The sequence below is a fragment of the Pinus tabuliformis genome, chromosome 2_2 (assembly GCF_031772625.1).
Source record: "Pinus tabuliformis cultivar Carrire ecotype Pingquan chromosome 2_2, CPIR1, whole genome shotgun sequence".
In the NCBI taxonomy this organism is placed as follows: Eukaryota; Viridiplantae; Streptophyta; class Pinopsida; order Pinales; family Pinaceae; genus Pinus; species Pinus tabuliformis.
Genome location: NC_142300.1, coordinates 1,048,853,285 through 1,048,925,373, shown reverse-complemented (window position 1 = coordinate 1,048,925,373; position 72,089 = coordinate 1,048,853,285). Strand labels below are relative to the sequence as shown.

General features: G+C 36.2%; 1 protein-coding gene and 2 long non-coding RNA genes across 3 annotated transcripts; all 3 read left to right on the top strand.

Annotated features, from left to right (window-relative positions):
• Positions 1-37,574: 37,574 nt before the first annotated feature.
• LOC149196972 (uncharacterized) lies at positions 37,575-38,788 on the top strand. The gene is made up of 2 exons (XR_016254162.1): positions 37,575-38,491; positions 38,632-38,788. It is a non-coding gene; the product is annotated as an uncharacterized LOC149196972 (long non-coding RNA).
• A 709-nt stretch (positions 38,789-39,497) lies between these two features.
• On the top strand, positions 39,498-40,928 carry LOC149196971 (uncharacterized). Its single transcript, XR_016254697.1, has 2 exons — positions 39,498-39,758; positions 40,026-40,928. It is a non-coding gene; the product is annotated as an uncharacterized LOC149196971 (long non-coding RNA).
• A 9,373-nt stretch (positions 40,929-50,301) lies between these two features.
• LOC149196970 (putative UPF0481 protein At3g02645) lies at positions 50,302-50,892 on the top strand. The gene has a single exon (XM_089408516.1). It carries the CDS (start codon positions 50,302-50,304, stop codon positions 50,890-50,892), a length of 591 nt encoding a protein of 196 aa, XP_089264642.1.
• Positions 50,893-72,089: the final 21,197 nt, after the last annotated feature.

Below are 72,089 nucleotides of genomic sequence, written 5' to 3'. Positions count from 1 at the left end.
ACATCAAGTACTTTGTTTACATGAATGACATGTTCATTTCTTGACTTGCTGAATATGAGGATATCATCTAAGTAGACAATGACAAAATCATCCAAAAATGGTCTCAATACATCATTCATTACCCTCATGAAAGTCGCTAGAGCATTTGTAAGACCAAAAGGCATAAGAAGCCACTCAAACAATCCTTGTTTAGTTTTAAATGCAGTTTTCAAAATGTCTTCTTCAGCTATCCTGACTCGATGATAACCACTTCGCAAATCAAACTTAGTCAAATACCTTTCATACCTCAACTTATCAAGCAAATCATCAATTCTTGGGAGTGGATGATGATTCTTAACCGTGATTTTATTCAGTGCATGGAAATCCACACACATGTGCCAAGTTCCATCCTTCTTTGGCACCAAGAAAATGGGCGAACCACATGGTGAAGTAGATGGGCTTATGATACCTTTGCTCAACAATTATTGAATTTTATTTTTGATTTCCAAGCTCTCCATAATATACATGCGATACATGCAAATGTTCAGAAGTGGAACACCCTTGTTGGATTGTTGGGGCCTGACCTAGGTTCAGAGTTAATTAGCCAAACAAATCCTGGTACTATTGGCCCTGTCGACAATAGTCCGCGGGGCGCGGACTGAGGTCTCACCCGAAGTAGTATGGGAGGGTGCTAGAAGTAGGTTTCCACACCATAGAGATGTCTGATGAGTTTGACTAGCCCTTTGTTTGTTCCTTCGCATAGGTCACTTCGCGCACCTTCCATTCCTCGCGGCATGATACCCTGCCTTCGTGCAACCCTAACTTGGGGATGTGCTGCACTCTGTGCTATTACACGAGATCTTATTTATCTTCCAATATTATTTAAGCACCTTCGCCTAATTAAATGTATTAAGTTATAATTAACAGTACAAAACATTCATACAGGTTCATGCAGTAAATAAACAATATATTTGCAAACTATATCCAATCATGCATTAAACTAGAAAAAGATACAAAGAATTATAGAAAAACTTATCTTTATTGATTCTCCAACGGTTATAGACTCGACCCACCCTGCGCACTCAGCTAGAGGGGTTTTCGCACTCAGCTATGGACTACTAGGCCTTTGTGCACTCAGTTGCAGAGCCTTCTCCTACTCTACGACCCATAGACACACTTTACACTTTTGACTCAATCACTTAGGGTTCTCAATCTCCTCATCCCTTCTTTATTCCTCATTTTCTACACTCAGAGCCTTGCTCTATTTATACAATCCCATGGTCCGCAAACCATGGGTAGGTCTATCCAAATGACATTACATTACAAAACTAGGGCGGACAACCCTGTGACTCTATCATACTTTGGCGCTCTATGCCCACAAATCGTGGAGCTTTTACAAAAGACTAGCTCAAAACTTGGGCTTTAAGCCCCAAAACATGTCTTGGGGGGATTCCATGCCCAACATGCCCCCTTAAGTCACTCTGTCGACATGGATATCATTGCGCGGAGTCCCTCCAACTGTTCTCGAACTACAGCAAGGTCAGTAGCACACTGAGTTGCTGCTTGCTGGATTTGCTGCATACATTGTTCCGAGACCTTTGTATTGGAAGTGATTCTCTGCATCAGTGTGTGCATTCCCTGCATTTGTGTGAGCTTGCCTTCAATTTCTGCTATGATGGTGAAGGCCTCATCAATCCAAGGCTGAACATGTGCTTTCAGGACTGCTTCATTGTGTCGTGCCGCGTCCACCTGCTCTTTCAGCGCTTTAACCTGTTGCATTCGCGCGAGCCTCTGATTGAGGACCACTATATTCATAGTTTTTCAGAAATTTTCATACTACTGTTGGAGTTCTCATATCTTTGTCTCTAAATGCTAGATGTTGGGGTCATCATTTAGATTTTTGAGCACCTCAAGTGATTCTTCTAACATAGTGGTGCAATCTCGCATTGCACCGCCAATCTCATCCAGTCCCGCTATGATAGCACTAGCACGTTGTTCTCTAAATTCTGGGGGGTGGATGGCTGCACCTTTAACCGTAGCTCGAAGATCTAAAGGTTCAACTTCAGCTGAACCTTTGTAATTTCCTCCCGCACCTAATGCACCCCTGCTGCTAACCTGTGGATGCACTCCTATGATATTATTTCTGCTGGGATGGCTAGCTCTGGGACATTTTGGCAAGCTTCATTTGTTACCTATACCAACTGTTGATTCTGTGACACCACTTCATTGTGCTACAAGCTTAGTTGTTCCATATTGATTTTTTGCTCATTGAGGACTTGTAGTGCGAGGCTCTCCCTACCTCGCAGCTCTGCAGTTATCCCATCTTGGCGAGGACCAATTATTTAACAAACAAGACCACTACTCCTGTGGGGGTGGTCTTGTTCTTATTTTGAGAATATGGAAGACTGATTAATCTCGAAATCAATCCAACAAATTTTTCAAACTGATGGGTGATGGGGCGAATGACCTGAAGTTGATGATATGATATTTCACGTTCAGGCCTGGGTGGTGATGTGTTACCAACTTTAGAATTACGAGTAGGGAACACAAAGTGAACGTTTGCTACCTTGACCACAAGGATGGGACAAAAATAACAATCATTATAGCACATTCTCAACAAGATAAGCACTAAAATAACTGAAATAGTTTGACTGTCATAGTACATGTGAAAGGAAACATGAAATATAAACATTCATAAGTCATGGAAGAATGTCTCGGCCTTAAAAGGATTTTGTTATTAATCAAAAGTTCCAAAACACATATTTATATTGTACATCACTAGCCCTAGTAGTGGGACATTGTAGCCACTCCTTTCTCCTTAAATTACTAACCGGTCTATCTAATGCCTTCCAGGAGGAGCCAATGTAAAAAGTCCCTTGCTCATACAATGAGGGTGTATATATAAACAAGGGATGATGCTTACCCCTTGTGACTTTTTGGCTACCCTCATGACTATTAAACTTCCTATGAATTTTCAACTTACAAGACTCTTCATATTCATGTTTTTCCATTGGACTTACACATTACAGTACGTTTGATTTATAATATACATGGCCCACAATAGTGATGTGGCATATGAAAAATCATGACACGACTTGACATGACACTATTATCATGGACTGGCTTGATGATGTGCTAATGTCAAGTTGTTATTGTTTTTTAGTGCTAGATGTGTTCTTGAATATGCTTTCTTTTCTCCTCCACATAGCTTGGTGATGCAGGTCTTTAATGGTCTTCGATCTTGGAAAGTGGTTACAAACTTGTGTCCCTTTTCTTATTCTTGGTAGGTCCACTCGTATGTTCATTTATAAGTGAGTCTTTAGGCATGCTTACCTCCTTCTTCTCCTTCTTCATCATATCTTCATGACTTGATAGTGTACATGTTCCTACAATTCACTCATGACAGGACAACATCAATCCGAAAACTCCCTAGTCTAAGATGATGCATTATTATCCATGAACTGAGCCTAGGACAAGTGACAGGTTGGGAGAGAGGGCCCAATAACTGTGCATTGCACAGTTCTTGGTGACAGGGGGAGAGCTTAATCACTTAGACTGTGCAGAGTGTTGTTGAGGCTTAACTGAGGAATTTTTTAGCACAGTGCCCACTAGGAATGAAAATTGCATGGTAGCCACCGAGGGTCAGGATTGTGTAGTTCAAGAAAGAATTGGATGATGCGGGATGAGGCCCTGAGAGGTCAGTTCTGCGTAGTTTTCACAGGAAAGGGAGACTGAGCAGCAGAGAGGCCTACAGAAAAAATCTGCATAGTTGTTGAGGGAAGTGAGCTCCGGCTGAGGAAAGGACATTGGAGGACACATATGCGTAGTTCTAGAGGCCAAGGGATGTTGGGATCTCTATGCATTGTGGGGTTCGAGCACGAAAGGGAAAAGATTTAGGACTAAAAGTGCGAAGTGCATAGTTCAACGTAGACTAGGAGGGGTCAAGGAAGGTTGCTAGGCTCTAGTCTTGCACAGTACATCAACCTTGGATGAAAATCACTATTCAATGCACAGTTCTAGGAAGTAAGGTCACATCAATGAGGGTTGAGGCTGCTTAATGCAAAACTTAGTTGGGGCCCAGTGAAGCTGAGTTGCCCGGTCAAGAAGATTTTTCAAAAATGGATAAGTGCGAGAGGAAGATAGACTCATGATAGACTTGAACTACGATCACACAATAGAATACTTCAATGACACGAAAACATAGACCACCGGAGCAAAAAACAAAGCATTACCCTCTGTGTGACTGTCTCATGACAAGAAGCAACAAGTGTGAAACTTGAGATATACTTTAGGAAGACTGTGACGACACTTGCGCGACAATTCTGAAGACTTTGTGTATGAGTGCGACAGGTGTTTACATGGGTAGGATAACACGTATACACAAAAAACAACCTTTGAAACCACAAGAAAATGTTTGCAAACATGACATAATAGTCAAACATGTAAAAAGGTGACAATTAATCCAACAAGGGAAAGGGTTCAAAGAACTTGGGGAGAGCTTGTGAAATGAGCTTAAGTGTTTGCAACAATCGAGGGAAAGACCAAGGAAGGCTCTGAAATTTGAGTGCAGGATAAATTTTGGAGGGTGTTGCAACACCTACAACATAAGGATAAGAAGACGTATGCGCTCATTTATGCTTCATTAACATAAGAGGTAAGAATATATATTATTCAAAGTAAAGCAACATATGAAGCATTAGAAAAATTAAAAGAACTATATGATTCACATCCATAATTGGAGATCATTCAATTACTATTAAAGTTGTTTAATTTGAAGATGAAAGATAATGATCCTTTGAAACTGGCCTCCAAAATTACAACGATCAATCATGTAATTGAGTCTCGTAGTGTTAAGGTTGATTTAAATCTTATTTCCTTTATAAAAGATATCTACCATGGTTATTCACACTACTTGGAATCTCTCCAAGCTAGTGGACAACTAAAATAATTAGATTTTGATAAATTAGTAGGTAAAATTGTTGAAAGAGAGAAGGATTTTTGAAAGAAGGAACCCCTTCCCAATCCCAATGTTGATACTTTGTGCCTTGCTCAAAAGGAAAAAATGTCTCAAAAAGAGTCTTCCAAAAATAATAAAAGTGGGAGAGGTCGTGGTAGGAGAAATTATAGAAGTATGGAAGGAAGGGGGGGATAATCAGGGAGATAGGAAACAAAATGTTAAACAGCAAAGTAATTTTAATGATAGACCAACTATCCAATGTTTTAGATGTGGTAAAGTTGGTCATACTACTACTAATTGTAGAACTCCTTAGGAGAATGTCAGTGAAAGGAGAGAACACATGAATGAAAAGAAAGACCAACCACCTCGAGGTAAAGGGAAACCATTTGAGAGTGCACATTATGTTTTTGCATATTGTAATTTCGATATTGCTGATGTCTTTAGTACTTAATTTTCTTCATGGCATGACAATTGGATCTTAGACATAGGTGCCAATTTTCATATGACCTTTAGGAGAGATTTGTTTGAAAAAAGCAGTGATAACATTGGTGGAGTAGTTTATTTTTCTGATAAATCTCAAATTAAATCATCGAGGATTAGATCTAGTTGATTAAAGATGTCAACACTTGCAAATTATATTCTACATGATGTTCTTTATATTCCTCAATTTCAAAGGAATTTAACGAGGGCATTCCACTTAGATATATTTGATGGGATAATAGAGATTTAAATAGCATTCGATAATGAAATTGTTATGACTCGTATGGAAGAAGACAAACTCTTAAAATTGAAAGGTATGCCATCCATTTCATTGAATGCTACTCTTTTGATTCAACAAAATGATCATATGACTTCTAGTTTATTATGGCATGCTCGTTTAGGTCGTACCAATTATGACAATATAAGAATTATGAGACAAAAGGGAATTAAGGAGCTTCCAACAAGTCCAAGAAAATTTACTCCATGTAATGCTTGTATTTTGGGGAAGCACAATAAACATTCTTTCGAAAGTTCTACTTCAAGAGCTTCAAGAAAATTAGGTCTCATACTTTCATATTTATGTGGACTTATGCATGTTGCAACTGCTAATGGTAATAAATATATGCTCACATTTATTGATGATTATTCGAGGATGTGTTGGGTCTATCTTCGGAAAGAAAAGTCACAAGTTTTTGATGTGTTTAAAAAAATTCATCTCTTGATTACAAATGAAACTCAACTTAATATAGGCACTCTAAAAACTGATAATGGTGGCGAGTATACTTCACACGCTTTTGAAAATTATTTTCAATAAAATGGCATCAAACACCAAACAACCATTCCATATAATCCACAACAAAATGGTGTTGATAGATGAATGAACAGAACATTTCTTAATATGGTTAGATTGATAATGTTCTTTAAGAATGTGAATTTGATGTTTTGGGGAGAAGCAATTCTTTGTACAACTTATATTAGAAATTGTTGTCCTTCTTTTGTCATAAAAAATAAAACTCCATATGAAATGTGGCACAATCATCTTCCTGTTGTACAACATTCCAAAATTTTTATTTCTCAATGTTATACTTTGATTTCTAAGCAACAAATAAATAAGTTGAGTGCAACAAGTAGAAAATGTATATTTTAGGGATATTCCAATACTTCTAAGGCATACAAGTTATATGATGAAGAAAATAAGAAGCTTATTTTATTAAGAGATGTAGTTTGTCATGAATCGGATAAAGAGACATCCATTGCTGATAGACAACTCAATCATTTAGAAAAGTTTATGTACAAGAAATTTTATTATGAATCTCATACTAATATTCCACATCCTAAAGGAGGGTTCCCATTCTAGATGTGGTTTTGTATTTTCCTTCAATAAATTTTCCTCCCAATGATGATAATGGCTATGTTGAAGAAAAGTTGGATGATAGAAGTGTTTCTATAGGGAGAAAAAGTGCTTGTGTTCTACAAGAATATGTTACACAATATGAACAACCACTTCCAGAAGATGAACAACCATTACGAAGATAAACTCATATCAAAACATTTCTAAGAAAATATGGTGAATTTGAGATAGGGAGTTCTTTAGGTAAGTATTCTCATGATTGTGAATATAAGTTTTATGTTGATTGTGAGCCTACTTGTTTTGAGGAAGCTTCTAGTTATGATGAATGGAAATATGCAATGCAAAGGGATTATGATTCCATCATAAAGAATGACACTTGGAAGCTTGTGGATCCTCCTGTTGGCATTAAACCCATTGGTTGCAAGTGGGTTTATAAAACCAAGTATAAATTTGATGGTTCACTTGATAAGCACGAAGCAAGGCTTGTAACAAAGGGATATGCACGAAAACAGGGTGTTTACTATACAAAGAAATTTTCTCGTACAACTAAATGGGGCACTATTAGGACTTTGTTTGCTATTGCAACACAAAATGGATGGAAAATTCATCATATATATGTAAAAATAACATTCTTAAATGTAGATTTGAAGGAAGATGTTTACATGTTTCAACCAGAGGGGATTTCTATCAAAGGTAAGGAACAAAAGGTATGAAAATTGGTGAAGTCCTTATATCGTTTGAAACAAGCGCCTCGTGCATGATATGAAAACCTAACCGAACATCTTCTTAAGTTGAATTATAATCATTTTGACCTAGATGATGCAACTCTTTTTGTTAATAAAGTTAAAAGATTAGATGTATATATAGTTGTCTATGTTGATGGTTTGATGATTACAAGGAAAAATGATCACTATATATCATCTATTAAAAAGGAACTGCAAAAGCTTTTTGATATGACAAATTTGGGTTTACTTCATTATTATTTAGGGATTGAAGTTGATTAAAAACCTCAACATATTTTTATCTCTCAAAGGAAATATGTTGGAAATTTATTGAATAGATATGGAATGATGGATTGTAATCATGTTGCTACTCCAATGGAACAAAATATGAAACCTTCAAATGAAGGTAATCAATTCAAAAATCCAACGAAGTTCAAGTAACTTGTTGGAAATTTGATTTATCTCTCTACTACTTGTCCTAAGTATGGATCTAACATGAGTCCATTGTTTAAATTGTATTATTGAATGATATATATATTTTTAGTATATGTCAATATTAATTCATATTAAAATATTTTACTTATAACCTACATTGGATATTTTATTAAATACAACATTAAAATATTTTCTTTTAACATTTTCTATTTATATAGATATATATGAAATTGATATTCACATAAGTTGGTTAACATAGATCTTCAATTTTTTTTTTTTTGGTCAAGTTGTCTGACCTCCTCCAAGCTTCTTGAATAGCTGCAACTAGGGGCATCTAAGTGGTCAAAGTCTCCCGGGATCCACCCGGCCTCAGCTACACGGGCACTTAGCTTATTGTATTTTTTAGCATGTCTCCTTTCCCTAGCATAGTGCACAACCACCTCAAGTGATGTTTGATCTTTAGGCACAACCACCCCAAGTGATGCTTGATCCTCGGTCACCTTGCTGACCAAGCCCATCATCAACCAGTGGGAATTGACTTCAAATAATTTATTTAAATAAGTTTGTTAAAATATTTTAAAATATAAAGTTTAAACATCTTACTCACATATCTTTACAGGAAAATTATATTAGGTCATATAGACAATTAATTAAATATTCATAACATATTCTTTTTTATTTTTTTAATGTCAGAGATACTTACACAAAGCCTTTACACTTAATGTAAAATAAACTTCTCACCTCAATAATGCAACCCACTAATCCAATCCAACCCACTATTGTTAGTCATTTTGTTTTGTTACAAAAACTCAAAATATCGTAGCTAACACTGTAGAATGATTCTACACCCTGTTCGCCTCTGAAATCATGTCACAAGAAATATTTCTTCTGTATCTATGGCCATGCATTATCCAAAAACCTCAAGAAGGCTTGTGATTCTATAAAGCCATTGATCCCTCAATGGGGGCATTCTCTAGAATACAGAAAACGCTAGAGGAACTGCTTTGTTTTTTATTTACAGAATTTGAGGACGTGTGTCACTGAAAACATGGCGAGCACCGAACACTGCTCTTAATTGCAATGCTCTTATGGAGATGGTTTGGTGATTAGAACTTGGGATTGGGCTTTGGGGTCCATCTATAATGTTATCACTCAAAACTTTTCCTTAGAAGTTTTGGAAGAAGGGAAGGCTTTGAGGTAACCACAAACCAACTTTTAAGCATAGGCTCTAGCCAACCTATGGCTCAAAGAGGGCTCTCTCTATATAATTTAGCTATGTTTGCTTAGATATTAGGCTAGTTCTAGAGTTTAGGGTGGTTTTTTATTTGTATGAAGATTTGGTGGTGGAATCCTTAAAACAGGTTGATAGGTTGATGCCTTTAGGCCATTGGGCAATGGAGTCAAAGAAAGGGTAGCAAAGCTAGAGTTAAATCACTAAAGGGAATGTTCAAGGGCCAAGATAGCAGAGTGAAGTACAAATCCTTGGACTAAATGGTGAAATGAGTCTTAACGGGGGTGAGAGGGCAATCATGAATCCTCAGACCGAGGCTAGGATGGGGGAACAACAGTGAATCATGAGTAAAGGGCAATTAAGAATCCTTTACTATAGACCAGAGGAGAAACTACGGAAGCTAAGGAGTAGTTAAGAATTCCCTAGCTAAGATAGTTTAAGAGAAAACATTAAGAATGTATAACAATAAGACAGAGTGGAGTTAAGAAAATTTTGAAATAATATTCAAGTTAAACATTTAGACTTCTAAAACATTTAAGATTATGAAACAAATTTAAGGGATATAAAACAACACAATAAAATTACTCATTTGTACTCCGCTTTACACATGAATCCCTTGAAATATCTTATCTTTATTCATCAATCCAGCATGCCAGCCCAATTAGTGATATAAAAGCTTTTACAGTCTTTGAAAAAAATTCTATTGGAAGTATAAGAATCCACCCTACGTACTTCGATTTGTGAAGTATTTATACAAAATGTTTTTACAAATTATCCCAAACTAACTTGGGAATTAATCTAGGAAATTCAAAATATCTTCTCGCAGGAAGATAGTGACAGCTATTGAAATGTTTTCTTGCTATCCCTTTTATTGTGGTTTAGTTGGAAGTTTATGGTTGCTATGCTCTGTGTTGGCCAAAGGATGCTGACTTTTATACTGATATTTTTTGACATGGATACTCTTTGACCCTGTAACCACCTGATTCTGATGCTATTTTACCTCGTTGGCTGTGTGTTTGACTTTTCACTATGTTTTGCTATCGTAAGTCAGTAAACCTTTCCCATTCTTGATCTGTTGGTAACTGGATACTCAGCATTCTCCGATAAGTTTCATCTGCATTAGTATATTTGGAAAATGAAGGGTTATTTACAAACATATGTTTTATCTCATGCTAGAGGTAAAATAGATTTTCAAAAGCACTGTATAGTACCTTTCTTGTTGGAATTCCTGAAACCTATGAAGTAGACACTTGCTATCTTGCTACATCCCTGAGTTTATCGTTGTAATCTCCTTGTTCCATAAGTTTATCATGAATGACTAAGGGATTAGGTAATCCCTTCTCTTTTAGGTTATCAAACTTAGCCATGAACCTGTCAATGCCTACTTGCATTTCCTTGCTCTTTTCCTCTAACTTTTGCATAAGGTCCCTCTTAGTGAGGACTTTCTTTACCTCCAGAATAGTAGCAGTCTTGTCTTCAATTTCCAGTTCCTGTAATTGGTACTTTTTCTTTTAATTTAAGAACTGGATAAGCCTGGTTGCCTCTCTAGGCCTATTTCCTAATTCTATCTTCAATTTCCAAACAACCTCAGTTATTAATGCTATGAGATTAATCTACTCGAATATGACCTATATGGATGGCCAAATATCGTTGACAGAGTCAATGATATTGGCCCACAGTTTTTCCTTGGCTTCTCCAAGAGGCTCCTTTAGTGTCAAGTCTCAAAAACCATGTGATGATCTTAGGTGAAGAAAGAGAACGAACCAGAGTTTCGCCTTTAGCTAGGATGTGAAATGCCGATAACCCAAGTAAACCAAAGTCATAGTTCTATAGCTATTCGAATTCAACCTGGGGTCAACTTGAGCTTTTCCTTTATCCTGGTAGCCTTCTATTCCTCCTCTTTCCGCATAATCTTGGCAAGCTTACAGTTTGTTTCTAAGCTTGCCACCTGTTCCTTTAGCTTGTTTATCTCGTTTTTCTGAATAGACAGTTCTTCCATGGCATGAACAAGCTTGGCAGCTTCATCTGTTGCTGTACCTGCTTCTATTGTGGAGGCTGTTGATGTAGATGTTGCAGTGGTGATGGGCAAGGTAGTGCCTAAAGGAGTTTTTGGAGCCAATGTAGCTGCCAATGTAGATGGTACTATAGTAGTCACTGTAGGGATTACAGTTGCTGGTGTGGTCCCTTTTTCACCTTGCTTCAATTGGATTAAGGCATCCAATCCCTTCTCTGTGCTCCTCAACTGATCATTCAGCTTGAGGACTAAATCCATTGAGTCCTCATGCTAAGTTTGAGACTATAACACCTCCTGTGTTTGTGGATGATGCAAGGAGGGTATCTTTAGTTGCTTCTTTAGTGAAGCAATGTCCTTGTTCTTTTGTTTTATTAACTCCTCTATTGCTTTGATATCTTTGGGATCATGTCCCATCTCTATGGTCAAGTCTTCCAAAGACTTGATTATGTTGTCCTTGGCTTGTGATCAAGCCTGTTCAAGCTGATATTGAGCTGAGATGTTGTTTAGGGAATTTTACAGTTGATGAATAGCTATGGACTTCCCTGTCAGGGTGGAGTAGATCATTTCGCCAGCCTGCTTGTGAAACTCTATTTGATCCACAGGGTGAATATCCCTGGCCAACACCTCAAAATCAAATTTCTTGTAGTCACTGGGTGTCCTTGGTTGCTACATAGTTGGTTGAATGAAGGACACCTTCATCTTCCCCTCTTTGATGTCAAAGGCTGACATCAATCTATTCAGACCTGGAGTAGACAGTTTGAAAAGCTGAGCATATGTCTCAGCTTTCAACCTTTCATTCCTCATTTTTATCTCTTTGAATTTATCTTTGATACTTTTATCCTGGTCTGCTGAAATATGAGGCCTCTACAGTCATCTGTCTCTGTATCATTTGGGTTCCTGAGGATGATGGGGTCTGTTTTTCCTCTGAAGGAGCAGTACCTTTACTCCTTTCGGGCTTAGAATCAGTTATTTCAACTAAGCCATCAATGTCTTCCTGTTCTGACATAGGATTGAGTCTAGGCCTTTTGCTTTAGCCTCTTTCATTTTGAACATTGAAGGCTTGTGTCCCTGAACTTGATCCTTTCTCCCTACCCCTTTTGGGATTTTTCTCCTCATTCAAAGGAGTCTGCATGATAGGGGAGTGCTCATTGTCCCTTCCTAAGGTGGTACCTGCAGAAATGAATTTTCATCAAGTTGATTTTCCAGATCTAATAATGTGTTTTCCACAGCAACTTCAGTATTATCCCTATCCTCTAAAGTTTTTTCCACCCATTGCAGTTGGTTGGCATACTTTTCTATCTCAGGGGTGCGGTGATGGATATAGGGAGCCATCTTGTTTTTTTGCCTTCTTTTGCAGATGAAATCTAAGGGATCATATCTCCATATGAAGCTTTGTTTTAATTTTAATCTCTGAAGGATCAGGTCTGCCTCCTTTCCAGCTTCTCTGCTATTACAAATAAAAGGACCCAATTGGTCTTTGATCTTGAGCTGGGCTTTCTTCTTAGCTTTAACAAAGTTTACGTCATCTAAATTTATTATCTGCCTGTAGTACTCCAGAGAAAATAACCTCATTGGGAGGTATTTAGGTAGTTTGTATGGGGCCAACTTGCAACCATAAATCCTGATTTCAGTGTGGTTTTGGTACAAGTACCAATCTCCCACCTAATGATTGATGTTTAGATGAAGGACTCTCCTAATATCAAGACTGATTCTTGGTGGAGGGGTTCCACTGAGCATGGTCATCACAAGGTGGACAAAAGAATCTATGAATTCATTGTATGAATAGGGGGAGGAATATTGATGAATCAATGGGGTCCTGAAGATGACTGATCTAGGTTGGCCCTTGGTGTCAAAATTTTGCAGGGTAAGTGGGAATCTGTTTGACGGGTAATATAGAAAAAGGTGATACAATACGGAGGAGTATTTGAAGAATCTCTCATTACTCATTCTGAGGAAATGTTCATGCATCTTATAAGCTATGAATTGAGCATAGTCATATGTGATAGCAGGAGGCTTCCCTAGAGTGTATATGGACATGAAGGCTAAAATAATCTCATCATTGTATTCACTGGTGGTATAACCTAGGACACTAGATATCATATCCACAATATTTCTCCCCCATAAGGAGAAAATGGTAGCTACATATGGAGGAGGATCCTTTGGGATGTGTTTTTCTTCTCTTATGAAAGTTTGGAACATTTTTGCCAATTTTGCAGTAGTATGCTTAGGGAAATGGTCTAATAAGGCTACAATTGAAAGAGGAGTCAAGTTTTGGCCAGGCTGGAGTTGTAACATCTCATTTATAGATTTTGCAGTGATAGTGAATAGTATTGTCTGGTTAGGGGACATGACTGTTCTCTGACTTGGAATATAATTGGCATGGCAGTAATGCACAATTTCTGGGAAAATGTGAACTTGAGGAAATTGGTATTTAGGAAAATTGGAATCCCACAGACCAATTTCATCTGCATGGTTCAAGTACCTATCCCTACTTTGGCAGTATACTTTGAGCAGGGATTCTTGGACAGAGGTGTCCTTTATCTGAAAATCTTTGTCAGCTAAGGCAAGGTGGTCTAGGTCTAGATGGGGAGTGGTGACAGGTCTTACATCCATGGAAATTGGGGCAACCATTCTCAGTTCTTGTGGATTTGAGAATGGGGGAGGTAATTTGTAGTGTTTTTTTTAGGGCAACAGTGGTTTAGCACAAGTAGGCTTGAGTTTCCTTAATTAATTTTAAACTTAACTAAGAATACTCAATCACTGGTTTCTTTGAAATTGATAGGATTTTTGATGAATTGTAGTTAATAGCTAGAACTGGGGTGAAATGGTTCTGAGCAGGGCGACTGGTGACTACAAATGGTTGAAGGGGTTCTGTATAGGCTGCAAGGTTGTCTGGGTCGTCTACAACAGCTTTGGAGTGCAATTGGACATGGCTTGACGGCTTTGACATTCGCAGGTGGCATGCATGCGTAAAGAGGTTTATAGTTGAAATTCCAGTGAAAACAAATGATTTGGGGCTTTTTGGCTTTTTTATATGGAAAAATTCTTTTTGGCGGGTACAGGTGAATAGCGATTGATTTGTCACGTAGCGGGGAGGTGGTAAGCGGTTAATTTCCCACCACTTATGTGTGTCAGGTGGTTTTTAGGAGGGGCCACCTGATTCCACTCAGCGACTGACACGTCGCCGGGGCAGATTTATGGAAACCAACTTTTTCGGGCGTGTATTGTTTGGTGGAGGATCTCACCCGAAATGGTTTCTGGGCACTGGATCTAGGCCTTTAGATCGGATGGTGGTTGGGGCGCGATTGCACGCGAAGGTTAATGGGGGCCCGACGGGCACTTTAAATATGGCGGTATTGGGATTAATGGCATATTAAGGCGAGATTATTGGTGGATTAAGGCATGATTATTAGTGGATTAAGGCAGGATTATTAATTTTGATCACAAATCGACCAATTAGATATTTTGGTCGGGGTTTTAGGTGAGAATAATAGTTTATAGTTAAACTAGGGTGTAGGGTTAATTAACACATAGGAGCTATATATATATGGGGAAATGGTTTTTTCATCGGGATTTAATATAATAAAATTAGTAATTAATATGAAAAGATGAGTGGAAAATGGAAAAATCACTAAGTAAATACTCTTTTTGTGAATTTGATGTTTTTCACATATTAACATTAATACTTCCGGTAAAGTGTTTTGGTGGATTTTTTATATGAAAAGGGGAATTTACGTGGGGGTGATTACTTTCCCTAGGCAAATAATGTTTTAACCTTAGGAAAAGGGGTTTTATTAGGGAAAATGAGGGAAATTTGGCACTTGGTATCTATAAGTCATTGAGCTGAGGGTCCGGTCCCTCCAGAAGTCAGAGAAATGCTCTGGGCCCCTTTGACATAAGAGTTTTTTTTAGTACTTAGAACTTTATTACGGGAAATTAGTTAAGTAAAATAGGTAAAATGAATGGGGGAAGTTAATCAATTAACCTTGAAATCCATCTTCATGCTTGATTGACCATTTACATTTGAAACCTATGATGAGAGATGATAAATATGCTTTTTGCCCTATCATCATATTTCTACAATCCTTTCTTCTACTTACCCATCTACTTGTCCTACCATATTTTCTTCACTTTATTAGGGTGCATTTAGACTAGAAAACCCTTATTAAAACATTTTCTTTTCTTTTCACAAAGCAAACTACCTAATTCTATCACTATATCATCCAAGGGCTTAGATTAAACTGATGAGCTCCTTTTATTTTACTCTACCTAATCTAATGATCTGCCAAGATTAAACAGTTTGGTTAGATTTTATTCTCTAACTATCAGCGTGAAATTTAAGGCATGGTATAATCAAGATTAAATAGTTTGATTACCCTAGATTGTGGCATGAATCACAAGTTGCACACAATTATTATTTTGCATAAAGTAAATAGTAGTGGCATTTAGACTTGCACACTTTCATGGTCTCTTTTTGTTTTTTGGGGTTCATATTCTTCACTTTTTTGGACCTTTTTCTTTATTCTTTTTGTCCTTTAATTTTCTTTTAGGACATATCCTCTTTTCATTTTTTATTTTTAAATATGGAAAACATTTGCAGGAAGCAAAGGTATGTACATATTACAAGGCTTAACCTTAGCCATTGAAAATTTTGACTCCTATTGGTATAGGAACCTAACAGTGGCTCCACTTGGGGATGGCATTTCCTTGTGAAATGTCAAGAACTTTGAGACTAGTAGCCTTGGAATTTTGACTTTAGTTACCCTGTGATTTGTCACCTTTCAACCTGCTTTATTCATACTTATGATAATAAATCCTTAAAATCTTAGGGCCTTCTCTCCGGGCTTCAACTCTAAAGGTTTACCATCCAATCCAAACTAGACTTTTCCAAAATAAAATATACACACATGGGAAATAACAATCAGTAACTAGGTTCTATGTAATGTTTGAGCATTTGACCATTCACTGGTCCTCCTCCTTCTTTAGTACCATCTAGTCCTTTAAGGAAGAAAGCATTGTTCCCTCTATAAGCATAGATGATATAGGGGCCCTTCCATAGGAAATCAAATCTCCCATTCTTACCCTTATCTTACCTTCTCGAGTCCCACTTATGTACTTTATCACCTAAGTAGAAATCATCTTCTTTGGTCCTTCTATAAAAAATCTTTTTGAACTTTTCTTGCACAAGTTGAGATTTGATGTAGACCTCTTCTCTGGTTTGCTGGAGATGAATAGTCTGGTTTATTCTCCTCTGGATATCATTTGGTTCAAATTGCAGTTCTTGGAGCATCTTCATCACTGGTTCTCCCAAAGAGGATGGAAAAACAACTTCCATGCCATACACTAGCTGATAGGGGGATGTACCAATTGACTTCTTGGAGTTCAGTCTGTCAGCCCATAAGACTTTGAGTAACTTCTTGTTCCATGTTTTCTTATTATCTTCCAGTAACTTCTTAATAATGTTCACCAGGCTTTTATTTGAAGATTCTACCAGTCCATTTCCTTGAGGGTAGTAGGCTGTAGAATGACCTAGGGTAATGTGATACTTATTGCAGAATTTATCATTCGTTTGGATTTAAAAGTTGCATTATCAATAATGAGCTTGGTTGGGCATCCAAATCTGGACAGAATGTTGGTTTCAAGGAAATTAATAATAGCAGTATCAATGGCTTGCCTTGAAGGTGTGGCCTCTATCCATTTTGTGAAATAGTCTGTGGCTGTGAGGATCCACTTATGTTGGGCAGTGGAGGGTGGGTGAATTTCACCAATGAAGTCTAAACCCCATTGTTGAAAAGGTACTTCAGCAGTGATTGGTTTAAAAGGTAATAGTAGAAGTTTTCTTTTTCCTTCAAAAATTTTACACTTGTGACAAGAGGTCACAAATTTCTTGACATCACAGAATAAAGTTGGTCAGTAGAAACCTGCCCTTAAGATTTTATCTACAGTGGTTCTCCAATAGAGGTGTCCACCACAGTCACCTACATGAAAGTCTTGTAGAACTTTGTCAGCCTTATCTTTTATCAAACAGTTAAGGAGAATTCCTTCACGATCTTTCCAAAACAAAGCATTATCGAGCATACAAAATTTCAAAGATTTCATTTTTATAAACCTACCTTTGGTTCTAGATAATCCAGGAGGATCTTGTAAGTTTTGTAAAATGTAGATGATATCAACATACCATAGTGATTCAATAAAGGCTTGACTGGTCAGTGGAGTCACCATCTCCTCTCCTTCATCTAGTGCAGCAATAAAGTTTATGTCCAAGGCCTGACAGTTCAACTCAGCCATAAGTTTAGCTAAGCCTTGGCCTTTGGTTAACTATGTGGGTTTGATCTCTATATCATACTCTAAGATAATAGCAATCCATTTTCCCCTTTTCCCATCAGGTTCTTCCCGAGTCAGGATGTCTTTGACTACAAAATTGGGAACATAGGCTACTATATGAGAATACAAAATATATACCCTAAAATCTTTGATAGCTTTGACTAAAGCCAATGCTTGTTTCTCCATTATGTTGTATTTTAAGGGAGCACCTCTTAAGGCTTTGCTAAAGAAAGCAATGAGCTGTTCACATCCTTGGTCATTTTTTTGTAGTAAAACTGTAGCTATTGTATGCTCAGAAGCAAAGGAAAACAAAATGAAATCCCTATCAAATTTGGGACTAACTAATATCGGGGTTTTCGTCAAGGTTAGCTTGATGTCTTCAAATGATTTCTTAGCTTCGACAGTCCAACTTAGGGTCGAATCTTTTTTCAACATGTTATTTAGTGCATTAATTAACTCTGCTAGGTTAGAAATAAATCTTCTAAGGAAGTTAAACTTTCCTAAAAAGGCTTATAGTTATTTGATATTCCTAGGGTGTTGTATCAGCAATATGGTTTCAATTCTTGTAGGATCTATTCTTATGCCATCTTTGGAAATGATATTTCCTAACAATTTTCCTTCTTCCAAACCAAATAAATATTTCTTGGGGTTCAAGGAGATGCCATACTTTCTGCATTTTATAAAGACTTGCCTTAGATGATCTAGATGTTGATTGTCTGATTTTGAGAAAACAGTAATATCATCAAGATATATTACAAGGAAATCATGGATTTCTTTGGAAAAGGCTATATCCATAACCCTCTGGAAAGTGGCTCCTGCATTCATTAGCCCGAAAGGCATTTTGACATACATAAAGGTGCCCTAAGGAGTGGTGAAAGCAATCTTTGGTTGGTCATTGGGGTGAACCAAAATTTGATTGTAACCAGAAAAACCATCCAGTAATGAGATTCTGGTTGACCCAACTACCCTTTGTAAGATGTGGTCCATTTTGGGAAGAGGGTAATTGTCTTGAAGTGAAGCTTTATTTAGGTTTCTGAGATCTACACAAAGTCTGATCTCACTAGTTTTCTTCCTGGTTGGGACCAAGTTTGAGACCCATTCAGAAAACCTTATTGGTGCAATTACCTTGGCATCATACATTCTCTTAATTTATTTTTCTATTGAAGGTAATAAGACAGGATTAATTCTCCTAAGCTTTCGTTTGAAAGGTTTTTGATTCTCTTTGAGAGGAATTGTGTGTTGGATGATGTTGGTATCATAGGATTTAAGGTCCTCATAGCTCCAAGCAACAACATCCTCAAATTATTTCAATAACTCAATGTATTTCACCTTTTTTGTTAAAGGGAGTGACTTTGACATTTTGATTAGCTTGGGATTGTCTTCAGTGCCTATGTTACATTCTTCAATATCAAATTTTAATGGTTCCATTTTAGGCTTCCTAGGAACATCATTTGAATCGAATAATTCTTCCAGAGGGGTTAAACCTTTTGGTAAGAAATTATCCTTGAGATTAATTACTTCGTTTTCATCATCATTTGTTTCATCAATCTCAAACTGTTCTAGGTTTTCTATATCTGACCTTGTGTATTTAGTGGGATTAAAACTATTTACTTCATTACCTTCTAGCTCATCTATTATTACTTCATCCCTAGAGTTAAGATGTATGGATGTATCAATGTCTATGTTACTATGTGCAAATTCTTCTTCTAACATTAAGAAGTTGTTTATCTGTCTATCATTTGAAAATACTTGCCAGTTCTGCACATTATCTGGGATTGAAGGTTTGTGCCTTACCTCAGTAGTGTACTAATGGTTAGGTTGGAAGGGTAACCTGCAAGTACTGGAAAACATTTCTAAACTATGGGCTTGCATATTATGCTTCCTAGGAACTACTGCAAGCTGTGTTTCTAGGAAAGTATTGAGCATTTCTACAATGGTTCCTCTATAATAACCTAATCTAGTGCCTTTAGTCATATATACACCCTTTATCTGATTTACAACTAGCTCTGAAGCTCCCATGACTGAAACTCTTTGAGCACCTAAATTCCTAACTACCTTGAGACCTAGAACCAAAGCCTCATACTTGGCCATATTATTGGTACATCTGAAATTTAACCTATAGGCATGGCCCTCTGAGTGATTGTTTTCTAAATTATAAATCCATACTCCTGCTCCTGCTCCTAACTTATTTATAGAGCCATCAAATTCTAAATGCCATAATATTTCATGTACATAGTTCTCATCATCAGTATCCCATTTATTTTTATTTCTAGCAACCTAATTACTTTCTTTATTACGCAATTCTGAAGTTTCTTTAGATTCATTAGCAGTGGAAACTACAATTTCTTTTGGTTCTGTAACAACCCTAGACATTCTACCTGACTTGAATCAAAGGAGAATAAGTCTTTGTAAGGTATAGTAATGTCTAGTTTCAATTTTTCCATCACTGATTTTGGCATTAGGTTGTGAGAAGCCCCATAATCTAACATGGCATTTTGTAGTATTTTATCATGAATATTAAGGCTAATGTAAAAAGGTGGAACTACTCCTTCTTGTAGTTTTCCATTAATGTCTAACCCAAATATTAATTCTGGTTTATCATCAAACAAATTAACTGAGTCTTGGTTTTCAGTAATGTTCAGGGTCTGATTTACCTGTGATTTGTAAGTTTCGTTTTTAACTAGTTCAGTCAAAGGGACTGAAATTTTCAGCTTGGATATCTCTGCTCCCAAATTGAATGATGAGGAAGGGTTGTAGACCTTTGGAATAGGGTTTTGAGTGGAATTATCTTCCTTTTGTTTACTTGGGATTTCCTTATGGGGACTTTCAGATCTGGCATTATAGGTGTTTTTCTCTAGTTCTTTAAGTGGAACTAATGTGGATGGCTGCTCAACAAAGGGTTGATTGGAAGTTATTTCTTCAATGATGGGACTAGGGGGATTTTTGTTTGGTCTAGGGAGGATTTGAAGTACTTCCAAAACAAGAACTTTATTTGTTATTTTGGGTTGATTTGCCAATGCTTTCTTAGTTTGGTCAGGAGGACTAGCATTCTTTTTACTTCTCAAATTATATTGTTTGTGCACTTCAAATATGGCAGAGTCACATCCCTGTTTATAGTCAAATGACTCTCCAGACTCGGTTTGAAGCTGTTGTAACATATGCAATTCTTCCTCATCCTGGGAGAGGAATACATGGTTTTGATCATATAATCCCATTATATTGAATTGGGTATCTTGTTCTGGATTATCAGGATTAGATAATTCTGCATAGTTTTCTTGAAAAGGAGGTCTAATGCTTTGATCAGGTCCATTCTTTCTTGTGTTTTGGTTTTGATTTTGGTTATTTCTGAAATTAGCATTCCTGACTAGGGGTACTTGTTGATTATCCCATGTTTTTCTATCTAGGTTGTCAAGTCTATCCATGATTCTTTCTACAGTTTTGGCCAAAAGATCTACTTTACCATCAGACGTTGAAGCTTCATCAGCAAATCCTACTCTCCTTTCTATCTTTTCTCAGGCTTTTTTGGCTAAAATATTAGCCTCTACTTTTACTGCATTGGTTTGGCTTTGCTCTAGGGTTGCAGGCTCTCTTTCCCTAAGTTGGTAGGCCATATCTAGATCAAAACCATCAAGGAACTTTATCATTTCCAGATCAGGAGGACGCTTAAGGTTGGCAAGGATGGCATTGTAAGTGTTATTAAACCTGATATAGTAGTCTTGAACTAATTCTTTAGGACCTCTCCTAATGTTCTTATACTCATAAAGTATCTGCAATGGGTTTTTCTTCCTCTCCCATCTCTCGATGAACATCCTATGAAAGTTTGTCATATCTGCAATACTACCACCAGCTAGGTTTATAAACTAGGTTCTAACTTCCCCACCTAATGTTTCGGAAAAAAAGCCTCATTCTTACATCTGCATCATCTATCTCATGTAACTCAAAATAATCGTTCATTCTGTTAACATGTTGCTGAGCAGTGTATAGGCATGTAGCATCAAATAATTGAATTTTGTTTTGATAGTCCTGAGGTAGGTCATGTAACTAACCAAGCAACACCAAAGGGGCATATCCATTGGCCATGGCTAAAGCCTTGGCTTGGCTCGGAGATAAGGGGAGATTAGTTTGGGTTGAGGTGGAGATGGATGAGCTAGCAATGCTTACAATTGAGAATGAATGATTGTCAATTGAAACTGGAGTATTAACAGTGGAATTTGGAATATTAACAACTGAAGTTGGAATATCTATAAATGAAACTGAAACATTAACAATGGATGAAGGGGTTTCTATAATGGAAATTGGGATAAAAGGGATAGTTGTGGGTATAGGGGAGATGGAAGTATATATAAGTGAACTCGAAGGGCTAATGCGTGAAGTGGGAGTGCCTATAGGTGGAAACGGGATTCTAGGTTGTATAGGGAGCTATGGAATGAAATGGGTAGTGGAATGAACTATAATAGAAATAATGGATGGTGTGGTAGTGATGGAAGGGGTATTAATAAAGTTGGACAATTAAGGAGAAAGTTCAGTAGTTAGAGCAGTATTAATGGATGATAGTGGAGTATTCAGAATATATTCGTCAATTGATCTATTAGCTCTTTGAACTTCAAGGTCTGTAATAAAATCAGGATCTAGAACAGTTTCATTAAGCACACTTCGGATTTTGTTATAAACAATGAGAGATCAAATTGCACATCAAAAGGTAAATCTTCTAAAAACAACCACTCATCGGGACAAGAATTAGCCTTAACTGATGGTGTTTTATCAGCTGAACTCTCTTCCTTTTTGGATTTTCTTATAATTCTATCTAGATCATCCACAATAACTATAGGGTTTGGATCTGAGTTGGCCCTCGTATAATGAATTTTCCTGCTAGCCAGAATTATAACTTTTTAAATGTTTTTGACTGTAAATTTTAAAACTTCTGTAAAAATTGACTTTAAGGGGCTCAAGATGATGATTAATACTTCATTAAAGTTTTAGGAGACTGAGGTTTGCGCTCCCCAGTATGGTCACCACTATGTTATCACTCAAAACGTTTCCTTAGAAGTTTTGGAAGAAGGGAAGGCTTCAAGGTAACCACAAACCAACTTTTAAGCTTAGGCTCTAGCCAACCTATGGCTTAGAGAGGGCTCTCTCTATATAATTTAGCTATGTTTGCTTAGATATTAGGCTAGTTCTGGAGTTCAAGGGGGTTTTTTATTTGTATGAATATTTGGTGGTGGAATCCTTAAAACAGGCTGATAGGTTGATGCCTTTAGGCCATTGGGCAATGGATTCAAAGAAGGGGCAGAAAAGATGGAGTTAAATCACTAAAGGCAATGTTCAAGGGGCAAGATAGGAGAGTGAAGTACAAATCCTTGGACTAAATGGTGAAATGAGTCTTAACGGGGGTGAGAGGGCAATCAAGAATCCTCAGTTCGAGGCTACGATGGGGGAACAACAGTGAATCAAGAGTAAAGGGAAATTAAGAATCATTTACTATAGACCGGAGGAGAAACTATGGAAGCTAAGGAGCAGTTAAGAATTCCCTAGCTAAGATAGTTTAAGAGAAAACAATAAGAATATATAATAGTAAGATAGAGTGTAGTTAAGCACATTCTAAAATAATATTCAACTTAAACTTTCAGACTTCTGAAACATTTAAGATTATGAAACAACTTTAAGGGAGATAAAAAAAACACAAGAAAATTACTCATTTGTACTCTGCTTTATACATGAATCCCTTGAAATATCTGATCTTTCTTCATCAATCCAGCATGCTAGCCCAGCCAGTGATACAAAAGCTTTTACAGTCTTTGAACAAAATTCTATTGAAAGTATAAGAATCCATCCTACATAATTTGATATGTGAAGTATTTATACAAAATGTTTTTACAAAATATCCCAAACTAACTTGGGAATTAATCTAGGAAATTCAAAATATCTTCTCGCAGGAAGATAATGATAGCTATTGAACTGTTTTATTGTTGTCCCTCTTATTTTGGTTTAGCTGGAAGTTTATGGTTGCTATGCTCTGTGTTGGCCAAAGGATGTTGTCTTTTATACTGATATTCTTTGACACAAATACTCTTTGACCCTGTAACCACTTGATTATGATGCTCTTTTACATCGTTGACTTTGTGTTTGAATTTTCACTGTGTTCTACTATAGTAAGTCAATCAACTTTTCCCATTCTTGATCTGTTGGTAACCAGATACTCAGCATTATCAGGTAAGTTTCATCTGCCTTAGTGTATTTGGAAAATGAAGGCTTATTTACAAACAGTTGTTTTACCTCATGCTAAAGGTAAAATAGATTTTCAAAAGAAATGTACAGTACCTTTCCTGTTGGAATTCCTGAAACTTGTGAAGTAGAAACTTGCTATCTTGCTACATCCATGTGTTTGTCGTTGTAATCTCCTTGTTCCATAAGTTTATCATGAATGACTAAGGGATTAGGTAATCCCTTCTCTTTTAGCTTATCAAACTTAGCCAAGAACCTGCCAATGGCTACTTGCATTTCCTTGCTCTTTTCCTCTAACTTTTGCATAAGGTCCCTCTTGGTGAGGACTTTCTTTACCTCCAGAATAGTAGCAGTCCTGTCTTCAATTTCCAGTTCCTGTAATTGGTACTTGTTCTTTGAATTTAAGAACTGGATAAGACTGGTAGCCTCTCTAGGCCTGTTGCATAATTCTATCTTCACTTTCCCGATAGCCTTAGTTATTAATGCTATGAGATCAATCTACTCGAATATGACCTATATGGATGGCCAAATATCATTGACAGAGTCAATGATATTGGCCTAGAGTTTTTCCTTGGCTTCTCCAAGAGGCTCCTTTAGTGTCAAGCCTCTTTCCATTGACTTGAGCTTTTCCTTTATCCTGGCAGCCTTCTATTCCTCCTCTTTCTCCATAATCTTAGCAAGATTACAATCTATTTCTAAGCTTGCCACCTGTTGCTTTAGCTTGTTTATCTCGTTTGTCTAAATAGACATTTATTCCATGGCATGAACAAGCTTGGCTGCTTCATCTGTTGCTGTACCTGCTGTTGTTGTGGAAGCTGCTGATGTAGATGCTGCAGTGGTGATGGGAAAGGAAGTGCCTAAAGGAGTTTTTGGAGCCAATGTAGCTACCAATGTAGATGGTACTGCAGTAGTCACTATAGGGATTACAATTGCTAGTGTGGTCCCTATTTCACTTTTCTTCAATTGGATTAAGGCATCCAATCCCTTCTCTGTGCTCCTCAACTGATCATTCATCTTGAGGACTAAATCCATTAAGTCCTCATGCTGAGTTTGAGACTGTAACACCTCCTATGTTTGTGGATGATGCAAGGAGGGTATCTTTAGTTGCTCCTTCAGTGAAGCAATGTCTTGTTCTTTTGTTTTATTAACTCCTCTGTTGCTTTGATATCTTTGGATCATGTCCCATATCTACGATCAAGTCTTCCAAAGACTTGATTTTATTGTCCTTGGCTTGTGATGAAGCCTGTTCAAGTTGATATTGAGTTGAGATGTTGTTTAGGGAATTTTGCAGTTGATGAACAGTTATGGACTTCCCTGTCAGGGTGGAGTAGATCATTTCTCCAGCCTACTTGTGAAACTCTATTTGGTCCACAGGGTGAATATCCCTGGCCAACACCTCAAAATCAACTTCCTTGTAGTCAGTGGGTGTCCTTGGTTGCTGCACAGTTGGTTGAATGAAGGACACTTGCATCTTCCCCTCTTTGATGTTAAAGGCTAACATCAATCTATTATGACATGGAGTAGAAAGTTTGAAAACCTAAGCATATGTCTCAGCTTTCAACCTTTCATTCCTCATTTTTATCTCTTTGAATTTGTCTTTGATACTTTTATCTTGGTCTGCTGGCCTATTGAAGGATGAGGCCTCTACACTCATCTGTCTCTGTATCATCTGGGTTCCTGAGGACGATGGGTGTTGTGTTTCCTCTGAAGGAGCAATACCTTTACTCCTTTCTGGCTCAGAATCAGTTATTTCAACTGAGCCATCGATGTCTTCCTGTTTTGACACAAGATTGAGTCTAGGCCTTTTGCTTTGGCCTCTTTCATTTTCAACATTGAAGGCTTGTGTCCCTGAACTTGATCCTAACTCCCTGCCCCTTTTGGGATTTTTCTCCTCATTCAGAGGAGTCTGCATGATAGGGGGAGTGCTCATTGTCCCTTCCTGAGGTGGTACCTGCAGAAATGAATTTTCATCAAGTTGATTTTCTATATCTAATAATGTGTTTTCCACAAAAACTTCAGTATTATCCCTATCCTCTAAAGTGTTTTCCACACATTGCAATTGGTCGGCATACTTTTCTATCTCAGGGATGCGGTGATGGATATAGGGAGACATCTTGCTTTTCTGCCTTCTTTTGCAGATGAAATCCAAGGGATCATATCTCCATATGAAGCTCCGTTTTAATTTTGATCTCTGAAGGATTAGGTTTGCCTCCTTTCCAGCTTCTTTGCTATTACAAATAAAAGGACCCAATTGGTCTTTGATCTTGAGCTGGGCTTTCTTCTTGGCTTTAACAAAGTTTACCTCATCTAAATCTGCCTGTAGTACTCCAGGGAAAATAACCTCATTGTGAGGTATTTAGGTAGTTTGTATGGGGCCAACTGGCACCCATAAATCCTGATTTCAGTGTGGTTTTGGTACAAGTACCAATCTCCCACCTGATTATTGATGTTTAGACGAAGGAGTCTCTTAATATCAGGACTGATTCTTGGTGGAGGGGTTCTACTAAGCATGGTCATCACAGGGTGGACAAAGGAATCTATGAATTCATTGTATGAATAGGGGGAGGAATATTGATGAAGCAATGGGGTCCTGAAGATGACTGATCTTGGTTGGCCCTTGGTGTCCAACTTTTGCAAGGTAAGCGGGATCTGTCTGGTTGGTAATATAGCAAAAGGTGATACAAGATGGAGGAGTATTTGAAGACTCTATAATTACTCATTCTAAGGAACTATTCATGCATCCTATCAGCTATGAACTGAGCATAGTCATATATGATAGCAGGAGGCTGCCCTCGAGTGTATATGGGCATGAAGGCTAAAATAATCTCATCAATGTATTCACTGGTGGTATAACCTAGGACACTAGATATCATATCCATATTATTTCTCCCCCATGAGGAGAAAATGGTAGCTACATATGGAGGAGGATCCTCTGGGATGTGTTTTTCTTCTCTTATGAAAGTTTGGAACATTTCTGCCAATTTTGTAGTAGTAAGCTTAGGGAACTGGTCTAATAAGGCTCCAATTGAAAGAGGAGTCAAGTTTTGGCCAGGCTGGAGTTGTAACATCTCATTTATAGATTCTGCAGTGATAGTGAATAGTATTGTCTGGTTAGGGGACATGACTGTTCTTTGACTTGGAATATAATTGGCATGGCAGTAATGCATAATTTATGGGAAAATGTGAACTTGAGGAAATTGGTATTTAGGCAAATTGGAATCCCACAGACCAATTTCATCTGCATGGTTCAAGTACCTATCCCTACTGTGGTAGTATACTTTGAGCGAGGATTCTTGGACAGAGGTGTCCTTTATCTTAAAATCTTTGTCGGCTAGGGGAAGGTGGTCCAAGTCTAGATGGGGAGTGGTGACAGGTCTTACATCCATGGCAATTGGGGCAGCCATTCTCAGTTCTTGTGGATTTGAGAATGGGGGAGGTAATTTGCAGTGTTTTTTTTTTAGGGCAATGGTGGTTCAGCACGGAGTAGGCTTGAGTTTCCTTAATTAATTTTAAACTTAACTAAGAATACTCAATCACTGGTTTCTTCGAAATTGACAGGATTTTTGATAAATTGTGGCTTAAATACTTGGAACTGGGGTGAAATGGTTCTGAGCAGGGCGGTTGGCAACTGCAAATGGTTGAAGGGGTTTTGTATAGGCTGCAAGGTTGTCTGGGTGGTCTGTGGTGTCTTTGGAGTGCAGTTAGATGTGGGTTGATGGCTTCGACGTTTGCAGGTGGTGTGCGTGCATACAAAGGTTTATAGTTGAAATTCCAGTGAAAACAAATGATTTGGTGCTTTTTGGCCTTTTTATATGGAAAAATGCTTTTTGGCGGGTATGGGTGAATAGAGACTAATTTGTCGCATAGCGGGGAGGTGGTAAGTGGTTAATTTCCCACCGCTTATAGGCGTCGGGTGGTTTTTAGGAGGGTCCGCCCAATTCCACTCAACGACAAACACGTCGCTGGGGCAGTCTCGTGGAAAACAACTTTTTTGGGCATGTATCGTCCGACGGAGGATCTCGCCCGAAATGGTTTCAGGGCAGTGGATCTGAGTCTTTAGATCAGACGGTGGTCGGGGCATGATTGCGCGTGGAGGTTATGGGGGCCTGGCAGGCACTTTGAATATGGCGGTATCAGGATTAATGGCAGATTAAGGCAGGATTATTGATGGATTAAGGCAGGATTATTAGTGGATTAAGGTGGGATTATTAATTTTGATCGCAGATCGACCAATTAGAGATTTTGATTAGGGTTTTAGGTGAGAATAATAGTTTATAGCTAAACTAGGGTGTATGGTTAATTAACACATAGGAGCTACATATATATAGGGAAATGGGTTTTTCATCGGGATTTAATATAATAAAATTAGTAATTAATATGAAAAGATGAGTGGAAAAGGGAAAAATCACTAAGTAAATGCTCTTTTTGTGAATTTGATGTTTTTCACATATTAACATTAATACTTCAAGTAAAGTGTTTTGGTGAGTTTTTTATATGAAAGGGGGAATTTACATGGGGGTGATTACTTTCCCTAGGCAAATAATGTTTTAACCTTAGGAAAAGGGATTTTATTAGGGAAAATGAAGGGAATCTGGCACTTGGTATCTATAAGTCATTGAGCCGAGGGTCCGGTCCCTCCAGAAGTCAGAGAAATGCTCTGAGCTCCTTTGACTTAGAGTTTTTTTAGTACTTAGAACTTTATTACAGGAAATTAGTTAAGTAAAATAGGTAAAATGAATGGGGGAAATTAATCAATTAACCTTGAAATCCATCTTCATGCTTGATTGACCATTTACATTTGAAACCTATGATGAGAGATGATAAATATGCTTTTTTCCCTATCATCATATTTTTGCAATCCTTTCTTCTACTTACCCATCTACTTGTCCTACCATTTTTTCTTCACTTTATTAGGGTGCATTTAGACTAGCAAACCCTTATTAAAACATTTTCTTTTCTTTTCACAAAGCAAACTACCTAATTCTATCACTATATCATCCAAGGGATCAGATTAAATTGATGAGCTCCTTTTATTTTACTCTACCTAATCTAACGATCTGCCAAGATTAAACAGTTTGGTCAGATTTTATTCTCTAACTATCAACATGAAATTTAAAGCATGGTATAATCAAGATTAAATAGTTTGATTACCTTGGATTGTGCCATGAATCACAAGTTGCACACAATCATTATTTTGCATAAAGTAAATAGTAGTGGAATTTATACTTGCACACTTTCATGGTCTCTTTTTGTTTTTTGGGGTTCATATTCTTCACTTTTTTGGACATTTTTATTTATTCTTTTTGTCCTTTAATTTTCTTTTAGGACATACCCTCTTTTCATTTTTTATTTTTCAATATGGAAAATATTTGCAGCAAGCAAAGGTATGTACATATTACAAGGGTTAACCTTAGCCATTGAAAATTATGACTCCTATTGGTATAGGAACCTAACATATAATTTGCACAATATCTTTTAAAAATAAAAAATAATCAAAATGATTAAGTGCAGTGATGACAATGGAGCTCACTGTAAAGCCCATTTTTCACTGGTTGAGGGTTAACATTGATGAGCAAATGGTGAACATGTGTTTATGTTAAGATTTGCCATTATACTAAAATCTCTATATTAATAAATTTTCAAACTTTTATCATTATTGTGAGAAATTGTTAGTTTTATGTTTTTAAGCCAATCTGATACTATATCAAACAGATCTATATTCATTAAAATACCAGCTTCGATACCATGTTGATATAGCTCACTGAATTTCAAACCCTAATCCTTATTGTTACTGAATTTCCAAACCCTAATCCTTATTGTTATTTTAGCTAGGCAATTAGTCCATATTCCATGAATAAGGGTTATGATAAACCCCGCTTTTTCCCAGTATTAGTGATTCATGAATAAACTTGAGTAATAAATTACAGATATGTGAATAATTTAATTAATAGCATTCAACGAAAATAAAATAAATTAACCATTACAAAAAATCCCATCTCCACTAAATTTATTTTTTTGACCTTCAAACATATGATACTCAATTTAATTTCCTAATATTAAAAAAAAAAAAAAAGTCCACCATATTACACATGATAGTGATAATTATCCAAAACACCGTTTCACATGATGGAATGATAATTATTGAGATTGAAGTTTTTTAATAAAATTATTTTATTTTAAATATAAAAATTTATGAAATTATTTTGCTATAAAAAAATAAATATATTTTATAAATTAATATAATCATTTTCACTAAAAATTATAAAACATGCATTTTAGATTTGATTTTTCAACTTGTTTTGATGATGAACCATACTGGTTGGTTCAAAATGCATCGACAAATATTTTATCATGTGATTTTAGCCAAAAGTGGACGTAACATCAATGGCATCAATCCATTCTGAAACATACATAATTAACCATTGATGTTTATTATGGGAAATCTTAACTTTTAATCTCGATCATAGAGGAATAGTCCAGGGATTTCGTGGGGTGATACTTTTAGAGTTGATTTCAAGTCTTATTATTAGCATAATCGGTTGAGTATGTGCTTTTTTAGCAAGGTGACTCATTATCAAATTTCAAGGAGGCTGTTGCACCAGTGCTAGGGGAGGAAACATGTTAAAATCCATTGGGGCAAGCAATAGATCCCATGCTATTGGGTCATTAATGCTTACCCCCATCTTATGCCATCGTATGCGGCACCATACCCTTCCCCCATGGTATCGCCATGGGCATCCTCCGGCAGTAAATGCAATGGTGCGAATTGATCTGATGTACCGATACGACCGAGATTTCCGGCTTACCCCAATAGATTGGCAAGCAATAGATCCCATGCTATTGGGTCATTAATGCTTACCCCCATCTTATGCCATCGTATGCGGCACCATACCCTTCCCCCATGGTATCACCATGGGCATCCTCCGGCAATAAATGCAATGGTGCGAATTTATCTGATGTACCGATACGACCGAGATTTCCGGCTTACCCCAATAGATTTGCGGCTTGCCATGCATGATACCTATTCCTTAGTTTTAAATTGAGCGCGGGAAAATGAAATTTTGAAAAATAACAGCGCGTTCTTCAAAAACAATACAATAAACAATATGCTTTTGTTTCTTTTCTGTGTTTGTTTCCACATCTCGTTATGGCAGCGGATAGTTTTAGAGTACTCTGTAAATACATAGAATGGTGCTCTGTAAATTCATAGAATTTCGCTGTTGATTCACGGATATCCAGGCGTTTTCGGATTACTGCATCTCAGACACCAGGCTTCTATTTCTCTGAACGAAGTGCCATGCTTGAATCCCACTCAAGCTTCCTCACAACACTTCATGACATCGGCCCTGTGTAAGCTACCAACGCGTGGAGTGAACTTCATATTGCAAAACATAAAGAGCATGCCAGGCCTCAACATGCTTGGAATCGTCATGGCTCGCATAGACATGGCTGTGGGAGGGGTGGCAGCTCCACACATCCATCCCAAAGCCACTAAAATTGTGTACCTGTTGCAAGGTCCCTTCGCATGTGTTTTTAATCAACTGCCTGTATATTCAGTTCCGTGTTTGTTGCAGCTTTGTGGCTCAATGGTCCATGTGGGTAGCTTTTTGTGGCATGGTAAGTTTTGGATTTCTGGAAAATAATAAGCAGCTGGAAATTTACATGGAGTAAAACCTTAGTTTGGCAAACAGCCGAAGGTAATAATAGATTACATTTTAGCTATTGATTTTCGTCCATAGGTTGTTTTTGTTTATGACATTTGTGCATTAGATTACAAACTGAAAAGGGAAAAATTTTAATGCAATATGACCATTTTAAGATGGAGAGTATCAGTGTCTTGTCTTCTCAATTTCTTCACGAGTGAGAGAATTTTCTCCTTATGAACAAATTTATAATGGTCTAAAAAATATATTTTTATTTTTATAATAAGGCTATCACTCAATACAATCTACATCATAAAACAAAAAATAATATTCACTCACTTTTAACTCATTAATATCTATACTTACAGTTCCAGAGGATTAGAGGGAAGAAGAAGAATGGCTAATTTGAGTTTCCCTAGAAAGATTCTTCAAAAAATATTTAAAATAGTTTGCATATTGAGTTTAAAGAAAATTGTATATAAAAAATGATGTATATTGAGTTTAAAGCAAATTATGTCTCTCTTTTTTTTGTTTGTTTTGACAAGAATTTAGAATTGTTGCAAAATAAATTTAAATTTAAAAGTTTTTTCAAAGATTTGAAACATTAGTTATGGTGGTAAAGAATATAATTGATTTGAGATATTACAATATAGTAACAATATTTTTTTGGAATTAAGAAAAGTCCATGTCTTTCCAAGTTTTAATGAGCAAGTGTAAGTGAAAAATAGATACTTATCACAATTGATCAGTAAAAAACAAGTATTTATGATTTTGATTGTATTGTGTGTTCGCCACAACTGCCAAAAGTAAAATTATTTTTTTTATAGAAAAATATAATATATATAACAAATAACTTATAAAAAAGAAAATACCTACAACATAGGTAGGTAGACCTTAGTATATCTTATCGTATCGAAGAGTAACACAAGTAAGAAATAGTGAGAATCCAATTTATAAAGCTCTAAGTCTACACAACCATTTGTTCATGCACACAAACCAAACCAACAAACATAAATGGATCTCGCTTTTAAAGAGTGGGAGTTGCAGAGGCTAAAGGCTAAGGAAGGAAACACGTGGAAGCACATCTCGGAGCTCTTAAATTAATTTTGGTAACTCCTTTATAAGTTGGGCTTTATGTTTTTTTTTTTTTTGTAGATTATATGGAAGACTTCAATATAAAATTGCAATTCAAAAAGTGCAAGAGACAAGAAAATCCTATTGTGGCTATATTGAAACATTGAAGCCTTTCAAATGGTTTTGGATTAATCCAGATATTTGTATCCATTCCATTAAAAAAAACCAAACATGTTTATAAATATATTAATGCATGTATACTATGATGTTAGGATTTTTTCAACTGATGTTAGGATTTTGTCAACCATTTTTATAGTTTGGCTTTTAATAAAAATGTTTCTTGTTTTTCTTTTGGATAGAAAATATTTTATAATTAAATAAAACAAATGCATAAGTTAATTAAATATGTTAACATTGGTGTAATATTATTTCTAAATTTTATAAATTAAAATTAAATAATAATATTTAATTTTTTATTCTTAAAAATGATCGGTTATTAAATATATTTTATAAAATTTTAAAATTTAATATATAATTATTATAGTTGAATTTTTAAAATTTAATTTCTATTTGAATTTTGAAATTTTCAAAATGGAAATTATATCTATTATTAAAAAAATAAATTAATTTTTTTGTAAGAACAAATAAAAAGGTGAACTTTAACTAGAACATATTAAAAATGATAATTTAATTTTAAAGGATGAAAAAGATATACATATTTTATTTTTTTGAAATTTTTAATGATATATTTTTAATCATTTTTTTTAATTAATTATATATATTTTTAATTTATACAAAATTAAATTAATAATAGTAATTTTTTTTGTAACTAAACTGAGGCTAGTTGGGATCAACTTGCTTATTGGTTGGAAGAAGACCCATCCACCCAACATGTGGTGCTTATCACCACGATTATAAGGGGCTGGGTAGAGAGTGCTCCGTTTTTTTACTAAGCTTCAATGAGTGTCAAGTTTTTTGTAAGAGCGCACCTAGATTAAAAAGTAAAAGACAAGACAAAAAGTTGAAAACTATTTTCTTTCCTACCCTACCTAATTATTCATCAATTTATAACATTTAAAATGAAAACTATTTTCTCTCCACCATTACCTAGTTATTCATTATTTTATAATATTTTTCCACATAAATAGAAGAGTGGTAGCTATGCAAAGAAATAAAGTACTTGAATATTAAAACAATCACATCTTTAAAATTAAGATTAACTGAAGCATGAGAATGTTGTTGCCAAGCCTAAGAACACTTGGAAGTAAAGTTGTGATGATCTTGACAAATAGCTTAAAATCCTCTATAATCAATGCTCTAACATAGGTAATCACAGTTAATATTGTTAGTAAAATTTGATAGAATAATATATATATATATATATATATATATATATATATATATATATATATATTTAATTAATAAATTAAAAAAATTAAAAATTTATATAAAATTCCCTTAAAATATATATATAAAAAAATTCAAACATGTTCCCCTATTTTAAATGAAACTTGTATAAGAATTTTTAAAAATCTAAATTAAAACTTTCATAAAAGAGAAATAAATTTACATTAAAACTCTCATAGAGGGAAAAATTTCAATTCATTTACAAAATATTAAATTTAAAAGAAAGGTATGAAACAAAATTTACAAGAAAAATTTTGTTATGTTATATTACCAAAAAAAATTAATTCTAATTTTTATAAAGAAAAATTCTTAGTATACTTTGAAAAAAAACATCTTGAAAACGTGTATATGAAATTTAAAGGAAATCTTTGAAAAACTTCACAGGAAAGGGAAAACCATGTACATATAACATTTAAAGGAAATTTATGAAAACGATATTATTATATTGTAAGGAAAAAGAAAATTCTTCAAATGTGTATAATGAGGAAAAAATTAATTATCAAGCTACCATATTTAAGAGATTGGTTTGAAGTTCGGAGAAAAATTAAATCAATTTAATGCATTGTCATTTTTTTGAAATTATATGAATATGTAATAATATGTAAATAATAAGAAGGGTAATTAGTCATCATCTTTAAACTATAATATGTAATTTAAAACAATAATAACTAGCAATTGCACCAAATGTTGCAAAGGGAACGTCGTAAGGCAGTAGCCTAGGAAACAGTAGCATTGATAGTGAAAATGTCAGGTCCAACATTTGGAGCAAAAATAAAGATGTGGTTAATAATCAAAACTGGTCCTTAAAAAATTTGGTAAAACTAAAACATAATTCCATGTATGGTACCACATTTAACATAATTCCATGTATGGCACCCATGTTCTCATCTATGTGTTAAGTACCCACCCATATTCTCGACCTAGCTTGGAGGGGGAGAGAGGTCATATTGGTTAGTTATGAATTCTCTTTCATTGCAATATATCAATAGGTTGCAAACAAACAATGGGTGTAGATGATCCATGGGTTCATAACGGCCTCAATAATTCATTTAACCCATAATACTTTCCAATATCTATCTCAAGACCACCATCTCAATGATTAATTTAGCCCATAATACTTTCCAATATCTGTCTCAAGACCACCATCATAGCTATAAAGATTTAAATGTTCATGTGTTACTTTGTTACTCATTGGAATATCAATTGCACCATAATATTATAATAATTTCCAATCTTTAATATTGTTATTAAATTTTATATATTTTCTAAAAATATTCTTCAACTAATTTAAAAAAAATGCATATAAACATATCATTTCATTATATACTATTTAAGCATATAAATAACATATAATTATCATGAAATGTGACAAGACATTAGTGTCTTTTCCATCAATAATCCCTCTTCGTAAATCTGCCTTCAAAGCTTGGCATTTAGCAGACATCACAGACAAGTCAACATCTCTTCTAGCTTCTCTCTACTATTCACAAAATTGTTTAAAAATATGCCCACTTAAATCCATGTTGTCGCAGTGATTTGATGTTGTCAGAAATTTCAAAAGAGCTCTCATACGCTTCCTTTTTTATCACATCCATGGAGGTGGTTTGCAATGATGTTAAGGAAGTTCCAAGTTTGTCATCAGTTGTGAAGGTGTATACCCCTCATTGCTTGCTGGTGGAGGATAAATTTGATGATGTTGAACAAAAGTAAGGATGTTTGGCCCACAATTTATTTAAGGACAATTTCAATTGCTACATTCATTGCTTGACCAACCACACCAGATTCAATTTCTCCATTTCATTATGTCAAAATGAGAAATGAAGGTTAAGAGTCTACTATCACCCCAGAAAGTTGGACTCCCATCATTAGCATATATTGTAGCCAAAGACAATCTTGGAAAATATCTGGAGTAGGAGAAGTGATCAGAGACCATGAAGGAGGTGGAGTCCCTCTGTAGCTATGGCTTGCCCAGGGAGTCCCTCTGTAGCTATGGCTTGCCCAGGGAGGCCTCTCTTCCTATTCCACTGGTTCAAGCCATAGCTACATAGGGACTCCACCTCCTTCATGGTCTCTGATCACTTCTCCTACTCCAGATATTTTCCAAGATTGTCTTTGGCTACAATATCATATTTATTATATTCTTAATTTTAGTCTTAAAATTTATGCATTCAATTTTATATATATTTTAATTATGATATTTATAAAATTTAAATTGTATTTATTTCTTAATAAATTTTTAAAATAATAATTTAAATTGATTTAAAAAATGAATTTATTGTATAAATTACGATAACAATTAGATATACATAGAGAGAGAAATGATCATCAAATTTTAGAAGAAAAATAAAAATAAATTATTTCATTTTTATCTAAATATTGATATTTTATATTAATTAGCTTAGTCATATAAATTAAATGATAGATGAATTCCAATCCGCTTAAGATATTAATGCAACCAAAGAAAAAAGTTGTGGAAATAAGGTTGGCAAGGACCAAAATCTTAGGATTGGACGTTAATCAACTAAGTGGAAAAAAAACTAACCTTTTAATAAGTAAATCATTAGAGATCCTAATTTATAAAACGCAAGTAATTTAATAAAGTTAATCAGATACTTTCATTAAATTGTAAGGATAAAGATAATTATTTTTAATTAAATCTTAAATATACACTTAATATTTATATATAAAAAAAAAATTCTCACACCCTTATTCAATATAAATACACTTATATCTAACAACTTTTTTTTCAATATTAATATACTTATAGACATAAATAAAATTATTAAAAATAAACTTACAACATTAAATGTAATCTAAAAATAGAAAACAAAACTCCACAATATTACCAATTATAATATTTTATTCCAATTATAATTTTACAATAATTACCTACCATATTTTTAAATTTTTATTTATTTTTCTTTTATAATAATCACAGTTTTTTCTTTTTAATTTTGATACTTTATTTAATATTTTAAAAAATTGTTTTAATTATTTTATGAAAATTGCAATATTACCCTAAACTTAAAATTTCATGTTCATATTAACATTTTCATTCATTTTATAATATTTATGGACATTATTTATATGTAAATCAAAATACTATACAGTATCGTAAAGTAAATGTAAATATATAATCAATTTTTAGTTTCATATGGGAGATCGTGAAAGCTTACCTAAAAAATTATAATGCTATCACACATGTATCCCGTATTTATAAAACCAACCAAAAGATCTCATATTTATGAAACCAACCAAATTATCAACTCCCTTATATAAATATATATTATTAAATAAAAAAATTCTAAAATCAATATCTTCTTGATATTTCCACTGGCAAAGAATCATGTCAAACCTATATTTATATGATATCTTTTAACTTATTTATACAATCCCTTTTAACACATTATTATTATTTTAAAAAATCAATATTTTTTTATTTAATTTTTTTTAGCCCGAATGTAATATTAATAAAATTAATTAGAATGTAAACAAATTATTATTAACCAATTTTTTTAAAGGGGAAAAGAAACTATATTTTTCTCTCAAGAGTATTTATATGAGAATATTTGATTACGGTCAAGTTTAGGTTATCGTAATAAAGATATTCTAAATAATTTTTATTACTTTTAAAGCAATAAAATAAACTCATGTTCATTTACAAAACCTAGCGAAGCACCTTTTCCATGGCCAAGATCGGCCTACTTGTAATTCGCCCGTTGGCCGAGGTCGACCTGCGGTTTGTGATGGCAACCAATATACCGTACCAACCCATCGCACTAAACCAGTGATGTGAAAAGTAAAGATGGGAAGGACGTACGACAGTGACCAGCCCCATCTACCGCCTCGGGATTCCTCTTGTATCGACGGTATTGACGTCTGTTGAGCGATCCAACGGCCAGGGTTGGCTCCTTCAACTTTCAATACCCTTGGCGTCGCATTGAGGTCTCATTCTTCCGTCAGTGCTCATGACTCCTGCTTGGTCTCATTCCAGCTTCGAACCAGAGCTCTGTTGAGGTTTTTGAAAGGCTTTCGAAGTGCCAATCCTTGTCCTCACTGCCAGAGTTGGCATTTTGATCTTCATCTTCATCTTGTTCATCATTCTAACCAGTGCTCTTTCTTTGTGATTGTTCATAGGAGCAAGAGCCCTGGGTAGAATGATGAAAAGATGAAGATCAAGCGAGATGATATGGCTTTCCCCACTAGGGTTTGTTCTTACTTATTTCTCCTATGAACAATCGTAACTGATATTTTTTTCGTAGATGGCTTTCCCCGCTAGGGTTTGTTCTTACTTATTTCTATGGGCTTATTGTAATTTGTGGTGCTCTTCCATTGCTTACCAAGATTACAGGTAAATATTTTTTATCTAAAAACATTCCTGAAAAACTTCAGAGGATTTCTTCTATTTGCTGCTAGGAATTTTGCAACTGGTTTTTTTTTTTTTTTAAATCTGATAACCCTATCTTTCTATGTTATCTATGCATCTATTGCGGTCTAGTTCCTGTTGGCTTCTACAGGTATTTACTTGCATTAGGTTCCTAGACAAGGGTCATTTTCAGTTTCTAAACTTTTACCTTCCATTCTGCTGTCCACTGGTTCGTGATACCTTGGGTTATTACGGGACAATCCTCCATGGTTCGCCAATATTAAAGGTAAGTTGTTTTTCTAAAATATTTCCTTGAAGTCTACAGATGACTACATAGAATCCTCACCATCCTCTGAACGCTCAAGGCATGTCTAAGGGATCCAAAAGGTGAACTTATAATCACATGGAAATTTCTGTCAATTGCAGGATGCAGAGCAGGATCACATGGAGTGGGAGCATATGGTGGTTCATTTCGTCCAGGTGATCAAACATGGGATGGGAGTTTTGTAGCTATGGGTGCAGAGCCTAACCAGGTGGTCCCCATCATAAATTGCAGTGAGTCATCGATACTCTGTAAAACAAAGCGAATTGACCTCAACCCTTCGACCAGTAGAGGGTTCATGCTAGGGCAATTTGACCATCCAATATTCTAACCCTCGTGGCTTCCACCGAATGTTAATGGGGCTTGACCGACTCTGCATATGTGCTGGAGTGAAGCACATAGAGAGGAACCATCGTTTGAAGAACCAGCGAGAGGACGTGGTGGTTCACGTGGTGATCGAGGACACGTGATGGGATTTCAGAAAAGGAGACCGTCAGATTCCATTTCTGTGAACACCCTCTGTTCATTAATGGTATATATAACGATTACCTCTATTCATTGTAAGTATATATAATAATTATTTCTATTCATGAAAGTACATGTGTTCTTATCTCTATTATCACTATTCAGGAAAATACATCAATTCTTCAATTTTCTATACGGGTGATACCTTTTGCATTCAAACTGAGTGTAGCAGAGAATAATGCCAATACAAAGCAAGACATAAAGTGTGGTGTGTTATTGAGTTGCGCTTAGCTCAGCAGAGTAGAATGCTGCTACAGGGCAGAGCATCTTGGGTAGTGGGTTGATTTAGCATTGCACCTGGTTGATTTGTCCTTTTTCATTTCTGCTTTTTCTTTCTTTTGTGGATGCTTTAGCAATGTCCATCGTTATTTCCCTCTTTTTGCTTGTAGCCATTTCGTGGGTTTTGGGTTTTATTTTTTTGGGTTTTTGTTTTTGACTGTTTAGATAATGGTATTTTTTGTTTTTAACTGTTTTGTTTTGGGTTTTTTCTTCTCTCTGGGAGATGAGACGATATGTTGGCTTGGCTACACCCTATAGCTGTGGTTCATGTACTTCCCACATGTTGTGCAACAGTTAAAAGAGGTATGCACTCTTTCTTTGGAGTTTATTTTTGGGTGTGTGCAGGTGTCGAAAGATTGCAGAGGAGCTCCAGTGAAGACTTCGGACTATGTTGCTAACATTCAACTTTGGAAGATAATCATTGCATGTATTTCGCATATACTTTATATTTAGATATGCTTTATACTTGACTCTACTTTAGTTGCTAAAGAATTTATGTTGTAAAGATTACAATAGCTAAATGAAATAAATCGAGTAAAACCATCTATTCCACTAGCTAGCTACATCATTCTTAACCAAATCCCAAGTGGCTTTCCCTCACTACTTACCAAATTTTAAATTGACTTTCGCCTTTACATGATTATTTCTCTCAAAAAGTTCAGGCTTCATTTTTATTTTTCATGAAAACGTGCAGGGAAATGGTGAGCATGTTCCCTTGGCAGATTGATAGTTGGCTGTCTTCAAGCTCATACTGTTGCTTAGCTACCATGGTATTGATCCAGTAAGTCTGTTGATGTTCAGCACCAACCTACTTCGATTCTGTTACTTACCTAATTCTGGAGGCAAGGACCCAGATAAGTTAGCAAATGGAATATGTAAAGCCTCCATCTTTGACAAGTTACTGAGCTGCCATAGATTCCCGCTTGCGTAAGAATTGTGCCCGGTCATCATATCCCTGAGCTCTGTTGGGATTGAACCAGTGATCTCATTGAAGGAGGAGCACAATTGAACCAGTGATCTCATTGAAGGAGGAGCACAATTGAACCAGTGATCTCATTGAAGGAGGAGCACAATTGCGAAAGATAATACTGCAAATTCATTTCAACGACATTACGTGTCCTATGAAATTAGACAAAAATGGAGACTTGATGGGATCTACTTTTGAGATTATCAACGTAGCTAGTACACACATCCAGAACAGTGGTTACTGGTCAAACCGAACCAGCTTATCGGTCACCCCTCCAAAAATTACAGCCACCATCAGTGACTATCAATATCATATAAAGCCAAAATTGTCTGATATTATATGGCCCGGTGAAAGTGAAACTACGGCGCGGGATTGGGCCCGTGGAAAGGAACTTGCTATTGGTTTGCCTAGAAAGACAGGCTACTAAGAATTTGTAAAAGTGAATGGTAGCAACCCGATGAAAGGATTTTGTGTTGATGCGTTTATTGTTGTAGTGAAATTGCTGCCCTATTTTTGGTACACATTTAAACCTTGTGGAACAGGGAATTCTGCACCCAATCACGATGTTTTTAACGTGTAAAATGCAATGGGTTACCACACTGCCATATTGTTTCATGCAGGTTTTCTTTCTCTACGATGTTCTTGAAGCATGGTGACTAATATTTCTGCTCTTTTTTTATCCTCAGGGATTTTAGCTTCCCTCTCAAAACATTGGTTTTCTTTACATTTGATGGTATTGATGTGCTTAAAATGCATGATTCTGATGAAGACTTTGAGAGAATGATGAAGCTTCACTACGTAGGCAGTAAATGAAAGGTATTTGTGGAAATAAATTTAGGTGCCCACGTTGTTGCAAGTGTCCTATATAAGTTGTGAAAACAAATATTCATAGTGTTTCATACTTTGGAAAATGAGAGTAATTTGGATTTTATGTTTCTGTTTCTTTCATAAGATTAAATTCTGGTGCTAAATGGTTCTTGTTAGGGAGCTTTCTGTACATATATTTTTGCAACTCTGTTTTTATTTTTCCATTATTTCATATATAAGAGAACTTCAACATGTGTTTTTTTTTTATTTTTTTTTAAGAACAAAATGGATTTAAAGAAATTATATAGTTTTTTAAAAATGAATAGGGAAGATGCTCTCTATGCATAGCTGGAAAGCGTCTTCTTGGAGACAGGGTCAAATGCAGTTATGCATGGTCTCATTTAGCAGTCTAAAAGGGGGCAGTTTAATATAATTTTACATATCAAAGTTTTTATTTTTCATCATTTCATATATAAGAGAACTTTAACATGTGTTTTATTTATTGTATTTTTAGAACAAAATGGATTTAAAGAAATTATCTCGTTTTTCAAAAATGAATATGGAAGATTCTATCTATGCATAGTTGGAAAGCATTTTGTTTTTCAAAAAAGAATATGGAAGATGCTATCTATGCATAGTTGGAAAGCATCTTGTATCTATGCATCGCTAGAAAGCGTCTTCTTGGATACAGGGTTAAATGCAGTTATGCATGGTCTCATTTAGTAGTCTAAAAGGGGGCAGGGTAATATAATTTTACATATCAAAGTTTTGTTGGGATTTAAATGTGCTAAAGAATTGATAATGTATAGAGATGAATAAGAAACTATTTGAGAAATGGAACTCTTAATACGTCATCTATCTTATCATGGGCATGTTCAAGATTGAGCTTTCTTTGAGGTAGGTTGAGTCACTTGCTATTTTAGGGTTATTTGAGATCAATGACAGGTAGAACATGTTTATACCTATTTTATTTATATGATTACATTTCTATATAAATTTTAATCACTTGCACAATTTCATTCAATAGATATGTCATTTTTAGATGCCTGATTCTATCTTAACTACTAGTTAATCTCAATGATTTATGCTTCAATGGGTTTAATACCAATTTGAGAATAGGCATCTATGCAGGACATTTAATTGAATTCCTACTGAAATAGGTAGATAATGTATCAATCATTAAATTAATGTAATTGGACGTTGCCTTGTCTATGAATGCTTGAGAACTTTAAAAAATGCATGAAAAAAGTTTCAAAAGAGTTTGAGAACTTCGATGTGAGAATGAGTTATAATAGGATATGTAATAGAAGAGTTGTAATAATATTTCAAGTATATCTCCAAATTTACAAATTTCTCCAGTGGCCAAGTTTGTTTATCAGGGAAGATTCTTTTCGACAAACTTTGCAGGTGGGGATTGAGGGTGATCAGAATGAAATCCAAATGGGGCAACATCCCATTTCCTCATTACCTTTGGTCAGTTGTCAACTTGTCAGCAATAACAACCAAAAAGGACCGAAAAGGATTTCAGAAGAAGCGAGGTAAATTGGAAAAAAATTAGATTGGACCAAATTCATAATTAGGAAACCTTAATTATAAGGATTTTCTGGTTGTCGTGCTTTTTTTCCCAGATATTTGTTTAATTGAGTTATGTTATTACTATTTTCTATCTCTTTTCTCTATTTTTTAATTGAATTCCTATAGAGATAGGCGTAGATAATGTATCACTCATTATTTTTTTCCCAGATATTTGTTTAATTGAGTTATGTTATTACTATTTTCTATCTCTTTTCTCTATTTTTTAATTGAATTCCTATAGAGATAGGCATAGATAATGTATCACTCATTAAATTAATGTAATTGGACGTTGCCTTGTCTATGAATGCTTGAAAAATGTTTGAAAACTTTAAAAAATGCATGAAAAAAGTTTCAAAAGAGTTTGAGTTGTAAGAGGATATGTAATAGAAAATTTATAATAATATTTAAAGTATATCTCCAAATTTGCAAATTTCTCCAGTGGCAGAGTTTGTTCATCTGGCAAGATTCTTTCCAACAAGCTTTGCAGGTGGGGATTGAGGAAGATCAGAAAAAGCAATAAGTCAAATACATGAATAACCAGACAGCCCCTTTACCACAAGAGAACACATATCTATATCGGTTTATTAATAATGATATGAATATAAATATCAAAATTTAACAATTAATAACAAAAGCCATATATATATATATATATATATATATAGTATATTTTAATATTTAATTTTTAGAAACTGATTTATTTGTATTTCATTTAAATTAATATTAAATTTAAGTTTATTAATATTTATAATTGCATTAATAATAATATGAATATAAATATCAAAATTTGATAATTAATAACAAAGGCCAAAGAAGCAGTAAAGAGGATGAGTTTCACAATTTGATTTATATTTGATTGATTTGATTTTCACAAATAGATTGATATTTGATTAATTTGATTTTTACAAATAAATTGATTTTACAAATGGTGCAGTGCGGTAGGGTTAGAATACAATCAAGGGAAAATTGATTGAGCCTCAACCAGAAAATTTTCTTTTGAGCCTCAAAAACAAACTTGATGAAACCAATTTGCTACATTTGTCCTTCACATATGGGATATGAAAACCTTCATCTTAGATCTCTCGGATTTATACACCATTTCAACAGATTGTACAACAATAAAATTTACGGTGAACATGATTGTGAAATCAATCACAATTGTTGTGGCGGGTTGGAACAAATGAAAATATAAGGCTGGTGCATTTTTAGGTTACACAAAATGTTTTCAAGGTTGGAGTTGATCACATTAATTTGTAATACTTGTTTACAGTTTGCCAGAAAATCTAAATGAGCAAGTTGGTTATAAATTTTATTTTATAGTAAAAGGATGGTGGCTTGAAATTATGCTCAACAATAAACAATAATTAAAAAAAATCAATCATTGTTATATTAAACATTTTCATAGGTTATATTTTTTTATCTTTCCCTGAAATATAAAACAATTATTCTTTAATTATTTCTTAAAATATAAAAAAATAATATATAAATCAAAAATGGTGGTCAAAAATTGTGTTAATGTTTTTTAATCTTTGTTATATGAAACTTTTCCATTCATTCATTATAATATGAAAGAAAAATATGTGATTTTTCATAATATTACATATTCATAAATTTTGTGAGATGAATAAAAAAACCAATTGATCTATTATTTAAATTATGATATTAAACTGTGGCTCTTTACTGGTTTAAAAAATTAAACCCTAAATTTATTAATATAATTTTTTATTTGTATATTTTAATGTTTAATTTTTAAGAAACTAATGTATTTGTATTTTATTTAAATTAATATTAAATTTAAGTTTATTAATACTTATAATTACATTAATAATATTAATTCCTTGAGCCTCAAAAACAAACTCGATGAAACCAATTTTGCTACATTCGTCCTTCACATATGGGATATGAAAACCTTCATCTTAGATCTCTCGGATTGGCAATGTGAAAATATAAGGGTGGTGCATTTTTAGGTTACACAAAATGCTTTTAAGGTTGGAGTTAATCACATTAATTTGTAATACTAGTTATTTATAAATTTTACTTTATAGTAAAATGGTCATGGCTTGAAATTATGCTAGACAATAATTAAAGAAAAATAATCATTGTTTTTTTTCATAAGAAAAAAAAGCGGAATTCTATTATATTGGTATATCTGAATTACATAACAGAAAGTCTAGAGTTGATTCAACAACTCAGAATGCAGAAATAACCTTCATAGTGCAATAATAAAACTAAATCCATGGAGACTGTAGTCATGGGAATTCTGGAAATAAGGTAGTACGAAAGTAGGGCAATACTTACATAACAGAAAGAGCTTGAGCGATAGAGTAAATAAAAAAACCGGGGAATGGTACATACTAGAGCCAGATGTATGGAAGAGAGAGTTATGTACCCGGAAGATCGAAATCCTAAATATGGTACCTTAGTTCCCCCACTGCAATTGTCATTTCCCATTTACCAACTTGTGATTGAAGTCCTTTCTTTGATAGTTCATCTGCCTGTGTATGTTGGGACCTATTCACATGTTTTATTGCAAAATCCTTTCTTGATGACCATAGGGATTCTATTCTGTTCATCCATCCAGATAGATAGTGATTTTCTATGGAAAGCTTGGCATTAACATGATGTATAATGATTTTGGAATTTCCATAGATCTGCAACGACTCAATATTTAAGAAGATACTGATTTGAAGAAGCCCTGTTAGTTCCATAGCTTCCGCCTTGTTGTTTGATCCTTCACCTCCATTCCAATATATGGCAACATGCTGATCCTCCTTTGTGACAATGTAGACTCCACAAGTACATATTCCATTTTGAGCAGCCCCATCAAAATAAGCTCTAGGAATGTTCGTCGGACAAGGAGAATAAGAATGTTCCTTAGTCTTAGCTTTCTTCTGCTGTGAGCTGTAAGGAGAAATAGAGTGGTACTGAGAGATGATGTTTTCAAAGACAGATTTATAACTATCCTTGCCATTTTGAAATAGAGACTTGTTCCTCCATTTCCAGATAGACCATAAAGCAATTAAAGGAACAAGTCGCCAGCTCTCTTTTGGATTACTCCACCAGATAAGTGCATCTTTTATAGAAGGATGTGATATATTTGTGAAACCAAAGTAAGTGGCCAGGTCCCTCCATAGCTCCTGGGAGTGAACACATTTTAGGAAAATGTGAAGATTGTTTTCTCCCTCTGCTTTGCAGATTAAGCAAATAGTCGGACCATGCCAATTCCTCTTTTGTAGGTTGTCCCATGTTAGATTTTCATTATGAAAAACTAGCCAAGCAAATATGATAATCTTATATGGAGTGCCAGATTTCCAAAAGGAAATGGGGAAAATGATTGCAGGAAGAGAAATATGAGTTTTTAGAAGTGTTAAATAAATATCTTTCACATAGACATTCAGCTTACCCTTGGCCCCCTTACAGATAAGATAATCTTCCGATTTAGATTTACATATACCCCTATTCCGCATTGACCAGATTAGATGATTCCACTGCTGAGCAAGAAGACCATTTAGGCCTAGTGCAGAGGCATTTTTCCATATGGGAAAGGGACCCTGCCACATATCAATGACCTGCCCCCAGAAGAAGATACCATTACGATGGAGAAACTAAAGTAGCTGTTGATATCAAGGTACGATGGAGGGATGCAAGAGGGGCAAGTGGCAGCCCATATGTGTTAAGGGTATGAGTCATGGCCTAGAAAACTGGCCTCGCACAAATACATTAATGGCAGCATTAACTCTGCCTTCCCTGCTTCTGGTTATAGGCACGATGGCGCTCCATTTCATTCTCATTGTTGTTGTTCTATCGTTTGCATTCGGCTCCATCAAGGTCGCAGTATTGGGCGACTCTCCGAGCGACAGTTCGCCCACCTGCTTCCTGTCGACACTGGTGCATGCTGAGAGTTCTTCCCTGTTGGTCTTGCTCTGTAGGGCTATATGCGACTTTACCTTCTCCGGCCTCCATTCAGCTCCAGTTCTTGATGCTTACTGCTTCTCTCAGGCTCAGACTTCGGCTCTCTCGGTGCATTCGCCCTTCAGTCGTTTATCCGCCTTCCCTCCTCCGTTTAACAGTCCCCATCCCATAAAAAAGCCAAAAGAAAGGCTGAGAATGATCAGCAAGCGTGGCGGTTCACGTGGTTGAGCCACCACCTAGCACTCCTCCACCACTGTGGACCCCTCTGAAGATGCGTCGGTCGTTCCAGTTGCCAGAAGTGGCAGAAGTCGGGGTCGAGGGCATGATAGAAGCGAGGCCTGTATGCATCACGTGCATCCCACTGCCCGCTTCCGCATACCTTGTTCACTGGCAAATTCCTCCTTCATCGTATCTGTGACTATCGAAAGGTGTGAGCACAACTCGGGTTCGGGAGTAGTTCAACAAAGGGCTACGGAGGAACAGGGGTTGGCAAGTCAAATTGTCATCCCGCGCCAAGACACCGGAAGCATTCCTACTACGCACTCTGAGGCCAATGTCGGCCCTAGCACGAGAGGAGAGCCTTCAAGCTCTGCGGTCCATTCTTCTGACTCCATGGACTCCGGTCAATTTGGGTGCCGAGTTTTAGAGGAACAACCGTCTACCTCATATGAAGATTGAGCCAGTCGGTGCCTCTGGTTTTATGGTTTTGCCTCCGAAGACGAAGCTCACCTCCTTTTCGATTCACAGGGTTCATGCTTGTCTCAGGCCTTTGTTTATGATACAGGTCGGGGTCTGTTTATGTTTCTGTTTATGTAAAAATCGGTCCTTGAAACAACAGTGTTTTATTCAGTCCGGTATCGCTATTTGGGTCAGTTTTTTGATTATGTCTGGTATGTTCAATGTTCCTTGAAATTATTCTCTCTGATGTAAGTCATTTTGATGGTTCTACAGTCAGGATGTCAAGTTTTTCTGCCATATGCCAACCTCATGGCATGAATTCTCGAGGCCAGCCTCGCTGTAACTTTTTTGTATGAATATAAGAGTAGACTAATTGAAAAAATATATATATATATATAAAAAGATGGTGGTCAAAAATTGTGTTAATGTTTTTTAATCTTTGTTATATGAAACATTTTCATAGATTATAATATTGTTTGATGATCCATTATAATGTGAAAGAAAAATATGTGATTTTTCATAATATTACATATTCATAAATTTTGTGAGATGAATAAAAAAACCAATTGATCTATTATTTAAATTATGATATTAAATTATGGCTCTTTACTGGTTTAAAAAATTAAATCCTAAATTTATTAATATAATTTTTTATTTATTTAAATTAATATTAAATTTAAGTTTATTAATACTTATAATTACATTAATAATATTAATAATGATATGAATATAAATATCAAAAATTGATAATTAATAACAAAGGCCGAAGAAATATTTTTTTTTTGTATATTTTAATATTTAATTTCTAGAAACTAATTTATTTGTATTTCATTTAAATTAATATTATATTTAAGTTTATTAATACTTATAATTACATTAATAATAATATGAATATAAATATCAAAATTTGATAATTAATAACAAAGGCCAAAGATTTTTTTTTTTGGTGAATTATAATGGGAATGTGGTTGTTCGACCTCATGGTTATGAAACTCTTAGTTTTGAAGAAATCAATGTGATGAAGCTCATCAAGAAGGTTGTTGGTTCCAAATACTCTCTTGACAACAAAAAATAAATAACCATGGCCACCCGATTGAGTAGCATAAGCATAATTGAGAGCACAGACTTTCAAAAGCTGATAAAGCTTGCATTTGGAATAATAATTAATCTAATAATTCTTGCAAGTCTTCTACACCTACTTCCAATATGTTGAATGAGACTCTACCCTAAAATTGAGCTATACTTAGTTAATTTAGTTATATTTCCACTCATTTCTCCAATGTGAGATGTCAGCTATACTTATTTAATTTAGTTATATTTCCACTCATTTCTCCATTGTGAGATGTCAGCTATACTTATTTAATTTAGTTATATTTCCACTCATTTCTCCATTGTGAGATGTCAACGATACTTATTTAATTTAGTTATATTTCCACTCATTTCTCCATTCCAGTACTATGCCCCTTCCTTCCACTGCCCCTTCCTTCCACTACTTCAAATCTTCTTCTAGGGCTAGTTTGGCTATTCAGACAGCCTCTAGCTGCTTAGAAGATTGATCTGTAATTTTCCTACTCTTCTGTAATTTTCCTACTCTTCTCCAGATCCTTCGACTACTTCAAATATTCTTCTAGGGCTACTTTGGCTATTCAGACAGCCTCTAGCTACTCAGAAGATTGATCTGTAATTTTCCTACTCTTCTCGAGATCTGAATTCACCGCATTTAACATCTACAAGGCTTCCTATTCCTTGATATTAACATGCTCCACCTAGGCAAGGACCTTTTCTATTCTTTTACTTGCATGTTCTTTGGCCTCTTATTCTTTCTTGTATAGCAAATCATACCCTTCTTTTGTAATTGACACAAAATTGTCATCTGATTTCTTAGAAGAAGCTCATTTTCTTTGTCCAGAAGAGGATCTTTGACAATAGAAATTTTCATATTAGCACTTTGTGCATCTTCTTTTGCTGCAATGATCTCAGTTTTAACTTCTTCAAGGGAATCTAATAATTTAGTTGCATTTTCTTTGGCTATGTTAACCTCAACTTTGGTGCATTAGACAACTTCAACTCAATATCCTTGACATTGGTCAATTCTTTCTTCAACAAGTGAACCTCTTCATTAGCCTTACTTGCCATTGCAAATGCTTATTTGGCTTTAGATTCCCATTTTGCAGCAATAGCTTCCTCTTCATCCTCAACCATTCAACGTGATGCATATGTCGAATCGAGAGCCTCTTTCAGAAAACATATCTCTGCAGACAATTCCTATGCTTTTTTGGCATTGGCCTTTGAAGCATTCACTGTGTCCATGCCTTGTTTAGCTGTCATGTCCTTACAATCCATCGCAATGGAGATGTTTTTCTCGACCCATTGAAGCTCTTGATGTGCAGATTGCAAGGAAACCACATCAAAAGCATGTTGTCTCTACACAGCTTCAAGTTCAGACTGTCAGCCTTGATCCCTCTTCTGAGCAGCCTCCTTGATCCCTCTTATGAGCAGCCTCAATTATGTCCTACTCAAGCTCATCGGTCGACAACTTCTCACTCTTACATTTCTTTAGTGCTCTCTTCAGAACCACACAAGACTCACTCAATCTCAAATTGACTTCATCTAATACCCTCTTATAAAGAAGTTGATCAGAACTATTGCTTGGTTGAAGTTTATGAGATTCATATGCAATATTAATTCAATAATTAATAAAAAAATATAGTCTTACACACCCTCATTCAACTTCAGTTTATAAACATTAGAATTTCAATTTTGCTACATCTCTCCATCTTATTTATATGGTTTCTCAATTTATGCCACGTCTCCATCTTATTTAGATGGTTTCTTAATTTATGCCACACCTCTCCATCTTATTTAGATTGTTTCTTCATTTATGCCTTACGGTGTTTCCTTTGCAACATTTGGTGCAAATGCTAGTTTAGATTTCTTGCACGAGGCCATTATATATCAGTTTTCCGATGTTGAGCCATATCAAGCTGAGCATCCCCTCTCAATTAAAAGTTGTATTGGCTATTGCCTTCTAATGCTCCAAGGCAAACATAAAGCACTGGATGCTGACTGCGAAAGCATCCCTACTGCAGTAGAACTAAAAAATGCTGGGATCAAATTTCGACCATGCAATGGAGGCATAAGTGGGATTACGTTCGACCAGAAGAGGGCCATAATTTATCTTCCTGTGGTCTATATCACATACGGCACAGAGGTACTATTCCGTAACTTAATCGCTTGGGAGATGTGCAAGCCATCAGAACGCAATTTCGTGAGTAGTTACGTGAATCTCATGGACGACTTGATCGACTCGCGAGAAGACGTGGCATTGCTCAGATCAATGGGAATCCTTACAAAACTGATTGGGAGTGACAAAGAGGTTGCCGACCTATTCAACGGTTTATGCAAGGATGTTGGGATCGCGAATATGGCGGATCTCTTTGTCCCATTGAAAGAAAGTGTGAATAAGCACTACAGAGATAAAATTAGGGTCCAGTTTGCAGAGCTTGTGCGGGACCATTTCTCATCGTACTGGAAAGCTTTAGCAACGGTGGGGGCAATTGCTATACTGGGTCTCGCCATTGTTCAAACAATCTTCACAATTAAATCGGCACTTAAGAAGTAGCCTCTTTGCTGTTTTTTTCTTCGAAATAGATGTGTGATTTATAGTCGGTTGATGATTTGCAATTTGGATCAGATGTATCACCATCCTAGTTCTAGTTGGTTTAAGCGAAGTGTACTCCAATGTTCCTCCCGGCGCTCCCTTTTTGTTCTTACCTGCTGGTTCCTATGGTCGTGGAGGAACGACAGTATTTTCAAGAATTCTGACAGGCCTTTGGCCTCCATTTTGACTTCTATAATGGGCTTCTTGCCCCCCTTGGTTTAAGCTCAGGCGCTTTTCCTTCATATCTGCCATATGAAGAGCAATTTTTTTCTCTGCAATATGATCCCTCCAATTGGTCGTTTCGGGCTTTTCAGCTATCCGGGATCCTCAATTGGCTTTCATCTGGACTTATACATTTTATGTGGTTTCTTATGCTTTTCATGCTCCTCATTTTCATATGGACCAATATTTTGATGGACTCTTTGTTGGACTGTTCCCAACAGTTCTCACTCAGCATTCAGCATGTATTTAGATCTTTATATTTTCTTAATATAATCCATTATGATTTTCTCTCTGAAAAAAAGAAGTGTACTTGGTTGGTTTAAGCGAAGTGTACTTAGTTGGTTTAAGATAGGGAGCTTTGTAGATAGATTAAGTAATTTGAGCTTGGTTCAGGTTGGCCATAGTATGTATCGAACTTGTCAGATGATGTATCTGACCGAATATTATTCACATAATTTCGTAGTGTTTGTTTAGTATTCTCCACTTCTAAATATTTTCTGTGAAAAAACATTAATATAATACAAGTATGTACTAGCTATATTCGTGTATATTGGTTACAAATTTGCCAGAAATTATTAACAAAATTATATTATAAAATTTAGAGTTATCATTGTAATATTAACGCTTCAAAAAATTACATACAAATTCTGAAAATAAAATAAAATGTTTTCAACTCATTCATATAAACCATATATAAATAAATTTATTATACTTATATAAGAAAATGAAATTAAAAAATTAAAAAAATTCATTTATACCAACAAAAAACAATAAAAATAAGCAAAAAATTATTATCTCATTCATACAATCAAAAAAAATGTTAGTTTTATTATATTTATTGGAGAACTTCAAATATTTTAGTTTGATTATTATACTATCGTAAATTATGTTTTATAAGGAAATTAGTAAATCTCAATTTTTAATTTTTAAGTTTCATATTTTAATCCTCCAGATTTAAGCTTCATGTTTTAATCCTCCCGATTTAAGCGGAAATGTGTCGAGTGCAATACTGTGTTATTTAAGTCGAGATAGAGATAGGGATTTTTCTAATCAGTTCAAATAAATATTATGAGTGAGTTTATATTTATCTGGTTGAGTTTACATTTATCTTATTGAGTCTCAACAACATAGGTCATTTTCTTCCTATGTTGCAATTGTCTTGGGGTGTTATTGTTGTGGGTGTTGTATAAGATTATTTTTATTTTTTATGACGTTATTTGAATATGTATATATAAAATTAAATTAAATTTTTAATATAGTTTCAAAAATTAAGTAAATATCATTAATATGTAGATTGTAAAATAATAATTATTTAATATTTACATATAAAAAATTAAAAAAAATACTAGTCACATTTAAACGCTAATGTACACTATATATATAATTATAATATTTTTAAAACATATAGTTGTGATATTTTTAATGCAAATACATTTAAGTAGTGCTAATACTTAAATGAACTGTGCAATATTCAAAAAAAATTATATAATATTAACCGTAAGAAAAATATAACAATTTTAAAAAACAATATCCTATAATTTTTCAAAAATCACTTTCATAAATATATAAAATAAAATAAATTATTATAAAAATGTAAGTATATTTTAAAAAACTAATAATCTCATTATATATGTTGGTGGACGTTGGTTTTCCTACACGAGTTGAAGCGATGACAAATACCATGCCATGAACAGGTATAAACCTACCCCCACAGTTGCAGGATTTACAAGCAGCTTCTAAGCTATACCTTGTCAACGTTATGCTTAATCATTGTTTGAGGAGCTATGTTATCTCGTATACTACAATATCCTTGACACTTCAAAACCTTCATCCTGAAATATAAGAAGAGAGGGAATCCCATTCAGCAGTAAAAAAATTACCATTCAGCATTCAAAATTGATTTTTGCCAATTTTCATTCATTTTTCGCCGGATGGTATCATGTTTCTAAGGAGAGGAAGAAAAACAAACACACCAAACACTTCAAGCCAAAAGTAAATGTTCAATGTATATATCCTTTTAACAATTTACTCGCTGGCCAGGCTTTAATTCCCATGACTATGTCACGTCAATAAATTGAACACAGTGTCTATATATATAATTTTGTGGAGTGGCATAAATAAAAGATTGAAAACCATTAGATTTTAAATAAGTATTATATGTAATTTTGTTATTTAGTACTGTTTTTTTTGGCGTAAAAAGTGACTAATCAATTTTATATTGATTCTTTTATGTTTTAAAAATTTACAGTATTAGTGTTGTTATACACATCACTATTTTAATGTATAAAGCATGTAATTATGTTTTCACTATATAAAATATACAGCTAAACTTGATAACATATAGAATGTAGATGAAGCTTATATCATAAATGTGTTGGGCCAAAATATTTTATTGATTTATTTTTTTAGTGTTTTTAATATATAAAATGTTAAAAATAGCTTTTATATACGGTTAGTATGTTCAATTATTTGATCATTTCTTTTTATAATAAAAAATTAATCCTCTGTAAAAGGTATCATATATCACGTTGACCGCGGTTGCGCACAGAGGTAAGTAAGATGTCTTTGTTGGTAGCAAAGGTGTGATATGCGCAGCAAGCCAAGGAAGGTGCATGAATGGTTCTAACACATGGGAGGTGTAATGAGTGCTCCCCTTGGAACCCTGTTTTAACATGTAGCTTGGAACGGAACACATGAGAAAAGATGCATCACAAGCTATAGAAGGAAGGAGAACCAACAGTCCAACAAGTTAAATGATAGTAAAAAACATATTCATGAAACGTGTTGGCTCTGTTATATTAAGAATGAAAGTTCCAATCATACAGTGAAAATGACCAACCACTAGTCCCGATAATGGAACATTACAGTTACTGCACCTACTTCTCCAAATAGATGTACTAGCTCTGCACTGGGAGAAGCCAAGGCTCATTACAATACTCTCCAAGATTTGTTAAATACACCTATCGGAAGCTTGGCTTACTAAAAATCGTACAATAAGTTATAAGTTACTATAAATAGCAAAGGCTAGTGACCCTTGACATTCCCCGTGACTATCCATCTACACACAAACTCTTCAATTACTCTAAGACTGTTACATTCAACTATCGACACTTGAAGTTCCACTTTACAAGATGTTACTACAAATGCACATTACCCATGTGAGACAAAATAGGCTTCAGCGAGCCATGCAAGACATCACTTGAATCAGACAAGTGTGGGAAGACCAACTCTTCAAAATCCTACGACGGTTGAGTAAACTCAAAGACATCATTGTAATATTAACATCTTCAAAAAATTGCATGTTGCATCTGGGTAAACTAACATGTTGCAACTCATTCATTAAACCATATAAACTAAATTTATTATGACTTGAAAGAAAATGATGGTGTATGTATTATCGTCAAATTGCATTTGCTACCACATCAACTCGTCAAAATGAAGCAAAAAATTATTATCTGATTCATTGAATCAAAAATATGTTAGTTTGATTATATTTATTGCACAACTTCAAATATTTGAGTTTGATGTTTATGCACGTAAATTATGTTTTACAATGAAATCAGGACTTCTCAGTTTTTCTTTTTGGGAGTTTCATATTTTAATCCTCCAATTTAAGCTTCATGTTTTAATCCTCCCTATTTAAGCGGAAATGTGTGGAGTGCAATACTGTTTATTTAAGTCGAGATAAGATGATTTTTTCTCCTCAGTTCAATTAAATATTATGAGTGAGACAACTATTTATCACGGTACCAAATATGTAATACAAGTCCTCATGACAACATAGGGACATACTTCATCCAGTATTGCCTTCTTTATCTCCACTTTGGCGGACGCTGTAACAAGATTCTCCTCCCTTCTTCGCCGTCTATAACTCGTTAGCTATTCACTCGTTCTCTACTATTAAGAAGCGAACACTCGAGCTAGTGGTTTCAAAAATTGGTAGCATCAACATATCCTGCTGGATGCTTGTAACATCGAATTGATCACTTATTCCTCAAACTACATGGAGATTGTGGACATCCTAGTAGACATTGTGCAATTGCACAAATCTATGTGCACTCGTCGAATGATATGTTGTGCATCTCTTCTTTTTATCTCCAAATCTTAGTATCTCCTTGGTGCTTGGGACTTTCTTTCTTCCAGATCCGTTGAAGCTAGTGGGCTGACCTATTGGTCGTAAGGGTGAACTGGTGGAATCTTCAAAATTCCTTCTATAAATTAAACCTGGTGGGAGAAATTCACCGTCAGGTTCATAAAAGATTTCCTGATAAGTTTTTCAATAACTGATTTTCAGGGGTAAATATCATCTAGTAAAATAACAACTTTGAATGTTCAAATTCGAAGTATGTTTGCGTAAATGAACAACAGTTTCAGAAAGAGGTTCCTGGACAACTTCAGGTTTAGATGTACTTCTGTTTGAAGCGGGATAGATTCTGGATTAACTTCTGGTTGAACTAATTCACAGTTCAAAAGTAATTTCTTGTTGAGCAACTTCAAGTTGAGGATCAACTTGTTGTTGAACAATTATGGTTACTCTTTCACTAGGATCATTGCTAATGTCCTATAATTGTAAACTTTTAGAAATAGATGGGCCAGAAATACTTGGAGAAACCTTCATCCGGAAATATAAGAATAGATGGGAATCCCATTCAGAGTAAAAAAATTAGGATTCAGCATTCAAAATTGATTTTAGCCAATTTTCATTCATTTTTCGAAGGATGGTATCATGTTTATAAGGAGAGGAAGAAAAACAAACAATGAAACATTCCCAAAAGTAAATGTAATGTATACTATCCTTTTAACAAGGTACTGCGGCCACCTTTATTCCCATGACTATGTCACGTCAATAAATTGAACAACAGTGTCTATATATACAATTTTGTGGAGTGGCATAAATCAAAGATGGAAAACCACTAGATTTTAAATAAGTATTATATGTAATTTTGTTATTTAGTACTGTTTTTTTTGGCGTAAAAAGTGACTAATCAATTTTATATTGATTCTTTTATGTTTTAAAAATTTACAGTATTAGTGTTGTTATACACATCACTATTTTAATGTATAAAGCATGTAATTATGTTTTCACTATATAAAATATACAGCTAAACTTGATAACATATAGAATGTAGATGAAGCTTATATCATAAATGTGTTGGGCCAAAATATTTTATTGATTTATTTTCTTAGTGTTTTTAATATATAAAATGTTAAAAATAGCTTTTATATACTGTTAGTATGTTCAATTATTTGATCATTTCTTTTTATAATAAAAAATTAATCCTCTGTAAAAGGTATCATATATCACGTTGACCGCGGTTGCGCACAGAGGTAAGTAAGATGTCTTTGTTGGTAGCAAAGGTGTGATATGCGCAGCAAGCCAAGGAAGGTGCATGAATGGTTCTAACACATGGGAGGTGTAATGAGTGCTCCCCTTGGAAACCTGTTTTAACATGTAGCTTGGAACGGAACACATGAGAAAAGATGCATCACAAGCTAGAAGGAAGGAGAACCAACAGTCCAACAAGTTAAATGAAATAAAATAACAACATATTCATGAAACGTGCTGGCTCTGTTATATTAAGAAGTGAAAGTTCCAATCATACAGTACAAAAATGACCAACCACTAGTCCCGATAATGGAACATTACAGTTACTGCTACCTACTTCTCCAAATAGATGTACTAGCTCTGCACTGTGGAGAAGCCAAGGCTCATTACAATACTCTCCAAGATTTCTTTAAGATACACCTATCGGAAGCTTGGCTTACTAAAAATCCGTACAATAAGTTATAAGTTACTATAAATAGCAAAGGGTAGGGTGACCCTTGACATTCCCCTTTGTGACTATCCATCTACACACATGACTCTTCAATTACTCTAAGACTGTTACATTCAACTATCGACACTTGAAGTTCCACTTTACAAGATGTTACATACAATATGCACATGTACCCATGTGAGACAAAATAGGCTTCAGCGAGCCATGCAAGACATCACTATGAATCAGACAAGTGTGGGAAGACCAACTCTTCAAAATCCTCACGACGGTTGACAGTGGCAAACTCATGCCAAGCTTGGTAGTCCGCGATGGTGTCCATGTACTATGAGGTGACATCTTTATGGAAATGAACTCTTGCCTCTGTTGCATCTGGGTACACTAACTTGGCTCCTCTGTCCAACTTGTTTGATTGCATGCACATCATTATCTTGAGTGCGGCTGGACCAATGACATACTAATGCATGGTGTATGTATTGATCGTCAAATCTGCGCTGGTTGCTATGCACATCAACTCGTCAAAGTGCAAGTTCAACTCCTATCAGACTTGACCCTTTGTCTTTGCATTGGTGAGTGTCCCAATAGATGGAATCACATGTGCACACACAACAAAATCCAAGCTTCTGAACAACCGTGCACGGGAAGCCTACAAACTAGTGATGAGTTGTGGGAGTTCCTCATAGTGTCGGATCTAACTCTAGATGCATGCCTTTAACTCAACCACCATGGGCTTCATCATCTTGGGCAAGTATAACGGGGCTCCCTAGTATCTAATTTTCCATGTTTGCATGCGGTTGACATCAATATGCAAGTTTGACAAGATATATGCTCTCCTAGCACAACACTATTGCAAACTATTGAGATGGACAACTGCCTTATGCACGGTACCAAATATGTAATACAACGTCCGCATGACTGTCTCAAGGGACGATACTTCATCCAGTATTGCCTTCTTTATCTCCACTTTGGCGGACGCTGTAACAAGTTCTCCTCCCTTCTTCGCCGTCTATAACTCCTTAGCTATTCACTCGTTCTCTACTATTAAGAAGCGAACACTCGAGCTAGTGGCTTCGGCATATGCTCTGGTAGCATCAACCTATCCTGCTGGATGCTTGTGAACATCGAATATGATCACTTATTCCTCAAACTACACAGGAGATGTGTGGACATCCAGAGTAGACACTCTGTGCAATTGCACAAATCTATGTTGCGACTCGTCGAATGATATGTTGTGCATCTCTTCTTCCGGATTATCTCCAAGGATCTTAGTATCTCCTTGGTCGCTTGGGACTTTCTCTTCTTCCAGATCCGGTGAAGCTGGTGGGCTGACCTCTTGGTCGTAAGGGTCGACCTCTTGGTGGAATCTTCTTCCAATTCCTCCTCTATAGCAATTAAACCTGGTGGGAGAACTTCACCGTCAGGTTCGTAAAAGATTTCTGGTGTTGATAAAGTTGAAGTTTCAATAGTTACTGATCTCTGAGGGGTAACCGGTTGATCATTTTCTAGTAAATTAACAACTTCTGAATGTTCAAATTCGAAGTGCAGATGTTTGCGTAAATGAACAACAGTTTCAGAAAGAGGTTCCTGAACAACTCCAGGTTCAGATGTAACTTCTGTTTGAATTGGGATAGATTCTGGATTAACTTCTGGTTGAACTAATTCAAGTTCAAAAGTAATTTCTTGCTGAGCAACTTCAAGTTGAGGATCAACTTGTTGTTGAACAATGTTGGTTACTCTTTCACTAGGATCATTGCTAATGTCCTCAGGTAATTGTGAAACTTTTTCAGAAATAGATGGGCCAGAAATAGTTGGAGTAACTGGAGTCTCGGTACTTTCCGAAATAGATGATTAAGCTAATTCAGATGAAGAACTAGGATTTCTTGATGTACTAGACTCAGTTAAGCGAGACCGCTTAGTCCGAATTAGTGTCGCTTCGGGAGGCAAAGGCGGTCTTATCGTTGTTCTCCACGAACAATGGGATAGGGGTTGATGTTCCTCCATGATTGCTGATTAATTTTATTATCAAAAAGGAAATTAAAAAAAAGGGGTATACTAGGCAAAAGGTTTACCAAGCAACTGTGAACTGCAGAATACCTTTTGGCGAACCAAGAAGTACGGGTAGACAATCTCCCCGAATGCTGTGTTTGGTGTATCACAGTTTACAAGGCAGCCGACTCGGTTACTTAAGGATGGATAGCAACCTATAGCTGTCCTCCCATATATACCCGAAGGTACGTGGAGGTCGAGTCTGTATAAGCATTGTCTAATGGAAAACCACACAATGAGAGCATTCCCATATACTTTATGTACTGTAACACTGCCCTATATACCCGAAGGTACGTGGACGAGCTACGATATACTCACATACGTGGAATGAGGTATCACGCTTGGGATGTATTGCAGACAAGTTAGCGACAACTGCTTTGTTTTATGACGCTGGAACATGTTTCTAACCTAGAACCACTAAATGTTCTCATTAATGACAATGCTCCATTAGTTAAATTGATGTTAATTTTAAGTTGATCTTGCTTAGAAATTTGCCTTTCAAGTTCGCCACGTGATGTATTCTGAAATTCCTAGGAATGCAACTATCATGATAAGCATTCTTTCCATTCAATTTAACAATGAAAATCCTAGCTACTTAGGGATACAGAAATCAAATTTCTTTTGATCAAAGAGGAAAGAGCACAATCTAAATGCAATTTCCCTACACTATTCCTATCAGCACACTCAAACTTTTTCAATGCAACATGCATGTATTTCTTTTCGATTCCCTTAATGTGAATATGAACAAAAAGAAAATATGCACACACAATCAATCAATCTTTCATATGAACGAAGACTTTTACTGCAGCTCAAATTCGAAGGAAGAGAAGACTTTACAACACTTTCTTTCGAATGAAGATTAATCAATTATATCCTAACTTTGACTATTGATCGATAATGACAAAGAAAACATGAAGAAACATTAATCAATCCTATCAAAGTTGGGCTAGACCAGGAGATAAAAACTCATTTTCTAAGACATAACGTTCATTGATCAATCAACAAACAGTCAAACAGAGAAAATTTGGCAAAAAACTCTTTCCAAAGGTGGGAAACTAATCCTAGGAGGATCAACGCAGCTCAGAGTAGGAGACAGTGCGCTTCAGAGCACTGTCCCTAAGCCAGGGATGCTCTGCAGTGCACTGTGTCCCTCACAAGCCTGCGCTGGTGACAGTAAGCCATTTCAAGAGGCATTTCGACACAGTTTTGACCAATTTTTCAATGTAAAAAACTGAATTACAATCGATGAACACAAATAAAGCCTACAAGGATGTCTTAGGAGGTGGATAAGCTACTAGGAAAGAGGATTCTTCCCCAGTGGAGTCGCCAATTTGTTTTGGAGAATTTAGCATCTACGGATAAACACTAATTCACTAGACAAGTAGTTGTGCCGAGAACAATAGTTTAAAGTGTTTTAGACTTTTCCTATAAACAATAGATAAGATGAGAAAATAGAAGGACTACCTGTAGTTCCGCTTTCCTCTCGTCTCCCTTGTATCGATTCCGTTGCTTCTTCCTGTACCTAATATGCTTGAGAAGTACCCTGTAAACACAACAGAAGACAAAAACCGATCAAAGCATACGATCCATTGAATATAAATGAAAAGAATTAGAAGCAATTCATACATATAAGCATTATGAAAGAACACAACATATGGAAAAAGGTTCAAACGCTTTATTAGATAGAAGAAGGAATTACAACCATTAATGTCTGATTCAAAGTCATTCCTCCAACTTGGATCCCATCCACATCATATCAAAAGTAAGACAAGCTTGTGGCATCACATCATTTGCTCCAAGGTCAAGTCTCATAGCAGCATTATCTCCTTATAATTCAACATAATCCAGCCACTGATCACTTAGATGAGTGGTCAATTTATAGGAAGATGTAGGAGGTTTTATCATTAATGGTGACATTAAATGGCCTTCCATACTTAGAATTAGTTCCATGGAGGAAAGGATGAGAGGATAGGATGCTCCTTAACTCATTCCTTATCCATTTTCGAGCTCATAAGAGTTGATAAGATAGGGAAACTTATAGATGACTCCAAAAGATAAGAATATTCCGCAAACCCTATGTGAATTTCGCTCATTCTCGCCCAGTGCAGGTGAAAGGAAGCCTAAGTGCTCTATATATCACCCTGGCAGTGGACTTAATTGCTTTGCAACGCACCTTCATAAGGGCTTACCTGTGCTGGTCCCTCTAGAGGCAATTTTTGGATGTCTTCAAGTCATGAAACTGTCTGGGAAGGAGGCATTCAAAGGGTTGACTTGTTTAGGGCATGAAATAACTAAATTTAGGGTTTGATGAGCCCTAAAAGACTGATCTGAATGTTGGGATTTTATGTGCCCAAATGGATCTGTAACACGTTGCTGCCAAGAAAATCTACCAAGCCTCCCATTGGTCAACCAAAGAGTTTGGTCAGGCAGAGACCCCAGACTTCACTCCTCCAAAAACTTGCACAGAAGCTGCCAACATGCACGCTTTCACTAACTAAAGAAATTTCATATACATGCTAGACAAAAACCCTCTTCCTGTCACTGCACTGTCCTAAAAGAATGCGTAGTTTTCTTAGCTAGCCACTCTGTCACCCAACCTGCTGCTCCTCCTAAAAACTTTGAAGTTTACATGGTTTTCTGCCAAGTTTCCCAACATCCCACTCAACCCAGAAACTGTGCAGGGATGTCTTGTAGGCCAACCTCCTAGCTCTGCGCAATTTTGGCCAACAGCCTCCCGCAGCCCGCTACGATCCTCCCTGAAGAATCTATGTAGTGTTCACTCCCAATGTCCCCTTATTGCCCACACTGTCTCCCTAGAAAAAATGCGCAGATCTGCCCTCCAGTCGAGCTAGATCCTGCAGACAATCACTGCTGATCTATACTGCCTATCTCAGCCTCCGAGTGACCTCTGCACAATTTTCATTGGCAATGCCCTAGAGCCCGCATCCCGACCTGAAATGTGCTCTGCGTAGTCTCAGAACCTTATCCTCTCTCCCAGTCACCTGCAGCCTAAAGCGAAAGATGATGCATCATGGTAGACTAGGAGATTTATGGATTTGATGTCCTCTCGTCATGAGTGATTGCAGATACAGGTGCATGGGTGAGACACGAGGTGACGACGAATGAGATGAACAAGGAGCACATGCTAGGAGACTTGTTCGCGAATGGACCAACACACGAAGCGTACCTAGTAGCAAGCAAAGGAGACACATGCGCATGGATGAACTATCAAGCGAACACCAAGACCGTCGAAGAATTTGCACACCTTTCCATACAAAGGTGAAGCTATGATACACCAAGAGCACGCTCATCACTCAAAAACACTGCAAGTCGACATGGACACCACCATCAGCATGAACATACCAGCATTGTCGTGTCGAGTCATGTCATGAGTCATCTCGACCACATCGCTACTGTGGGTCATATTGTTGTAATCAATGTAATGTAATGTGGAAGTCCAAGAGATCCACATGTAAAGTTTAAGAGTCATGTAAGTCAAACAATCATGAGGGAAGTCGAACAGTCACAAGGGTCAGTTTCACCATTTGCTATATATACCCCTCAGTTGTACATGCAAGGGAATTTTCACCTTGGCTCCTCCCACATAGCCTTGAGAGTCTGTAATATCTTCTTTGAGGAGCAAGCAGTGGATCCAACACCCCACTATCGGGGTTAGTGATGTAATGGTGTGACGGATGTGTCTTGGAACTTTCACACATGTATTTTATTCATTGGTAGGACTATTATTTGGATGCTTGTAATGCATGTTGCTGTAACTTGCATTAAGATAGTTGAACCATTTCGGTTGTTTTAGTACATATGTTGTTGGAAATGTGTTGTATTAGTTGCTAACGTTGTTTCGCCCGTGTGGTTTATCCCGCCGGACACTCAATAGATTCATTCTTGTAAACTTGTTATAACGCCCGTCACATTCGTGTAGACTATTTCGTTCGGTGTTGTATGTGTTATCTGTTCACCTTGTGTTTGTGACTGCCGCATCCCTGTGGACTACTCTGCCGAAAACTGTGCATGTCCTATTTTGTTATGTGTCTTTAGCAGAGTTGGGACTATTCCCTTTCAACTCGAGACTCACTTTTAACCTCGTTGTTCAAATACAAAGTAAACCACTCTCATGTGTTGACAAAAAAGATCTAAGGAAATATTTAAGATAATGGCAATCAGGCCATCATACCAGATGGGAGTCCTACACCAAACGATGTGAGGCCTATTTGAGAATTCATACCAGGGAGGTACCCCGAATGTTGGCCGGTCCAGCACCGTCAACATAATGGTATTCATGTTTGGTATGCCATTACATTTTACCATGATAAAATTATTTGTTTGTAAGGGTGGAAGGTAGCTCCATGTAAAGAAGTTAATCACCTTAACTACTACCATTCAAATGAAGGAATTGTACAATATGGATAAATAAAGCTTTGTCTCTGTGGTTTGGTGTACCAATGTGATGGAGGGAAAGGATGGGGATCTCAATCCAATAAGTGGATATCCTAGCCAGGTTAGTTGGTCCTTTATAATATTCAACGACTAGGATAATGCATCAGTCAAATTAGTGGGTAGATTGCACTGAAGGAATTCCTTATGGCATAATTATATAACTACAATCCAATGGTTAATGACATTTTGATACAATGACTTTAGGTCATATGGAATGGCAGAGTGGGCCAGGGAAAATTTTAGGGGCTAATATTCGCCCATGGGCTAATTTTCTATACTTTTTCCATAAAAAAAGATACGTTAATTTCCATTTTTTTGTGAAAATGGTTCGCCCAAATTTTATAGAATGAAATTATTTTACCCCGAAAATTGCCAAAAAATTATATATAAACTATATAAAGATATTATAAATTTGAATATTTTACAAAAATATCTCCAAACATTTTATAGATTTCATATTATGGACTAGTGGGATATGCCAAGGTTTCTAAACTTTAAGATAAATTTCCATACTTAAAATTCCCCTTGAGTGGGCCCTCGTTAATGACCTTTGAACCATCTGATGAGATCATATCAATAACATTGGTTCCATCAAACGATCATGAATCACATCATATCGCAACATGCATGATAGTTAGAGTTAAATATTTGGTTACACATAGTACATTTCGAAGACAGGGATAAAAGATAAATTGAGTTATGAAATCGGTAAATCTCCAAGCCTTATTATTACACTCAAATAATAGTCTTTGATAGTATTTAAGAAATTTTATAATAGAAATGATCTCTATAACATGCATATGAATATTTATAGGTAGGGAATAATGATACTTACAAGGGGGGTCTGCAACTGGAGCTAGGGTTGAAGTTGGCGCTAGGGTTTTGACTTCGGGAACCATGGAGGGACGCACAAGGGGGGAGTGTGTCTCCCTCCTATATTTAGGTAGTTACATGCAAAAATTAGGAAGTAGGAAAGCAACACGTTAAAAACCTTTGGAAAAGGTAGTAGAAGCGAGAGGCAAAGGAACATTGGAAAGAAATGGACTTCATGAACAAGAAGGGGACAAGCCGGAAGTAAATAAGGGGAAGGAGAATGAAGGTAGCTATGGAAAACATCCTTCCATAAGGACAACGGGGGTCTGCAAACCCAAGTCGAGTACCATTCCACAGGTCATATTGAGTGATCCTGCGCTTCAAGCACATAGGGATCATATGACGGAACATGCAATCATATGCAAATTTATGGGGTTATGGCAGACAGAAAGGGTGCTACGTATCTGGATAAGGAGCCATTGGAAGCCAAAGGAGGAAATACACCTAAATCTAGGCTCTAAGGGCTTCTTCATAGTGGTGTTCACGAGCCTAGAGGATAAGGATAGAGTGTTCGAAGGAGGTCCATATTTCTATGCTGCGGCAGGACTCTACATGCGGCCATGGATGATGAACTTTGTCCTGGAGCACGAAACCTTCACATCAGTACCGGTATGGATTAGAATTTACTCCCTCCCTCTGGATTATTGGCTACCAGAATCTCTGAAAACAATAGGCAATAAGCTGGGGCATTTTCTAAATATCTCAGAGGTGACTCTGAAAGGAAAATATACCTCCTTTGCCCGGATCTGTGTGGAAATGGACTTATCTAGAGCTCTTCCGGAAGCAATAATTCTAGAGGTGTATGATGAAGAATGGGTTCAGACTGTGGACTATGAGCACATCCCATTTAGGTGTCGCAAATGCCATGAACATGGGCATTTATTCAGAGACTACCCAGCAAACAATATGGAAGGAAATGAGAAAACTGCTGAGGATAAGAATCATGAGGTTTTCACCAAGGTTGGGAGCAAAGGGAAAGGTGGTAAACGTCCACAAAAGAAGATGAATGGGGATAGACATTCAAGACACAATCGGTTCAAAATATTAGAGGAAGAAGAGGGGAACAAGGAAACAGTCCAAGATATGGAGAACATAATCAATGAAAAGGAAAAGGAAGATGGCATGGAGGATATCACGGTAGATAACCAGCAAAAGGATGATCTACCAAGCTGCATGGAGATAAGTAGGGACTAGGAAATGACTCCAAGTGAATTGGGAACGGAGGACTATGAGCTACAGGAAATTCTAGATAAAGAAAATCTAGATCTAGAAAAAATTTTGGAACAAGGGACAACCATAGGAGTGGACTCCTTGCCAAAAGAGGACTATGACAGGGTACAACAGCTCTTTCTATGGAGATGACAAGAAAAGGGAGCTGGAGTCAAAAGAAACCATGAAAGTCAAGAGCTCAATGGGGTCATAATGATGGAAAATGTACAGGCACAATCGTCAAAGAACTCAGGAAGGAAAAGAGGAAGAAAAAGACAGAATGAGTTGCTCAACGAATGTGGGATACTATTGATTAACTAAGGTAAGATGAAAGATCTTACAAGTTACTCTTTTAATAACCTTTCTTAATGAAGCTCACAACTTGGAATATCAGAGGCATAGGAAATAAAAGGAAACAAAGGACTCTCAGTAATAGAATTAAAGAAGAAAAACCAGATATGATTTTCATTCAGGAGACAAAATGTGCAATGGAGAAGATCAGAGAAATTCATAATAAGTGGCTAATCAGATATGAGTATATAGAGGTTGAAGCAAACAACTTGGCTGGGGGGATTCTCACGCTGTGGGATCCACAGAAATTTGGGATCCTGGATGCTAAAGCATCCAGGAACTATCTTTCTATGGTTTATCAACCTATAGATGATAAGGAAGTATACATGATTACAAATGTTTATGGACCACAAAAGCAAGTCGACAAACTCAAGCTTCTCATCTCCCTTGAGGATCTTAGAGCAAGACACCCCAATATGCCCTGGATTGTTGCAAGAGATTTCAATATGATAAGATCTCTCTCAAAGAAAAAAGGAGGTATTAGATAGCTAGGAAGAGATTCCTTGGCCTTCCAAAATTTTATAATGAACATGGGGCTAGTGGACACTGAAACAATAAATGGAACCTTCACTTGGAACAACAAGAGGGTAGGAGCTTCTCAAGTTGCCTCCAAACTTGATAGATTTATTATTTCAGAGGACCTTCTTCTCACAGGCCCAACAATGACAGCTTTTATTCTACCCTTTGGAGGATTGGATCACTAGCCTGTACAGCTGGAAGCCACTTTTATGGGCATGCCCAGAAACAAAATTTTCAGGTTTGAAAATGCCTAGCTATCTCACCCTGAATTCATCAGTAATATTGAAAAATGGTGGAGAGAAGATATGAACATTCAAGGCACTAAAATGTTCATGCTCCATCAGAGACTCAAATACATCAAATCGAAACTTAAAGAATGGAACAAAAAGGAATTTGGTGACATCTTCAAAGCCAAAAAAGAAGTTGAGCAAAAGCTACAAGAGATTAATCAGATAAACATCACAGATGGATTTACCGAGGAGCGGCTAAAGCTTACTGACTCTTTGTGGGAAGAATGGGAAGAGCGATGCTTGCAAGAGGAAATTTTCTGGTGGCAGAAATCAAGGATACAGTGGATTAGGGAGGGAGAAAGGAATACAAATTTTTTTCATAAATCCACCATGGCTCACAGGGCACATAACAAAATCACTAAGCTCAAATATTCTTAAGGAATAGAGCTTGTCTCTCACAACGATATGGAATGAGTCCTTGTACAACACTTCCTCAGTATAGCAGAGGAACCCTTGGAGGACAGATCCAGGTTCATTGAACAATTCACTCAATATATCCCTCAGCTGGTCACTAGAGAAGATAACCATAATCTTAACAGGCCAGTGTCGGAAGAGGAGGTCAGCGGAGTGATTAATGAAATGCAAAATGAAAAAGCCCCAGGCCTAGATGGGTTCAATGTGGACTTTTTCAAAGCCTACTAGGAAACTGTCAGACAGGATATCCTTGAGGTTGTGGAAGACTCAAGAAAATCTAAAAAGGTTTTGAAGGCTCTTAATGCTTCCTTCATAACTCTGATCCCAAAACAGGAAAATGCCATGACTTCGGATGGTTTCAGACCCATAGCCTTATGTAATGTGGTATACAAAATCATTTCCAAAGTGATAGCCAATAGACTCAAGCCCCTTCTACCATCTCTCATCTCGAACGAGCAAACGGGCTATGTGGAAGGAAGACAAATCCTCAACAACATCATCCAAGCACATGAGGTGGTACACTCTCTCAAAGGCAACAAACAATCTGGTATGATCATTCAGTTGGACTTAGCGAAAGCCTATGACAAGATAAGTTGGTCTTAAATAAGAGAAATTCTAAGGGCCTATGGCTTCGACCAAAATTGGATAAGATGGGTTATGGCACTCGTCACGATGACCAATTTCTCTATACTACTCAATGGAGCTCCATCAAGAACCTTCACACCATCCAGATGTCTCAGACAGGGAGATCCACTCTCACCTTTCCTCTTCATTCTCATGATGGAAGGGCTAGGTAGAGCGTTCAAAGTGGCAAATGCTAAAGGAAGAATCCATGGTATCAAACTCACCGAAGATGGAGCGGAAAATACACATCAAAAATTTGTGGATGATACTATGCTACAGGGTATACCCACAGTCAGGGAAGCCAAAGAGATCAAACATATATTGAATGACTTTGCTATGGCAGCAGGCACAAAGGTAAGCCTCAACAAATCCAAAGTTTTTTTCTTTAACACCGATATTGTTATTTAGAGAAATATTATCAGAATTCTTGGGTTTCAAAGGGAATAACTACCTTCCAAGTATCTAGGCATACCTCTTACAGATAAACCTTTGAGCAAGAGTGTGTGGGAGGCAACAATTAACAAACTTCAGGACAAGGTCAGAAAATGGACACACAGGTCACTAAATTTGGCAGGGTGCCTGGTGCTCACACAAGAAGTCTTGCAGGAAATTCCCATTTTCATGTTCTCATCTCTTCCTGCTCCTAAAGGCATTAAGCAATAGATCAGGAGTATACAAAGGGATTTTTTGTGGGGTAGAGGTGAAGAGAAAAAGAAGTGGGCTTTAGTAGCTTGGGACAAGATTTGCAAGCCCAAAAACCATGGTGGCTTGGGGATTCATGACCCTAAAACCCTTAGTAGAGTTTCGGGGGCCAAACTTTGGTGGAGATGGATTAAGGAATCGGTAGCTCCCTGGGCTAAGCTGTGGAAACAAAAATATGCTAAGTATGGTAGGAGAAGGATCACATTAGAATGTCAGGGCAAATCAAGGGCTCCCATATCTGGAATCTGGACTGGGAGAATAAAAGTATTGTTCAGGAACATAGCTTTTAGGAAATTCGAGCAGGGAACCTAGCAAGATTGTGGGAGGACAGCTGGAAATAGGAACCCAACCTTTATAAGGATGAATTAGCAGGTCTCAAGAGAGACACAGATAACAAAGGGCTGATTATGGTTAAATATTTGTGGGACCAGGATAGGGATAATGGAAAATGGAGGAATTGGAAGGATCTGGGCCACAGTGATGACAGTCCTTTCAAGGTCCTGGCAAGAATACTCACCTAGGAGTTAGAGCATAGAAGGATTCTGGTATCCTCCTTACCTGACCAATTAAGATGGGGAAAGAACACCGAAGGCAACTTTAACCTCAAAGAAGCTAAACAGGAAGTAACAAAATTTAACTATCCGAATCCTAATCTAGTCTGGAAGAAACTATGGCAAAGCCCCCACTGAATGAAGATAAAGTTGTTCATCTGGTTAGTGTATCAATGGAAAATCTTAACATGGGAGAATCTGAAAAGAAGGCTTTATTGGCCCCTCCCAATGTTACCTCTATGGCTCTCAAGAGGAGACGGTGGATCACCTTCTCAACCTCTGTCCTTTCACATCGAACGTATGGAACTGTGTGGCCTTAATCTTTAGGCAAATAGATAGGGATAGTCTTAGCATATCCAATACTTTGAAGAACTGGCGGGAAAATTTCTCAGGGAATGAAATCATTAATAAAGCTTGGATTCTGGTACCAGGCTTTGTTATCTGGAATGTTTGGAAAGAACGCAACAATCAGATCTTTAAAAACAGAGCAAGAGAGCCCCAACACATAATTGCCAAAATTTTGAGGCAGCTCAAAGACACAATAAGAAGCCTTTTGCGGAATCTTCCTAAGGATCCTCCTCTACCCTAAGAGGTGAGCATTATTACGCATTTGGGTCTCCAATCCATAAACCCACAGGGCTTAATCAAGGGAGTAAGCCAAATTAATGCAAATATTAATATTTGGAAGCCTCCTCCTCATGGCTTTCTAAAGGTTAATATAGACGGAGCTTCTAAAGGCAATCTAGGGTTAGCTGGCTTTGGAGGGAATATAAGAGATGAAAAGGGTTAGATAAAGAAGATCTTCCATGGACACTTGGGCAAGGCTACTAACAACATGGTGGAGCTCATGGCACTAGAACAAGGCTTGGAAATTTTGTTAGATTCTAATTTGCATAATGTCATCATTGAAGCAGATTCAGAATTGATTATTAGAGCGGCCAATAAAATATGTAATGGTACTTCTCCAGATAAAGTATCAAAGCACTGGAGGCTTTTGCAAGTCTTTCACCATATCCACTCCCACGTGCAAACCTTAAACACTGTTAGCTTTGTCCATGTGAAGAGGAAAGCTAACATGTTAGTGGATCGCCTGGTGAACGAGGGAGTCACCAACATGGATAGGGATTCTCGGTATGAATGGGATCTAGTACCCCCAGGCAAACTGTTGGAGGACTGTCTCTATTTGGCAGACAAAGATATAGAGCTATGGATTCACAGGAAGGACTGAGATGGTACAGAAGACAGGAGGGAGGATAGGGTACCCTAAACTGTCAGCCCTCTTTGGGTATGGGCCACTATCCACAGCTCAGTATTCCTTCGGACCTGCTATGCAAGTACTACAGGTTGGGTTGTCCATGGAACAAAACATTATGTGGAAATTTTGATTGTGTTTTGTGCTGGACAACGATTTTGGGAGGACGGCACAAGAACCGTCCGATGCATGAGATCAATGGCTACCATTTGGCGAAAGAGCGCGGTAGTTATTCTGCGAGGCGTTGTTTTCTAAAACCACAAGAGGTTTATCGGGCGAGGTCTAAGTGGTATCGGGTTTTTTTGAGAAAGGCTCTGATTCCACTCGTCGTGTGACACGTAGCAGGGAGAGGTGAAAGAATACTGCTCTTATCGGATGGTTATCCCTCATGCGACTTATCCACCTGATATCTCCGTAAACCGTTGGATCCTCGGCGGGAGATCAATGGTGTATGTTTGATTGTGCAAGTTAGCTTGGTGTCTCGAACCCAAAAAAAGTTTAGAGGGCTGGAATAAAGTTTACGTCGGGTCCGTAAGAAAGGTTTGGTGTGGGTTGTTGTGGGCCCGCGATCAGTGCGTGTCTAGTGGATACTGACAGGTCGGTTCGGCAGGTGTGCGACTGTACAAGCTCAATGAAGGTTCTAGTTGGTATACTTTTTGGAAGTCTGGTGAACCCTCGCTTGTGACTTCTATTGAGGGCTCGAACTCTTTTAGTGCTAGACAGCATGACCAGATGGTCTACTGCTTGCCTATTGTCCAGAGTAAACGGATGTAACCCCCTGGTTGTCTTGTTAGGACTTTGCATGGTTTTGGATGCGTGTTTCGGTACTTTGTTTGCACAGCTGCCTGTTGAACTCTCACGGAGCTGGTGCGGCAACTTGTAAATTATGTATTATTGACTAGATTAATAGAAGGTCCTACTCTTACCTGATTAAAAAAAAGAACATTTATAGGTAAAATTGTTGATAAGACAGATTTGTAATGCATTTACTTGTTCGTTGGTAGATATTCTTTAGGAATTCTAGATTTTCAAAAACATACAGACTTTGTGCCCAAAGTTTAAAGGTGTATGCTCTACAATTCTAGCTACCTCACAAGGAGGCTCCATCCCTAGTAGGAGTTGAATGTTGTAGCCCATTCTGACCCTCCTTAAAATTGAGCTACCTCTTTAAATTCTACCTCACATAGATATTTATCTTGATTAATACTTTCCTTATTCTATCTCTCGTAAGAAAAAATCATTATCCTAACCTACCTTTTACATTTAATCTCTGCCTTAACCTTTTTAAAGATAAATCAAAATCACTCTCCTCTTGAATCATTGTAGCCTAAGCATGATGATCACATATAAACATACACACATGTATTATTAACATTAGTCTAGGAAATGATTAAATGATTAGCATTACTAACTAAATATCATCTTAATACTTATTATTAACTAATGATGTCCACAACAAGTGGGGTAAGTGTCCAAGAAAAGGGGGGAATGATGCACACAAAAGGTGGACTATAAAAAAAATGCATTATGATTATGTTAACACATATTCTTTAATTAACACTTGTATTAACTATGCTAAATTATGACAATTTAATCTTATTCAAATAAACATCACTAGAAAATATGTCATCATATGCTCATGCTTAGTTTAATGGAGTCCAAAGGGGTCACAATATAATGAGGGCCTACAAAACAATAATAATGTAAGGGCTCAACAATAACAATAGTTGGTTTCTATGGGGAAAACAATAACAATCTTGGGGTTACACTAGTATTATAGAGGGTCACCTAGGCAAAAGTAGTGCTTTATAACATGTTCTACAAAGTAAGTGACCTATGTTACAATATGTGTTGCTGAGAACAAAGGGCACCTTAT

Bases quoted from the DNA above. Each gene is read 5' to 3' on its own strand.
- LOC149196970 (XM_089408516.1), top strand. From the start codon at position 50,302: ATGCTCCAAGGCAAACATAAAGCACTGGATGCTGACTGCGAAAGCATC.